This window comes from Mytilus galloprovincialis, chromosome 3 (assembly GCF_965363235.1).
Source record: "Mytilus galloprovincialis chromosome 3, xbMytGall1.hap1.1, whole genome shotgun sequence".
Classification (NCBI taxonomy): domain Eukaryota; kingdom Metazoa; phylum Mollusca; class Bivalvia; order Mytilida; family Mytilidae; genus Mytilus; species Mytilus galloprovincialis.
The window spans coordinates 15,773,554-15,845,642 of NC_134840.1; the positions used below are offsets into that span (position 1 = coordinate 15,773,554).

General features: G+C 31.6%; 2 protein-coding genes and 4 long non-coding RNA genes across 7 annotated transcripts in view; 3 read left to right on the top strand and 3 right to left on the bottom strand.

Moving 5' to 3' along the window:
- The window catches only part of LOC143066333 (uncharacterized), a 14,523-nt gene extending 9,081 nt beyond the window's left edge, over positions 1–5,442 (bottom strand). Inside the window, exon 1 of the long non-coding RNA XR_012975559.1 lies at positions 5,313–5,442. This is a non-coding gene — a long non-coding RNA (uncharacterized LOC143066333). The remainder of the gene's footprint in view (positions 1–5,312) is intronic.
- Positions 5,443–10,916: 5,474 nt separating this feature from the next.
- Positions 10,917–14,863, bottom strand: LOC143067260 (uncharacterized). 2 transcript variants are annotated; one of them, XR_012975895.1, is made up of 3 exons: positions 14,469–14,863; positions 12,545–12,670; positions 10,917–11,391 (listed from the first exon to the last, which is right to left on the bottom strand). It is a non-coding gene; the product is annotated as an uncharacterized LOC143067260 (long non-coding RNA). The 2 variants fall into 2 exon arrangements; XR_012975894.1 differs by lacking the exon at positions 10,917–11,391 and adding an exon at positions 11,796–11,859 and having other exon boundaries at positions 14,469–14,862.
- Positions 14,864–15,323: 460 nt separating this feature from the next.
- LOC143067262 (uncharacterized) lies at positions 15,324–18,584 on the bottom strand. Its single transcript, XR_012975896.1, has 3 exons — positions 18,452–18,584; positions 16,430–16,573; positions 15,324–15,632 (listed from the first exon to the last, which is right to left on the bottom strand). It is a non-coding gene; the product is annotated as an uncharacterized LOC143067262 (long non-coding RNA).
- An 8,011-nt stretch (positions 18,585–26,595) lies between these two features.
- LOC143066218 (uncharacterized) lies at positions 26,596–31,315 on the top strand. The gene is made up of 2 exons (XM_076239216.1): positions 26,596–26,881; positions 31,232–31,315. Exons 1-2 carry the CDS (start codon positions 26,596–26,598, stop codon positions 31,294–31,296), a joined length of 351 nt encoding a protein of 116 aa, XP_076095331.1. The 3' UTR covers positions 31,297–31,315.
- A 2,272-nt stretch (positions 31,316–33,587) lies between these two features.
- LOC143067263 (uncharacterized) lies at positions 33,588–52,763 on the top strand. The gene is made up of 8 exons (XM_076240371.1): positions 33,588–33,736; positions 36,836–36,976; positions 37,312–37,514; positions 37,847–37,963; positions 42,383–42,647; positions 50,069–50,380; positions 51,028–51,191; positions 52,507–52,763. Exons 2-8 carry the CDS (start codon positions 36,855–36,857, stop codon positions 52,659–52,661), a joined length of 1,338 nt encoding a protein of 445 aa, XP_076096486.1. The 5' UTR covers positions 33,588–33,736; positions 36,836–36,854; the 3' UTR covers positions 52,662–52,763.
- An 11,839-nt stretch (positions 52,764–64,602) lies between these two features.
- Positions 64,603–72,089, top strand: part of LOC143067264 (uncharacterized) — a 15,515-nt gene continuing 8,028 nt past the window's right edge. The window contains exons 1-7 of the long non-coding RNA XR_012975897.1: positions 64,603–64,664; positions 66,795–66,978; positions 67,347–67,652; positions 69,545–69,608; positions 69,824–69,894; positions 70,781–70,837; positions 71,477–71,509. This is a non-coding gene — a long non-coding RNA (uncharacterized LOC143067264). The remainder of the gene's footprint in view (positions 64,665–66,794; positions 66,979–67,346; positions 67,653–69,544; positions 69,609–69,823; positions 69,895–70,780; positions 70,838–71,476; positions 71,510–72,089) is intronic.

Genomic DNA, 72,089 nt, shown 5'->3' on the forward strand with positions numbered 1-72,089 from the left:
AATTTCTCTACTCCCAATGTTGTTGGATAGCCATGTCTCTGTTCCAATGATTATATCAGGATTGGCGGTTTCGATGAGAATAGGTAGCTCAGTTCGTTTGTTCTTGATACGTTGGAAGTTTATTATCAGAGTTCTTAGTGCTTTTTTGTTCTTATTTCAAGTTATTGTTTGAGTTACCCTCTTTGGCGATGATGCAGCTAAAGGATCTCCAAGACTTATGTTGCTGTCATCTTGGTTGATTGATGACGACTTATTCCCATCCGAGATGGACAACATAGAAAAAGTGTTACTTTTACTCGGACCTTCTACTGAGTATAACCAACTAAACGGAGAATGTGTCCATGGGACACTGAATATGCCCCAGCTAGAATATATAACATTATAAAGGGTCATGTTGGGACGTACGTGCGTACGAACAGACAAGGGTAACACTGAATGCCCAATCCGAAGCGGCGGGGAATTAAAAAAAATCAGACGTTTTTACTAAAATGAGCATACCCGACCAATTCCAGATTATCCCTACGACCAATATACGATCAGGTTGATCTTGTCTGGTCGAGATCTGGCTGAGATCGTGAATAGTTGATTTGGTCTAGCTAGTCGAGTGAAGATCGTGTAAAGATCGTGAATTGATCGGAATTATCGAAAAAGTATTCATTTTGTTGTCGGGATGGAGTCATGATGGAGTCATTAAAGAGTCGAGTTAAGGTCGTGTACAGTCGGATGGCGGTCGGGTAGAAGTCGTAAACAGGCCCGATTAAGAATTGGGTGAGCTTGGTCGTGCAAATTTGGACAATCGGGATCATCGAGTTGATCTGATTTGCAGTGTGAACCTAGCTTAACATTATAAGGATACCTAACTATACACAATTGTCACATATATCAAGTTGGTTCTTTTTCTTGACTTTTACGCATCCACTATTTTTAAACACGACTACTTTAGTTTATATATATTAATACATAAACAATATTCCTTTGAAGAAGAGTTAACAGCAATTATTATCATATTTTGCAAATCATCTATGTTCTCACTAAATAAAACAGTGGAGTCTGCGTACATAAGTAAAAATAATTTTAAAGATTTCAAATTAATAAGACTGCCAGTCAATATTAATAGGCTCTACTTCCATATCTTTAACATACAACGAGTATAATAATGAAGATAAAGAATTCCCTTGCATCAAGCAAGTATAACACTGAAAACAGTTTTCAATTTTGAATACATAAATTTAATAATAGTAAGAAGTTTCCCAGTAATCCATATCGTACTAGTCTAAACCACAACTTTACACAAAAATACTACCAAAGGCTTCACTATAATCAATAAAACAGCAATATAAACTTTGACCCTTTCTTAATGACTTAGAAATCAAAGAATGAAGACAGACGATGGCATCAGATGTGTCGTATCCGGGACGGAATCCAAACTGTGTATCTGTCAAATTCTGTTTAGAAGTGTCCTCGGATTTTGGTATTTTTGTTATTTTACATTTGGATTAATCTTTTAGTAATCAATAGCTTTCTTCGTTTTAATAGTCTTGATCAATCTATATCTTAGTATTAAAATAAAAAAGATTTGTTATTTTAAGTTTCATTCAATAAAACAGATCTTTTCATCCACCAAACAAAAGAGTTTGTGGCTAATTCAATAACAAAAGGCATCACCAGCTATTATCTAGTCGCGGATACGTTTCTGCTAATGACGAGGATAAACAGGATATTGTATCCTTTTGACGAATGCCTTATAAACAAAAGAGAAATACGTGATTCAGTCCGATTGAAAGTTTACTTTGATTTTTAGGAACCTACTTTTTCATTTATTGAAATATCAACTATATATAGACGAGGGAAAATAAAATATTCATTTACAAACAGTAAACGACATCACAAATAAGTAAGTTGCACTCATGGATCGTATATTTTATCAGTGATAAACATGAAAAACAGGCAAAGTTAAAACGGGATTATTCAAAACTTCTAGGTCAAAGACACCGCCATGGTAACACAACAAAAGACGACTAAGAGACAAACAAGTCCACAAAATATTTCACAGAAAACCTAAGAATGAGACGACACAATTTAAAACAAAGTTGTTTATTCATGCTAATATCCTGACCCGAGCGTATCACCAAACTTTATCTCGCTTACCAAAATATTTGCATGATTTTAAGTCAATGTCATTAAATGTAATAATTTAATCGTACTTTTGTGTTGTTATGAATGTCACTGGTTTGTCAATTTTCTATTCATTTACGGATTATAAAATGTTGAATTATTCAGAACATCCCTTTTTTATATGTTGTGATTTTACACTGTTGTTTCAGGTAAGGGTGAAGGTTGATACCTATTGAAACGTTTAAACCTGCTGCAATTGTTTGTACCCGTCATAATCCTGGAACCTGATGTTCAGTTGTTGTCGTTTGTTGATGTTGTTCATACATAAGTATTTACTGTTTTTTAAATAGATTAGACCGTTGGTTTTCCTGTTAGAATGGTTTTACACTAGTCATTTTGGGACCCTTTATTGCTTGCTGTTCGGTGTGAGCCAAGGCTCCGTGTTGAAGATTATACTTTTTTTTGTTTACTTTTAGAAATTGTGACTTGGATGGAAGGTTGTCTCTTAGCACTCATACCACATCATATATCTACTAGAATTTTTTTTTATCTTAGCACTCATACCACATCATATATCTACTAGAATTTTTTTTATATCTTCTAACACATAGTGTTATCATTATGCACAACATAATGTTTTCTGAGGCAGTGTTTGTAAAAATCCTTTATACACATAATTTGATTTACTAGTTTTACTTCATTTCATTATTTTCAACGAGCCCAGTGATAAAGCTTGACATGAGGTATGACTGATAAGTTTATTTTCTGTATAGTACCTATTGATAAAATGTTGGATAAATTAGACTAACAATAAGGTCATTTTAACCTGATTGCAAGGCTTTATTTAATTTGGTTATTTTTTTTCTCTAAATATTCAGTGCTTATTAATCTCAACTTAATTTTGCTATTAATTTTACTTTCCATATTTTTATTCGAGCTCCACTGATGAGTCTTATTTAAAAACAAACAGCAAGCAGGATTAAAAAATAAGTGAATACTATTAGTTACATAGTGTGTTAGTGACCTAATATGATATATACAGGGTCAGCAAATTCCATATGGGGTGAGAGCAAAGTCGAACCCCATATGGAATTTACTTACCCTGTATATATCATATTAGGTCACTAGCACACTATGTAACGAATTTATCTTACCGACTATCTTTATTTGTTGAATTTAGACTCAAGTTGTCTTATTTGCTATCATAACACATCTTATTTCCGTATTAAAGTGTTCAAGTGTTCAATTTTAAGAACCTTCTTCAATTGGTCTGCACTAAAAAAAACTTATGTAAACGATTAATATCTATTATCAATAACCTTGATATAATAATATTAACCAAAACTTTCAATACTTTTAAATAATCAAACAGTGCCTAAGTCGTAAATCCACTACTAACCGTGTATTGAAATAAGCCCCGCCTCCCTACTAACCTAATATTGAATATACACGGTCTCCACGAGGTCGCTTTTAACAAATCATATTCCTAGAAATGTATAGGAGGTAAGATAAACTTTTATCTCCAGCACCACTGATCAGTTAGATAAGGTTTTTGAAAACAAAATTTCAATTCAGGAACATTTTTGTTCGCGTTGTATCAATGTTGTGCGAATACATCTATTTCTTGGAACGGAATACATGCCTCTGGAATATTAGTTTGGTTTAATATATGCTAATGTGTTAAATTCTATACGGCATCATATTTTGAGACACAACATCTGTCTGGCTTACCAAGTAGCAATCCTGATGATGAGTAAACGAATGTTGAATACAATTCTGTTGTATTCTGAGTTTATTATTTTAGTATTTTTTTCTATGGTTAGTGCAATTAAACCTTGGCCTAAATTTATTGTCATTATCTATAGCCTTTGTTGACCACTATCTTTCTATTTGTGTTTGTATTAATAAAAGGTGAACCGGGTATACGTTGATGAGAGAAGAGTTCTAACATTCCCTATTTTTTATTTATTTTGTTATTTGGAACTCTTTTGCTATTATTTTCTCGACTCGATAAATTAAAAGACTTTCATACATTACGTTGATGACATTTGTTGAGTATTTGAAAAATACCACTAACGAAACTAGCCAATATGTCAATTTTTGTAATTTTATTCTGTTATCTTTAATTTCATATTACAATAAACCTTCCCACAGTTTAGATTCAAGTGCCACTTTTCATTTGCGTGAACAAAAGGCGATGTAGGCGAACAAAATTAGAAATAAAGTATCTTTGATGAGTTTTTATATTTATCGCATATTTTCGACCAACAAAAAATACTTTGATTTCGATGCTAAAAATACAAAAAAGAAGATGTGGTATGATGGTCATATTGAATATATTGTGAACAGGTGTAATTGAAATGATTTATTTCTGGTTCATTCTTTATTTGCAATATATTAAATTGATTTTCGCAAATAAATGATAGAATTGCGTAAGGTGTCAGACCAATAATTCAAAATCCCGATGTGTTCAACCAAATTTTGCAATTTTCACAGCTTTCTAAATATTTCACCTTACGTTTAAAGTCATGGAAACCATGTATATCCTGAATTGTACATGTATCATCTGAATTCATGCAAATTTGCCCTACCTTTAAAGTCTTATAAGAAAAATCTGACCTTCAAAACACAGGTCTACCAAAATTAACCCCTCGTTTTCTGGAAATCTAAAATTTGTATATAATGGTGCGCATTACTCATGAATTTTAAATGCAAACTCAAAATGGTCTAAATATATTTCTCTCATCAAAAGATTCATTTCTGCTAATGTTGTTTAGTTTAAATAAACAATGACATCAAAAGCAAGGAGGGCCTCTTTTACATAGTTCTTAATTGGAGAGAGTAATTGGGGGTCTAACACATTAAACACCCAGAACACATTAGTTTCGATGCGGAATATAACAATGTTTTTAGTAGGTATAATGAAAACCTTTTTTCATGTAAATAAATACTTTAATTATATATAATCATAATTTATTTTCTATTAAAAAAATTATGTCAATATGAAAAAATGAAGTCATCATAACTGTCTTTCAATTTGGTAATACAACATAGTTCGTTTTTGTTTCATAAACATCCAAAAAAATGTTTTTTTTTCAAACTCTGATTTAAAACGACAAAGAAAAAGTTATCTATTCGTTCTTTAAAACACACAAATTGTTGTAAAAGTAAGTAACATAAAATATGAATAACCTCACCGCTGCAACTTATCTGCGGTATTATAAAGATGGCTATTGAAATCCAATGTGTTGTTTTAAAAACTTCCATTTTCTGCGATAGTTGCAACTTGGTTTGAATCAACTCAATTCTGCCTGTGTAACATCATGTTATACGAATAACATATAAGATCCGTTTATATGCTTGCGTTTGCGCAGTGATACACAACATTAATTATAAAAATAATATCAAATCACATGGTGTATTTCAATCATGAAACAAAATCATTACCATGAAAAGATTTGTGCAAATACCTAACAGTGGGATAAATAGTAAATAAAAAACAATCTATAAATGACAAGAGATGCATGTAAAATATTACTTGAAAGGTATTTGGAAATCATAATTTTATAATTGTTTTCTATATTTATCTTTGAATGCGTTTTATGAAATACATATACGTACAAAAGTAAATACACAAAAATGATGAACTTCAAGGAAAAAGTAAAAATCAAAAGTAAAAAGTAAAAATCAAAAGTTCAAACACATCAAACAAACTGTCATATTCCTGACTTTGTACTGGCCTATTTTATGTAAAAAATAAGTGTTTAATCATAATCTAATAGCGTACCAATGCATACCTCTCATTTGTATGACAGTCGCGCAAAATTATGTTTGAGCAAAACAAATAGCCATAATAGGTAAAAAAGTCAAAAATTTGGATACAGCATTCAGCATTGTGTTATTATCTTGATCACTATGAAAATAAACAACTTTGTCAACAACGACATACAATAAACAAACATAAGCAAACATTAAGATACATTATTTACTCTTAAAGAAAAAGATTTATCTATATTTGTAATTGGCTTTGAACTAGATTTCTGTAACTGCGAGTACCGTTATTTCGATGCTTTGTTTTTATTGTTTTTACGTGAGTTGTTTGTGTGCTCGTATAGATTAATTCATGAGTTAAGCCAATTGATCCGGTTGTGCACAGTTTTGTTCTTATGTTGTGATGTAACACCACTGTCCAAGATTATGTAAGTGATAAGGTCTCTCAAACATGTTAACCCCGTCGCTGTTTCTATATTTTATCTTAAATATTAGAAACAGTAATTACGTACACCAACAATAAAAAAAAATTAAAAAAAAATAATAACACGCATAGCCTAATTTCTATACGCGTATACATATCAACAATTTTATTTAATCTTAAAAAAAGACCTAGACATTTAATATAATGTAAAAGTGTTTTATTTATGTTGCCTAATGAAATACATCTCTAAAAATTCTGCTACTGCATAGAAAAGCGCTCATTTAACATGATGTTGTTTTACAATTTGAACTGTATATAATTAAGAGATCAGACTTTAACGAAACATTCGACTGAAGTTTATTATATATATTTCTGAAAATTCACAGCTTATCTTAGATTTAGATCACATTCAAATTATTATACATTTCTTCCATTGTAGATTTCTTTAATAAGTGCAACTTCATATACTATTTTTAGAAATTTAACTGTAACGTCAATTTTGCTGGCGTTGATACATTCATGTGACGTACAGTTCATTCTTTTGTTGTGCTGTACTTTTGTACCTACTGTCGTAAATAAATTTGAGATGATCGTTGTGATTTTGTGGTTTACATAAAGGCAACAGTAGTATACCGCTGTTCAAAACTCATAAATCCATGGACAAAGAACAAAATCGGGGTAACAAACTAAAACCGAGGGAAACGCATTAAATATAAGAGGAGAACAACGACATAACACCGACATGTTGTTATGTACTATTATACTATTTATTTATGTAATTCTCTGGTCTGAGTATTCTTGAGTTCATTTATACTGTATTGCTGTCACGTAATGTAGCCATTCCAGTAGTTTTAACGTTGACATATAAGCAGGAGGTTTGGCTAGCCATAAAACCAGGTTCAACCCACCATTTCTCTTAAAATGTTCTGTACTTATCCAGGAAAATGGCAATTATTATCAAATAGTAAGTTTCTATGTATGTTGGCGTTATTTTTAACAGTTCAGTGTTTCTGTTGTTTCGTTTATTGCCTCTTAGATTTGATGTGTTTACTGATATTGTCTTTTTTTAAGATATCACGGAACCGATCACACAAAAGGCAATCTTACAATTTAATGAAAACCTAAATTTTTGCCTAGACCGTGATATTATCTCTTTTACTCCACCATTTGCTACATAAGAACCAAGTACCAAGTCAGGAATATGACAGTTGTTATACATTCGTTTGATGTGTTTGAGCTTTTGATTTTGCTATTTGATTAGGGACTTTACGTTTTGAATTTTCCTCGGAGTTCGGTATTTTTGTTATTTTACTTTTTACCAACATGTTTATCCTGTTTCCATATAAGTAAAGGCAACAGTAGTATACCGCTGTTCAAACTCATAAATCCAAGGACAAAAAACAAAATCGGGGTAACAAACTTAAACTGAGGGAAACGCATAAATATAAGAGGAGAACAACGACACAACACTACAATGTAACACACACAGAAACGGACCAAGCATCATATGGTTAAAAAAAAATAATTATAATTAGTTCTTATTTAAAGATGAAAACTCGGTTAGAACCTGTATAATTTCAGCAGGATCATCCAACAAATACATGCATACAATACACATTGCAATCCATTGTTGAAACACAATTGCCGTGTGTTTAAAAATCCTTGAGATGTACTTTTCAAACTGAACAAATGACATTACTAAAAGCGAACAGATGCCCTAGTCTTTGTGTTGTTTATATTTATTCAAATGTGAGTCAGTTTAAGTTGCTCCTTAGTAGGCTGGGATAAAATTAGATTTGAATAAACGATTTGAGCCTGATTTAAATAATTTTTAAAGTTTGCAAACTTCAAAGTGCACTAAGTTTGAAGTCACCAAACAAATTAAACTGTTCCATAAAATGAGGACATTCTTTGCTTCTCTTATTTCATATTAAAAAAATAATTTTGCTTAACACCTCTCCCCTATTAAAACAGCTGAAGAATTGCTTTCGTAACAACTGAGGATAGCCGGGTACCATTTTGTTATAGCAAATGCAAAATTATCATTTTCGTTTGTAACATAAAATTCCTGAATCGTTCAACGTATCCAAAGTATCATTCATTGAACTGAAATACATAAATTATCATTTCATGTAGAAAGTTCACACTTGTAGAAGACGTTACTAAGTTGAAAAACTTGTGGCTAATGCATTTATCATTTTTGAACAATGAAATATGTTTAAACAACACTGGGAAGTTGAAAAGTAGAATAACAAAAATACCGAACTCCAAGGAAGATTCTTAACGAAAATTCACTTAGCAAATCGCATAACCAAACTTTCAAACACATCAAACCCATTAAACGAAGGGATAACAACTGTCATATTTTGGACTTGGTACAGGCGTTTTCTTATGGTGAAAATGATGGGTTAAACATGGTTTAATAGCTAGCTAAACCTCTCACTCTTGCATAAAATTTCATTATATTGACACCAATGTGTAAAAGAATCAAACAGAGATGATAGGTAAATGTGTTAATAAAAGGGGTACAGCAGTCAACACTGTGATGTAATTTAAAATTACAATAAAAACAATAAAATATGTCAACAAAAATAACGCACGTATCGTATTAAAGATTTATAATTTAATTCTTTTATTTAATGCGGGTTTTGTTTTACTGTGAGAAAATATTATTCGCTCTCTTTTATGTTTACATGTAGCATGATTGACATAACCGAATCACGGGTAGGTCACAAGTAAGTCACCTTGACATTAACAAGTTATAGCTGATTACTCTGATATCTATAATATTGTTATTCTGGAATGTTCCAGCTACATGTCAAAATGTAAAATGAAATATACGTGACAATGCATATTGTGTATGTACTTTTTTTTTGTTTGTTAGTGTACGCCTTGCTCAGTTTTACGTTTTCTGTATAATTACAAGTTGTGTTATGCATACGGATGTTGTGTTATTCCTTTTTGACATGACATTGTCTGTTTTGTTCGAATAATGATTTGAATTTGACCTTGTAATCTGTTGTCCAATATATACAATAGAATATTAATTATATGTTACATTATTTATATTCATTATCATCTTCTCAATGTATAAAGTGAAGGCTTTAGCTAGTTAAATAAATTTAGACAACAGTAGTTTATCAACGTTCAACAGGTTAGAGTGATTAACAAAATACCAATAAAAGTAACAAACAAAAACAAAACTAAAAGAAGAGTAATACCGAGTGCATCAACACAGTAAGCATCCCCCACTATGCATCCATCACCGACTAAGATAAAAATGTAACAATTTTGAATAAGACGGTTAAATTACAGATCAAATTACTATTCTAATACATAAGGATCTAAGACAGCAAAACCTTTTGGGAAGTTATGGGGTCACAAAAAAACTGGATCAGTCAATTCATGGTGATGACCATATAACTTATGTTGGGACGATTTTGAGTATTGTTTTATTTTCAATGTCTTCGTTGTTTTTACCGGTAATGGTCTCTTTTACCTATCATTAAAACAACTTGTTTCATTTACAATATACAATCAGGTGTCCGGTTTAGAAAATGTACATCACCGATGGATAACAAATTTGGTAATATCTCTCAGCGTTTAATAAGTGTTGAGTACCTATCCGCTTAATGCCTTATCATTTAATAGCACTAAGAGTGAGGGTTTTGCGCAAATATGTTTACCCCCGCCACGTTTTGTATTTACCTGTCCCAAGTCCGGACTTGATCATTCAGTGGTTGTCGTTTATTGCTTTATATCTTATGTTTTTCGTTTATTTGTTTTGTATTTTAACCAGACTGTCAGTGTCCTCGTTTGTATTGCTTAACATTTGTCATTTTCTGGACTTCTATAGAGTGTGATACAGTATGTTTTTTTTCATTGTTGAAGGTTGTATACAGATCAAATTCCTGACTTATGTGTCCTTGTTCTTGTTGGAGGGTTGTCTCGTATGCTATCTTACCATATTTTTACTCTTATTTTCATATTTTCAACCTATTTTGTAGGAGTACCTCAAGTCTCACATGTGGAGCATGTTTGTCAACTTATCTAGAGAACCTAAGATAACCCCGGGTTTAAGTGTGATTCGTCTTGCTCAGATTTTTCTTTTCTATCGTGTGTTTGTATACATTTGATTGTCTTTTGGTCATTTTTTTTACCATGACGTTGTAAGTTGGCCATTGACTAACTTGAATTTTCAAATTACTTTGGTATATCTTGCCTCTTTTTGAAAGGAACCAATTTTAATTTCCTGAAAACCGTTACATTGGTGAATATGTCTTTTTTGAGTACATAGATGTATTTTGGTACATCCTTTCGGGAGTTTTGGGTCCTTCAGTTACGTTCTTTATTGAGCAGTTTTAACATTTTTGATACGAACGTCACCAATCAGCCTTTTGTAGACGAAACACGGAACTGGGTAGAAAATTTCAATTCTGGTATCTATGATAATATCGAGAGTGCATTTGAAAGTATCGGCGATCTAATTAAACAATTCAGTCAAAATATTGTGACTCTGAGTATGTAGGATGGTTGTTATATTATATGCTAGAATTAATCATCTATAGGAGAGACAAGGGTTAGAAATAACACAGAATTGGTAATTAAAAACCAATTTTATTTTACAAAATGTAAAAAATAAAACATAAATTAACTTGTGTTATAGAACTAACAACATCACCTGAATTAAGCAATCAATATGATTTATGTAGAGTTCAGGACTTTCTAGCATCACCATAACGACGGTATTCGGTTGGTTAGTCAGTTGTCATATTAATATGCAAGCAAATTAAGAAAATATTTTGAACACGAAAATCAGATCTTTTCTTTGTAATTTTTGCATATTCAAACATTTACAACCCATTCTGTGTCAGTTATTGAATGTTGTCTATCAACGTTGATAATGATATCTGGTAAACTAGATTCGATAGTAACCAGAACTTTTTGATGAAATCTTTGTCTATGTTTTTCTGAGGTAGTTATATAAATTACTGGAATCATGGCCATAGCAGCACAGAGGAACGTTATACCGCCATACATGTAAATTATACCATCATTCCTAACCATTTCTATCAGCCCTCCTGCAAAAAGCAAAAAGAACGTTATACCGCCATACATGTAAATTATACCATCATTCCTAACCATTTCTATCAGCACTCCTGCAAAAAGCAAAAGGAACGTTATACCGCCATACATGTAAATTATACCATCATTCCTAACCATTTCTATCAGCCCTCCTGCAAAAAGCAAAAAGAACGTTATACCGCCATACATGTAAATTATACCATCATTCCTAACCATTTCTATCAGCACTCCTGCAAAAAGCAAAAGGAACGTTATACCGCCATACATGTAAATTATACCATCATTCCTAACCATTTCTATCAGCCCTCCTGCAAAAAGCAAAAGGAACGTTATACCGCCATACATGTAAATTATACCATCATTCCTAACCATTTCTATCAGCCCTCCTACAAAAAGCAAAAGGAACGTTATACCGCCATACATGTAAATTATACCATCATTCCTAACCATTTCTATCAGCCCTCCTGCAAAAAGCAAAACATAAATGTCGTTAACAAAGTCATCGTTATACTAATCAAAATATCTTTTTTTTATTTTATCTAAATATTTTTAAACTGTACTTGTATAACTTTTTACGAGACCTCAACAGGCCTTTCTGAAAAAAACTCCTGTGTTATTATAAACACACAGTCTGTAAATTGCCTTTATTTTCTAAAATATATTTTTTTCAATTGTTCTCTCGAAATGTTACAGGTATTCAAATATTTTCATATTTAAATTTCCCGCGTTAAACGTAATCAATCTTAATGAAGTATCTTTTGTTTTCTTTGATCTAAAATTTCATTTCGTCATTTTAGAGAGTGAATGTTTTATGAAGATATTTCAGTTAGATCCTTATTTCTCGAACTTCTCCAACATTTGATTGAAACTATTTACGCAGAATGTGCATGTTAACTGTCTTAAGAGTTTAATATCTGATTTATGAAAAATGTACAAAGACATGTTTCCATGTAACACTGGGTCTTCAAGAGTAAGGAATATACACTTTACGTAAGTGCCACGTAATTACGATTAGCTAACGATTAGACTTTCATTAAAAATTATTGGTGTATGGTTTTCCATATTTTCAAATAGAGACAAAGTTTTGACAAATAAATTCAAAGATGCGTAAGAAGAAAATGTCACATTTATACTTGTTAATGACCATACCTGCAACAGGTGTGCCAATGATACTCCCGAGACCTTGAAAAAGTAGTGTTATACCAACACTTTTACAAAGTGATTGGGGTAGTACTATATCAGGTAATATACTTGTTGACAAACACACAGTACCTCCTAAAGAAGAAAACAATAAGTTCATCATAGTATATAGTTAAAAGTATATTTTGAAGTTTGTCTTCGAGAGACATATGTTTAACTTGTCTGTCGATCTTTTTGAAATATTTAAGTGGGCCGTAGGGTTGATTATCATTACTTACTTAGAAATTTGTTGACAGCTCGATATGAATCCATGAAATCAAAAACATAAAACTTAAATTTGTGTTTGATAAATCAAACCATCTATAATCATATAGTTACACTAATTTGTGTATGATAAATCAAACCATCTATAATCATATAGTTACACTAATTTGTGTATGATAAATCAAACCATCTACAATCATATAGTTACACTAATTTGTGTATGATAAATCAAACCATCTACAATCCTATAGTTACACCAATTTGTGTTTGATAAATCAAACCATCTATAATCCTATAGTTACACTAATTTGTGTACGATAAATCAAACCATCTACGATCATATAGTTACACCAATTTGTGTATGATAAATCAAACCATCTACAATCATATAGTTACACCAATTTGTGTATGATAAATCAAAACATCTACAATCATATAGTTACACTAATTTGTGTATGATAAATCAAACCATCTACAATCATATAGTTACACCAATTTGTGTATGATAAATCAAACCATCTACAATCAAATAGTTACACTAATTTGTGTATGATAAATCAAACCATCTACAATCATATAGTTACACTAATTTGTGTATGATAAATCAAACCATCTACAATCATATAGTTACACTAATTTGTGTATGATAAATCAAACCATCTACAATCATATAGTTACACTAATTTGTGTATGATAAATCAAACCATCTACAATCATATAGTTACACTAATTTGTGTATGATAAATCAAACCATCTACAATCATATAGTTACACTAATTTGTGTATGACCATCTACAATCATATAGTTACACTAAATGTGGTAAATTTCTTTAAAAAAAAACCAACTTAAAACTACATCCTTATAACATGTGTTAAAGGAAGATGAAGATAAAAACTGTGTTGTTTCAACAGTAATATGACATATGCATTTATTTCACTGGTTTGTTCTTCGATTGATTAATTGTTGGTTGCTTAACATCCAGTATCATTTGCCCCATGTAATATGAAATTGCTATATGTTCATAATGTTGATAAGAGAAAATGATTGAGCAACTATTGAGATTAAATATCAATAAACTCACGAAATGCTCGCAGTGTGAGCTTATTATTAGATGAAAGTGTACTTATTTGAGACCTCAATTGACATCTTATTTGGCATTAAGTTATGAAATCTTTAAATCTAAAGTACTAATTTTGCTTTCAAATGAGGTATGATACATCAAAAAGACCCAACAAGACTCTAGACAAAGTGCACAAACTAGTTTTAAAAAAGTTCATGTTTATGTTAGCATTGTTTTGTTTGCCTAACGAAAATGAATAAATGTTAAGTGTTATGGCATGTTTATTAAAGGTTTTAATTGCAAGTCAAAATATTTTATAGCAAGACTTTTAAGGAATTCTTACTTGTAAACACTTACGTTTTCCAAAAACAAAGCAAACAACACATTGTCTAACATTAACTTTATAACGTAATACATTAACATAATACTCTAAATGTATGGGGTTCGTGTTGTTTATTCTTTAGTTTTCTATGTTGTGTCGTGTGTACTATTGTTTTTCTGTTTGTCTTTTTCATTTTTAGCCATGGAGTTGTCAGTTTGTTTTAGATTTATGAGTTTGACTGTCCCTTTGGTATCTTTCGTCCCTCCTTATCTTACAACATAATTACCTGAAGTAATTCCAAATAAGGCACATGCAATAGCAAGCAAATAAAACTTTCTCCAAATCTGCATCATCAAAATAGATAAACCACAGCCGGTTAGCACGAATAAATACAACACAATCTTTTGTCTATAGAACGTTACAGCCATCCAACCAAAGAACGGTCTGCCTAATGACGATGAACAACCAATGATTGATATAAGCCATGGAATACTGATATCGTCAATTCCATAATGAGCCGCGGAGTTTGGAAGAAATGCAAACGGTACATAAAACCCCATTGCCGACAAAATGCTTGAAAAAATACTACAAGTAAACGCTGGAGTCTTGATGAGGTCAATATCCATCATATCTGATATTTGTTTTCTCAAGCTTAATATTTGACCTGTTACAAAAAGAGAAATATATGTCTTAAAATGTGTTTTGTATTGAAAACTCTATACAGGTCTATTTATTTGAAAAAACACTTTTTGTAACGTTCGTTTTGATAACTAGTTAGTTACGGGCATCAGGTCCACGCCAACAGGATTACAGTGGAAATATTTAGGGTATTGAATTTTGTTTGGCTGATTTGTTCTTTCGCCTTGTATATGACGTAAACATGCACATTTTCATGCACTACACTGTAATCTCCTACTAATTTCCTAAAAACTCAGTTCATAAAAATTAAATGCTGTAAAGAGTTGAGAGATTCTTGTTTTCTGATCTTTGTTCGGGCAGTTGTCTCTTTGGCACATTCCCCATTATCATTCTTAATTTTATTACCTTTCTTCGATTACTGTCTAAAGATCTTGAGTTTGTAAGGAGTTGGAAGCTAGATGTATTACATCTAAGAACCTGAGATGGGATGCATTCACTGTCTGTATTTCAACTCCAAATTATTTTTATTTATTAATCATGTGTGTTTTGATTATTGTTAACAAACCTTGTTCTGGTCGCTTTTGAGAAAACGTTACTGCTGTTATTTGTACATGTAATGCAATGGCAGCGGATATCATAAGAGTCCCTTGGTACCCGTAGTTCTTGAGACAGAGGTCAATTAGAGGTGAAAATATAATATTTCCAATTCCACCTCCAGATATAACAATACCAGTGGCTAAAGGTAATTTGGTGTCAAAGAACTCATTCAGTATCAGCAGTGAACATGTAAGTGCTAAACCATTACCAATACCTAGGGAAACAGAATTATCATTTTATTAACAAAACAATGTTTATGTTATAATTAACACTCACGAAAAAACTTAAGTCTGAGTGAGGTGAGCCAAACAGTAGTAAGAAAGCATTACTTATTTACTTCTCTCATATTCACTTTCTTATATTCAGTTGAATTCAGTTGGTGCTAAATATGCTCAGATAAAAAAATAAAAAGGTAAAAGGTTCACATTGGAAATAAAAAAATAAAAAAACGTGAAACTCAATTGGCAAATAATGAAAAAAAAAAAGAAAACAAAAAAAATCCGTAGCCGTACTCTATAAAAACGCGGCTTGAAACCCCCTAAGTCAAAAAAAATAATTAAATATACTTTTTGGAGTAAAATTTTAATATGACACAGGTGGTTCCCTAATTAGAATTGAAACTCACAGATAAGTCTTAGCAATTTGTGTAATGAGGAGCTTTTCATTTACGTTTCATGACGACAAAGTTTGCTATTTCACAACCAAAATCTACCATAAAGTACTGTTTCAGAGAAAGAGTATTTAATACTCGTAATAACTGTATAAAATTTCAATGGGTTTATCATGATTACAAAAGAATTCCTTTTTGATAATATGGTGTTTTATGCTAAAATATATTATTTTGTAAATATAAATGTTTTTAAATGTGTTTTACAGTTTCTCATAACTCTTCTTAGGGCGGCTATTTTATCAATTGATATGTCACTATCTAATTTATATTGTGTTTTATATCAAATGTTTTAAAGAGTTGAGACTCAAATAAAGTATTTTTTTTGGAAACAAATGACTTACCTACTACAATTCTCAGAGTTACATAGAGAAGGTTAACTGAACTAACAAAGGCACTTAGGAGGTATCCAACAAACTGAAGACATCCACCTACTATTACTATCCGTCTGGCGCTGATTGAACTTGAAACAGATGATACAAGTGGTCCTAAAATATATATCCAACGTTTTTTATTCTCTATTTGCATTATTCTTTATTGCTTTTTTGTCTTTTCGTTAACTTCTTGTTTTTTATAGTTTTTGCCGTAAGTGTTTCTTGTGAACTTTATTCTATAAAAAACGTGTTTAGCGCAGAGACATCGAAATCATACGGTTTTATATATTTTGGCGTTCGTTTTTGTTGCAGTTCAGCGTTTCTTTTGTTCTGTTGTTTTCCTCTTATAGTTGATGTGTTTCCCCCGTTTTTAGTTTGTGACCCGGATTTGTTTTCGATTTATCGATTTATGAATATTGAACAGTCACAGTGGTATACTACTGTTGCCTTTATTTAATTAGCCAACACTGTGTTGTTAGTTCTATAACTTAATTGTTACTCACCAAAGCAAATCTATACGAAAGATGGATTTGCCTTTTCTATTTTGATGTGTTTGTGTCTTTTTTGCTCTTTAACTTTTTTAGTACTTGGGAATATTGTTGGTTGAAGCGCTCATGTAAGTATGTTATAATGCAAATATGTGCAAGTATAACAATACAATGGTATTACCTAAATCAGAATGTGCAACCAGTACGTATTATTTTAAGTAATATTCAGTATTAGTTTGGTTTGATATAAAAATATGATGTGGTACGACTGCCAATGAAACAACTCTTCACAAGAGACCAAATGACACAGACAACTATTGGTCACCGTACGGTATTGTATCCATATCATTCTTTCATTTTATCGTCGTATTTATACAATCAAATATAACTGTTATCTAAAATCAAATGGCACTGTTCAATATCTCATATTGGAGTAGCCTTGTACACACCATGTTTAACAAAAGTAACATCAAACCAGTAACAAAAAAGTTGAAAATCATATTATTAATTGTAACAATTAGTCAGAAAGTCAAAAAACAAAACTCCTTAAATGGCTTTAGATGGACTTTTAACTAAGTAAATAAGACAAATCTCGATTGAGATCAAAATCTTGGATTGATCAACATCTAGGCACACATTTAAGTACATGCAGTTTTAATTTTCGAAGTATTTCATCGTTGCATCATGCCTTTTTACAGCAACAATTGATTAAGTTTTCTATCTCCTTTTCTTTTTTTAGAAACCAGTGTTGATTTGGAGATTACTGTTTGTAAAGCATGATGTTGTGAAAATGATACGGTCTCCTTTGACATAAAACAACTTATCATATCATCTACAAAACCGTTGCAGATTCGAAATTTCGTATTTTCTACTCCACTCAATGTACTTTTATGTAACTGAAATTAAAACACACCCAAAACACTGCTTTAAATCATTCCACATATTTCAACACTTTCAAAACAAATTTATATATATTGAATGTTTCACTACAGTAAAACATGGGGGGAAAAAAGAAGAAAAAAATCGTTGTCAAATAAGGTGTCATTCGTTTTTTAAACTATTCAGATGCTAAAAGATTTTACAAACTGATCTAGGAGAGTCACTGTTATGCTAAATCATAGTAATGTAATGTAATTTTGTTTTGAATAGCTATAAAAATATTTATTTAAACATCTATCTTCCTTTATTTATTTATTCTGTTAAATAGTCAAAAACATTGCTATTGCCGTTTAAAACAACGAAAAAAATTACATAAAATCGCAGGTTTTAGTTTGAATGAAATGATTTTTTGTAAAGACAAAAATAAGTTTTAAGATCGAAATCTTAATTTGACATGTTTACTGCGTTAAATGACCTCTTTCTGTGTGACTTGAGGTTTTATTTTCAATTTTTATACAGACAGTAATTTTAAAGATAAATTAAGTTCATTACACTACTGAAATAATTCACTTAACTGTGACTTTCCTGTGATATAGTTCAAACATTCACCCTGTAAATGTCTTACCAATAATTTAAATCTGGCCATTCAAAATTCCTAGTTTCAAAACTAAAAAAAGTTTTGATCTACAACAGAGGAAATAAGGTTCGTTAAAATATTCAGTATCAATATATGATTATCATCCACCTTCTCAATACCTGTATCATCACGTCATAACAGAACATATCTCCAATCTGTGTGGTCAAATACCCTTGTCCCAGTTTGTTTAACTTTGACCCAGACAAGTCAGGGAATTCGACAAATGTTTTCTTTTGTCTTCCCTTTTGTATGGTTTTGGTGTCAAACCTTTGATTATTCGTGAATAATATACATTTTTTTTTATAAAACAAATGTATAAGCTGAGGTTATTAAGAGCTTTGAATAGACGCCTGTGTATTGTTGAAGATAGTATAATTATGTTTCTCTCTTAATGTCTTTAGGTAATTAGTGTGTTCTGTTTAAAAGAGTTTTTCTCAATAAAAAGTCATGAGAACAGCAAAATAAGGTATTTTGACGAAAACGGTATTATTTGAAAAATTTTGAAAATGCCTGTAAGGAATATAATAGTTGTTGTCCATTCGTATCATTTGGTGTGTTTCTCATTTGATATTGCCATTTGATTAAGGACTATCCATTTGGAATTTTCCTCGTAGTTTAGTATTTTTGTGATTTTACTGTTTATATGATCTGTTTGAAGTGGCTATTATGCAACAGTTGTATATATATTTTGTTATTGACTGAAAAGCAGTCATTTAATGTTCTGTTCATTGCTACATTACGTTCGAATCGATAGACCGAACTTGAAATTTTCCCTTTGACAACACGCGTCAGTCCATGCTGATGGTGATTTACCATTGTTATAATGCAAGAACTTTTTATATTGACTCAGACATTCACTTGAACTCAAACTTCTCTACATGAAAAACAATTTTAAAACGTTATTGGTATGTTGCCAAGTTATTTTCAGTTATTAAAATTATATATCGTGAGAAACAAACTCGGAAAGTGCTCGTATCCTAAGCTAAACCAAGTTTTATTCTGTATATACTATTGTTATATTCAACTGATCTACATGTATGGCGGTGTTTCTATGGCATCTATTTTATTATCCTAATTTCTTTTCTATTTTTGCGAGTTTTTCATCTACAAACTAAAAACTGGTCTACATGTTTTATCAATGTTCCTTTTCCCCCATAATACCCCTTTATCAACAATTTAAGCTTTTATTCCTTTGGATTCGATTGACAGTATATCAATGAGTAGCAGGAGATGGATACCCCGATATCTGATCAAGTCTCAATTTGTTTGGAGTTCGCGCGATTCCTTCTACTACCATATTAACTTTCTCTTCAAATCTATCTTCACATTTTTTTACATAATTATTTAATCTTGACATTTCCTATTTTTTCTGATTTCAATTGAAGTGAATATAACAACATTTGTTCAAAATTAATTTCTTTTTCGACAGGGAGATCGTTGTTTCCTGCGATATAAGAACACTTGGAAGTGGTCTGATTGCCAATTATTAGAACAGTTTTAACATGTAGATAAAACATGTAGACCAGTTTTTAGTTTGTAGATGAAAAACTCGCAAAAATAGAAAAGAAATTAGGATAATAAAATAGATGCCATAGAAACACCGCCATACATGTAGATCAGTTGAATATAACAATAGTATATACAGAATAAAACTTGGTTTAGCTTAGGATACGGGCACTTATGCCGTATTTGGCAAAACCTTTTCAACTTTTGATCTTCAGTGCTGTACAACTTTGTACTTTTTTCACTTTCGATCTTTTATATCTGGGCGTTATGTATTCGGGTTTAGTTTTCTGTAATTAGTTAATACTTTAGTTTCATTATGTATATCTCTTTCATATTCATTTGTTAAAATTTACTGTTTGCAATAGCATGAATTGTTCTATATAATAAGAATGTTCTTATCCCGGGCATACAAACAATGCCGTATTTGGCAAAACCTTTTCAACTTTTGATCTTCAGTGCTGTACAACTTTGTACTTTTTTCACTTTCGATCTTTTATATCTGGGCGTCACTAGTGAGTCTTGAATGGACAAGACGGGTTTTTGGCGTATTGAATTTTAAACCTGATGCTTTTTGTTATCTATTAAACATGCTTTTCTTTGTCTAATATGGTCTCCTTTTTATTTGTATTGTAGTCCTGTAATATTATGTTGTCATTTCAATGTTATATTTAACTTTGCCATTAAAGTACGAGGTTTGGCATGCCATAAAACCAGGTTCAACCCACCACTTTTATTCCCCTTTAAAAGTGTCCTGTACCAAGTCAGGAAGATGGCCATTGTTATAATATTGTTCGTTTCTGTGTGTGTTGCATTTTAACGTTGAGTCGTTTGTGTTTTCTCTTATTTTTGAGATAAGACGTGGCACGGTACTTGTCTATCCCAAATTCATGTATTTGGTTTTGATGTTATATTTGTTATTCTCGTGGTGTTTTGTCTGTTGCTTGGTCCGTTTCTGTGTGTGTTGCGTTTCGGTGTTGTGTCGTTGTTCTCCTCTTATATTTAATGCGTTTCCCTCGGTTTTAGTTTGTTACCCCGATTTTGTTTTTTGTCCATGGATTTATGAGTTTTGAACAGCGGTATACTACTGTTGCCTTTATTAATCAATTATATATTTTAATAAAGGTGTATTGATTTTTGAAATTCAAGTTCTGTTGATCTAATATTGAACTTACCCATCAAAAAGGCGATTCCTATTTGAAGTGATCCTATCCATTGTAGATTTTCTTTTGCAACACCCCAGTTTTCAGTAATTTCAATATATATTAAACCAATAGCTGAGTTGAATCCACTGAATACCATAAAAACTATAAATCCTCCAAAGACAACAATCCAACCATAGCCGCCATTTGGAACAAGTGGTTTAGCTGACGATTGAGAAACGTTTTCCTTTTTAAAATTCAAAAGAATTGCAAATTATTAAGATTAAACGGGAAATAATGGACAAAAATTCATGACACGCTTTTGAAAAAAAGAGATACAAAACAGAATATAAGTAAATGAATATTAATGAGAAAATTATATAAGATGCAGTTAAGGCAGTATGTTCCTTGTTCATTCATTCTTGGCCAAAAGTTTCAAAAGCTGCCATATTCATCAATTACAAGCCGATTACTCGACCGATTACTAATGATTGTTAGACCGAGATAGAAGATATTTGTCACTGTTTCTATTACTCCCTCCTCCTTCTCTTTAAACATGTGACCAAATAAAAATACAAATAATGATTGTTAATCACAAAACAACTCCAGCGTAAATAGCGAATATTTTTAAATGGGACGATAATTTCAATATTAATCATTCATCTTTTCTGTTAATTTCGCAAACTGAATCAGTGGTATACTGTCAGAAGTCCATTATTAGACTAATTGTTTAATATAAAAGGTTAAAACAGAAAAATAATTTAAGTGAAAATGAAATCCTTCACCTTTGTGACTACTAAACATATCTATGTAAAGTAACTCTCTTATCTAGGAAACATCGCATATCCTGAATTCAATTTTTTAAAAAGAAATTCCGTTAAGAAAGGAAACACTTCGTCAAATGAATTTAAGTATATGTAACGTTTTAGCCGAATCTACAGAATTTGTTGATTCTTTCTTGGAAAAGGTCAAATTTCTAACAAGGAAACCAATATGATTAACTACATATGTTTACACATAACAGAAGATATATATATATATAATGATGATAACTCGTTGAAGTTCAACATGGTCGATTCATGATCACATACAAGTATTTCTGGAAAAAATAATAATGTTGGTCTTCAACTGAACGAATCGTTTGAGATGTTATAGAGATTTTTTTTTTGCTATGCTGTAAGGCTCAAAGTTGATGAAGAATTTTCATAATGCAGATTACTGATCATTAACATTTAATTTACCTTTTCAGTAAGCTTCATAGAGAATTGTTTCTTCTCGATTGACAAAGTAACAGTATGAATTAGTACATCAGCATCTCTTCTGTTAAATATACTACGTAGATAATGTCTGGTTTACACTAGATTTTTCTAGAGCTGATTTACATAAAAAGAAAAGCGTGAAACAAAAATAAGCCCCAACATGCATTAATTTTGTCGAATGCCTTTACAATGACATTAAACATAGATATTGTCAAATAAAAAGTATACGCACCATTGAAAATGGTGTTTTACAGATATATATACAACTGATATTTCAGTTTAGAAGAAAATAAAAAGAAGAAAAAATATTCTTGTCTTATAGTTAAAAAGGGTCAAGATTGTTTACCATCTTGAATAGGAGTTATTATTAGAGCACAAGTTCTCGGTTAAGATATGTAATATCAAATGTACATGCAAGATCATATCGTTGAAAGGATGTTAAAATATTTAAAAGGAATATTCATTAATTGTGTCAAGGGGTGTGTGCCAAAAATCAAAACAAAAACTTACTTAGGTCGACACAATTATATGAAAATAAGTATGAACATTTGAATATATGGTGTGATTGCACCCAAGGAAACAACTATCCACCAAAGAACCTGGAACAATGATGTGAAAAAGATTTAAACCTTAGAAATATTCCTCTCAATAGCGAGGACAGTTGCATTGTCCGTAAACATGAAAAAATGTCGGGAAATTGAGTTTTCATGATTTCTGTAAAATTGTAATATTCGGACAAAGAAACTGTAATGAAAAATTAAATGTCGATTGTGATATTTCAACTACCATTTTTAAATTTGACCTCTTTATTTTATAACAATGACTAACTCGTATATAGATGATATCTGTTTTCGCTAAACATTTTGCGTTTACAGTGTCTGTCCCATCTTTTATATATTTTTGTAAAATCATAAGAATTGGTTAAACTCATCATTTGTTGGCAATGACTCATTAAATAAGAAGCATATTATTTGTCATAAAACTAGTGTTGTAGCAAAAGAAAATATCTCTCAACGTAAATATAAGATACAGTTATGAACAATACAATACCTAGTAAATAAAGTTTTAACTTGGAGACCTTATTACTCATTACTTTCACATTTATAACTTTAAATAAATTAACATATTTTCGTTCTATAATAATACTCTTAAATCATAGTTATTAGTTTTAAAAATGTAGTATTTCAAAGTATCGTTGGATTTTTAAGAACATGTATATGAGTTTCTCGCTACATTGAAGACCCATTGGTGGCCTTCGGCTGTTGTCTGCTCTATGATCGGGTTGTTGTCGCTTTGACGCATTCCCCATTTCCTTTCTCAATTTTATATATATTTTGTGCAATGTGTCTCATTAGCCAAATGATATGGGTGGGTAATAGTTGTTCTATGAGTGCCAATCTGATCTTGTTAAAAATATCAGAAAAAAATATATTTCAGAATATTACCGCATTTATCCAAGTGTTGAGAAAATGAAAGGACTGTTTTCATTTTGCAATATCAAAGTTCTTAAAAATTTATCATTGTTTATTAAGAAATTAGTTAAAGTATTGTAACTTATATGATTATATGTTAACATATATATATTGTTTTGTAGTAACCATAATAATGACTATGTATTTTGCCTCTTGTTGTAAATTTGTGTCTGAGTCAAGGACGTATATTAGATGTTAGTTATACGTCCTTGGTCTGAGTGTCTCCAAATAAAGTATATTGTTATTGTTATTGTATTTTTTTTTTTATATTATTGTATAATATAGAGAATAATACATGGCAAAATCCGTATCATATGTCGTATCATCCCGAGACATCAATATCAGCCCAAGGGCCTTTAGGCCCGAGGGATGATATTGGTCGAGGGTGATACGGCATGTGATACGGATTTTGCCATGTATTATACGCTTTATCATATATTTCAACAGAAGAGTATTATATTATATGAACTGTTTTTTGATCCATAGCACTGGGTTACCTTCAGTTCTACTTTTGTCTTGTTTCAAAGGCCTTAAAAGAACTGCTCAATTACTTATCCGAAGCACCTGGGTTACCTTACAATTTGCGTGCTGTTGTTTTAAAAATACTTTGTTTATTATTGTATTAATTTGTGTGTTTTGTATTTTTCATAGTTGCATGTAGTGTGCCAAAAAATTGAAAACTTGACGTTCGTGACGTCACATACAATGTGAAAACTCGACGTTCGTGACGTCACATACCAAACAATGACGTCATTCAAAAAATTTACCTATTTTGAGGAAAATTTTTCTTAAGCACAAAAAAAACTAAAACTGACTATGTAAAAAAAAAAAAAAAAAAGTAGGGGTGTGATAAAGGGTATGCGATAAAGGTTAGGGGTGTGATAAAGGGTATGCGATAAAGGGTGCGCATCAAAGTTGCGCGATATGGATTAAACAGCAGGCTATTTATCACATATGCAAAACTACTGTATTTACTACTAAACATATGATAAATGTATGTCAATCAATATGTGACACAATAAAAAAACAGATTATTATTTTATTTATTATCATATCAACAATATTTGACGTGAAAAATATAAATAAACAAATTTATAGATAGTAGGATTTGACCAACAGTACTGTAGTAAACATTTCTGTATGCTTACTCAAGGATTTTACAGTTCACAAAACAACCATACCCATCACCAGTTGTCTATAAGGTCAAAGATATGACATATTTATCTGCTTTATCTTGGTCAACCCTGATACCTTTCCGAGATGGCGACTATCGCATCTATATATGTATATGCACATCGCATAAATGAAAATACAAGGTAAAATTGTAAACTGTGCTTAGTTTGGGATATTTTATAGCCTGTTGTTAGATATGAGTCAAGGCTCTGGGTTAAAGACCGTATTTTGACCGATAAAGATTTACTTTTACAAATTGTGACTTGGTTGAGAGAGTTGTCTCATTGGCACTCATACCACATTTTTTTTTTATCTATTCATACAATAAATTCTTGAAAAATGCGATGCTATATACTTTTTTTTGTAGTTTTAGGCGAAGGCGCGATCGATGATAGTCACGAACATTATTTGTATTGGTCTAGTGGTGCTGATCATTTTGATTTTGCAGTTTAAAAAATCTATCTAGAATACTTTTCCAAATATAAGGCAAAAAGACAAAAAATAGTAAAAAATCATTTAAGGCCGAACCCTCTTAAAATGATATTTTTTTTAACATTTTTTAATTGCTCAAAGTCAAAAGGATCAGACACAAGTAACACATACTCATAACGTCTACTCCACAATACAATAAATATAACAATACAAATTGAATGTAAGCATGCATTATATAATATAAACAACATAAATATTACTAAACTATACTGAAAAAAAAAACGAGACAAAGAACGACAGAGATTATGATGATGATAATGATGATAATGTGCGTTTTACCTATGTTGATACTATACTACGAGGAATCGTTTTGATCTCTTTATAAAATTGAATACTTGTTTAACAATTTGCACAATTAGATCATAGGAAAGACTTTCTTTCCCAAAAAACAATAGTTTAAAGTGCAGATCGCAGCCTTCTGGAAGCAAGCTAATGCTATTAAACAGAAGAGCCCTTTCATTTAGATAGAAAGGACAATCATAGAAAAATGGCGCATGATATTGTGTTGTACTTTGAATTTTAGGCAACATAAATAGTCGGGAGCATTATTATCTAAATTTTATAAACTATTGAAGTTTTCTTCTTTTTCTTCGATCCTCTAAAGTTCCCAACCAACCTCTTTTAAGATACCGTCTCAGAATATGTGAAAACAGGTAATTATAATCCGTGCAGCTTCAAGTTGTAGCTGTTCTTGGTTTAATTTAAGATTTAAATTATTTAATTAGCAAAACAGAGAAATTTATATTTTACACCTCAGTAATCACACTGGTTCAAACTAGATTTTCATTAGTATAAACTCTTGCATTAAATTTACTCACTATATTATTTCGCTCTTTTTATTGGATATAAACTTTTCCTTTGTTGTTAATTGTTTATTTATACTATTGCAAAGTGTTTTCTTTACATTTTTGAATTTGATATTACGTTGAAATTAGATATTACGTAAAAGCTACTTGGAATTTTTGTATTGCCTTTTTTGAGTTAAAGTGACTTTTGAAGTTGATAGTAATGAACTTTTCCGCCGTTAAAGTATGTCTCGGGAATTAAGGGAAAGTAAGAACGTTAACTATAAACAATTGCATTGTGTGGGAATGTCTAGCCCTAATGTTACGGAGGATGTGTTCAGTTTGGAAAAGGAGATGACTCCAGTGAAGTCAAGAAGACTACAGAAAGTGGAGGAAATTGAGTCGGAGGTCGACAGCAATGACAGTGGTGAAAGCAGCGAGGAAGATGAGGAGTTGCAGAGGTTAAAGAAGGAGTTGGCGAAAGTAAAGCGGAAAAAGAAGGAACAAAAGTCGCAGGAGAAGAAAGAAAAGATCAGGAAGGAAATAGAGAAGGAGAAAAAAGAGTTAAAGAAGAAAACGGAGAAACAAAAAGGTACTGCTAAAGTAGATGATTCTCTTAACATTAATTCTTTAAGAAAATGTCCATCAATTAAGAAAAAAAGGCAGAATCGGCTGTTAAGAAAATTTTAGAAATTGATTCAGATGATTCGTCTGATGAAAGTGGGGATACCACTTCTAGCCGTAAGTCCGATGAATTAAGTGATTCTATAAAAAAAATCCAAAAGACACAAAAATAAAAGCAAGAAAAAGTCTGGTATATTTGATCATCCGTCAGATGAAGTAGTAAAAAAGCAATTGTGGCCGCAATCAAAATTGCAGTTTGAATATGCGGGGTCTAAAATCAATTTTGATGATCTTGAGTTTAACTTATTTGTGGCTGGAGAATTGGAAATTTTGTCCTCTTCAAAGATAGGCGATGTCGAAAGAATTGGTAGAACAAAGCTGTTGAAAAAAATTGCGTATTATACAGAATTGTATGAGTGGAAGGGTCTGAAAAAAATGTATGCTCATATAATAAGGCAGATTGAAAATGGTTTGGCTGATTGGTCCAAAGATTTCAGTGAGATTGAAACTCCCATTTTGATTAAATATGTAAAATCAGATGTCAAGTCTAAAAAATCTATTCAGTATGGGGAAAACAAAAAAAAACAGTAAAGAAAGAAGAGACTGTGTTTTATTGTTCGCATTTTCAAAGGAAAAAATGTGTGCATAAGGATTCACATTATGGCAAAATTCGAGGTGTCGATAAGTACCTTCAACATATTTGTGCGACTTGCTGGAGAGAAGATAACAGAAAGGCTTATCATCCGGAATCGTCAGAAATTTGTCCGCATCAAACTAAATGACTGGCAGTAAAAAATGTGTTTGGTAAATGTACAATGTTAAACCCTTTAGCAGAAGTTTTTTTACCAAGTTATATGAAATCGTTGGAAAGTGACGACAAACTTGATAATGATAAGGTTGATAATCTTGACAAGGGAAATACATTTATTAATAAGTGTACAAATTTTTGTAAAAAATACAAGAAAGATTTATTGTGTGATGTAAATGTAGACACATTGAATATTAAGATTAATAAGGTTGGTTTAGTTGCTCAGGATAAACTGAACGATACTGAGTTTAAAAATACTATTGAAATACATAATCAAATTGTTCCATCAGGTTACCCAAATTATTTGGGTTGTAGAATTCCAGTTAAATCTGGAATTAATGTAGATTTTTTTAGGGCAAATTTGATAGACTATGACGATGAAATCATTTGCGAGTTTTTACAGTTTGGTGCTCCGATTGGATATCAGGGAGAAATGTTAAATGAAGGTTCATCTAAAGTTAAGAATCATAAAGGGGCTACAGATTTTCATGATGAAATTTTGGCTTACTTATTAAAGGAAGCTACATATGGAGCAATAATTGGACCGTTTGACAAAAATCCTTTTTCTTGTCATTTCAAAATTTCACCGTTAAATTCGGTGTATAAAAAAGACTCGGTGGAACGAAGGGTCATTTTAGACTTAAGTTTCCCACCTGGAAGATCCGTAAATGATTGTATCTCAAAGGATGTTTATTTAGGTGAAAGGGTTCAATTATCGTATCCGAAAGTTGATGATTTAGTCGGAATAATTAAGGACCCAGGTGATTTGCATTTAGTTGGTTTTCAGTGGGATAATAAGCTCTTTGCGGATTGTGTTCTTCCTATGGGTTTACGGTCTAGTGCTTTGATTTGTCAAAGAATCACTACAGCTGTTAGTTTTATGTTTTATAAGATGGGATACATGGTTATCAATTATCTAGATGATTTTGGTGGTGCGGATACGGTGGATAAAGCTGATGAAGCTTATATTGCTTTAGGTGCATTACTAGATAGTTGTGGGCTAGAGGAGTCAAAGCAAAAAGGAGTAGCTCCTACTACGAGGATGGAATTTTTAGGAATCACAGTTGACACTGTGAAGTTGACTTTGGAAGTTACTTCAGATCGTGTTCTAGAGATTTCGTTGTTAGTTCAGGCTTGGTTAAGAAAGAAAAAAGCTTCTTTAAGAGAGTTACAGTCAATACTTGGGAAACTTCATTTTGTGTCCACCTGTGTACGACCCGGTAGATTATTTGTCAGTCGTTTGTTGAACTGGCTTCGTAGTGCTTTCCCTTCAAATGTCGTGGGCAGTGGACATAAGATATATAGAAAGATTCCGGTAGAGGTACAGAAAGACTTATTGTGGTGGCATAGGTTTCTGTCGAGCTATAATGGTATCTCGATGATGTCTCTTGAAGATTGGTCGTCTCCAGATGAGATTTTTTCAAGCGATGCTTGTTTAGAAGGGTTTGGAGCTATTACTTCAAATCAGTATTTTCATGCAGTTTTTCCTTCTGATATCACAAAAGATCAATTACATATCAATTGTTTGGAGTTACTTGCTATTGTAGTTGCGGTTAAAATTTGGGGGAAAACATTTTGCGGGAAAAAAATTCTGATCTTTTGTGATAATGAGGCGTCTGTTCAGGTTATCAATTCATGTTCATCTAAGGATGCTTTTATGCAAACTTGTTTGAGAGAGCTTTGTTTTATTCAAGCAAGTTTTCAGTTTGAAGTTCGAGCCAGACACATTTTAGGTGTAGAAAATAGACTTGCTGACTATTTGTCTCGATGGCATTGTAGTCATAAATACAGAGAGTTATTTAAGTCAGCTATTTCAGTAGATAGATATGAAGAGGTACCAGTTCTCATGTCAGATTTTTCATTTTTAAATAATTGGTAATTTATTTTACAGAGTTAGAGGTTCTGCGGTTTCAATGTAAAGATTCTGCTAAACATGCTTTTGCGGAGAATACTTATAAAAATAAGAAAACTCAGTTAGAATCATATTTTATGTTTTGTATATATTTTGAACTTATGCCTGTTCCTGCTACAGTTCATGTTTTGACACTATATGCACAGTTTCTAAGTAGAAGTTTTAAATCTGTTGACTCTATAAAGAATTATCTTAGTTCAGTAAGATATCTGCATTTATTGTTAGATTTAGAATATCCACAGTTTGAAGCTTTTCATTTGAGATTAGTATTAAGAGGTTTATGTAGAATTAAGGCACATTGTCAAAAACAGGCCTTGCCAATTACTCCTCACATTTTACTTCAAATTTATAAGAAGCTGGATATGAATAGTGCATATGATGCTACTATATGGTGTTTATTTTTACATGCCTTTTTTCTAATGTTTAGAAAATCTAATTTGGTGCCAGACTCCATTTCTACTTTTGATCATAATAAGCAGCTTTGTAGGGATAGTATTATTTTCGATTGTAAGCGTAAGCTATTATTGATAAGTGTTAAATGGTCGAAAACCATTCAGTTTGGTGAGAGAGAATTATTGATACCTTAAGTCTCGATACCAGATTCTCCATTGTGTCCCGTTCAAGCTTTTTTGAATATGAAGTCTTTAGTTTGTACTTCTGATAAGAGTCCAGCTTATTGTTTTATAAAACATAAATTATGTGTACCTGTCACGTATAGACAATTTCAGACAATATTGAGACAGTTAATTACTGAGATTGGTTTAGATGCTTGTTCATATTCTACACATAGTTTCAGGCGAGGGGGGGGGGGGGGGGGCTAGCTGGGCTTTTGTAGCCGAAGTACCTACTGAATTAATTCAATTGTACGGAGATTGGAAAAGCGATGCTTATAAAAGATATTTAAAATGTTCATTAGATGATAAGATTTCAGTAGCAGAAAAGATGACGGCACATATTTCAGATGTTTTATTATAAATTTTTACAGGAATTTTCTTTGAAAAAAGGGCGACCATTGTGTCAGCGTCTATACCTAAATATGTTAGTGGAATAGATGGGTGTACCACTCAGGCCTTTCCTGGTGCCACTATTGGTCGTCTTACTGAGTTAATTTCATCTGGGAAAGTAGATTTAATTTCATTAGATTTTGTTATAGTTCATGTTGGTACTAATAATATTTCTTCGTCTCAATCCGTAGATACTATTATATCATATTTCGGAGATTTAATTCACAAGTTAAAAAAGATGACATTTGCTAAGTTGATCTTTACTTCTATTCTTCCTAGACCAGTTGATCACATGAAAACTGGAGCTAAAGTTAATAAAGTTAATACTGAGTTAAAAAGATTGTGTAAAAGAAATAATTTATTATATTGTAATTTGTATAGGAGTTTCTTACTCGACAATATTCCAGATGCTTCCTTATTTGCTCCGAGAGATGGGCTTCATTTAAATTTTGCTGGTACAGAACTTTTCAGAAAAAAGATAATCAATATTATTAAGCATCAGAGTATATAAATTGTAATGTGTTACAATTGTGTTTTTTATTTACTTCATACATGTATATTGTTTACTGTAATTATTCTTTTTTCTCTTTTCAGAGAACTTGCATCCTGAATATGATGCTGGTTTTCCTCTAACTACTCAAGATCTACATATATTTTGAGTTGGTTTGCTGTTTTGTCCTTTCATTATCAATACACATTTTGAAAGGATGGAGCTTATTTGAAGTGAGAAAAAAGAGTGATGATAGTATGTCTGGTTTTTATCATCATTATAACTGTTTTGATAGTTATTATTTTATCTTTAAATTTTTTTGGCGGCTGTTGCAGGCTTGGCGGATGTTTGCCAAAAAAATTGGTTATATATCTATGTTTATGTATTTTCATTTGTGTATTTAATTATTTATGATATATTGTATTTTGTAATATATTGAAAAAATATTTATATCAGGCAATACAAATTATACCTATTGAGTTCCTTTTATTTCACCCACTTGATAATTGGTTTAATTTAAGATTTAAATTATTTAATTAGCAAAACAGAGAAATTTATATTTTACACCTCAGTAATCACACTGGTTCAAACTAGATTTTCATTAGTATAAACTCTTGCATTTAATTTACTCACTATATTATTTCGCTCTTTTTATTGGATATAAACTTTTCCTTTGTTGTTAATTGTTTATTTATACTATTGCAAAGTGTTTTCTTTACATTTTTGAATTTGATATTACGTTGAAATTACCCACCCTCCTCCCTTGTTAATTTTTTTTTCCTTTTATAAATTCATAGTGGCGGATGCTTGCCAAAAAATTTGGTTATATATCTATGTTTATGTATTTTCATTTGTGTATTTAATTATTTATGATATATTGTATTTTGTAATATATTGAAAAAATATTTATATCAGGCAATACAAATTATACCTATTGACTTCCTTTTAATTCACCCACTTGATAATTTTTCTGCAATTGTCCTATACTTCAGTTGCTTATTTAAAAATTGATCTACTTGATTCTAAATATATTTTTTGCAAAATTTTGTCGGCTAAGTTGATATTTGAGTTTTAGCAGTGCGTTTAAACACCACTTGGTACATTTTCAACATGGTTGTTCCGTTTTGCGTCACTTCTAAATATAACCATTAGATGCTTATGAGATCGCACTATCGGTATTTGTTCATTGTTCGTAATACAATTAAGATCTTGTATCTCATTATTTGAGAACATCATTATATATCTGGGCTTTTTTCAGGAGTGAAAGATATAAGCAACTTTCTTTGCCATTCGTCCAGCTGTCTCAGGTCACGACTAACAACTGATTGTCAAAGTTTCTCGTCATGACCCGAGTACCTGAATGAATTGTCATCTGCTAATAGTATGCATAAAAATTCAGTTAACTGCTAAAAAATATCGTTAATATATATAATATACAATAAAGGACCAAGAACTGATCAGTATGGTACACCAGCTGATACATTCCAAAAATTTGAGGATGATTAATTAAATTAATGACAACCCTTTGTGTTCTTTTATAAAGGTAGTTAGTGGACCTATTCAACAGATTTTCTCAATGGCATGTGCTTTTAATTAATGTAAGAAACCAATATGCCAAACTTTGTCAAAAGCCTTCGAAAAATTCACAAAAAACATAACAGCATAGAGCATGAGCTCGAAAATATGTAGCTTCGTTTCGTGTGTATTTTATGCTAGACGCCATCTAATTATTCATTGAGTTGACCTCAGAACACCTCCAATGACCATTTAAGCGATATAAACATTAATGTAGATATAAATAGATTAACCGAACTCGTGCAATTTTTCCAGGTCTGTCTTATCTCATATTATTATATAAATTAAAAAAAACTATCAGAATTTATCCATTCACGATATTTATAAGAACGAAGATAGGAAAACATGGGGGAAGGGGAGGGAAATGGTCAACAATTTCTTACAAGGATTCGATTTATGATTTTAATCATGTTAACTCACTAAATGAATAATTAATTTGTAAATCAGGCTTGTATCGGCTGGTCATAAAAAACCAACACCAATAAAAGAGGATTGTGAAGCCAGTCAACACTTCCATCACCCATACTAGATTCCATTAAAATACAGTATAAAAGAAACTTCAAAATTTTGCAATAAATGGGAAAATTTAAATTTTTTAATTATAATTTTTATGTATTTGAACCTTAATAGTTCAAAATAAATATTATATAATACTTTATTGTCTTACCCTGCCTAATTCGATTATGCTGAGCTCCACGCATTTTTCTGAGTATCATCTTGGTTTCAAAAATTGAAGGTAAATGTAAACAAATGATAATTGCTAATTTAAAAAAATGCAGTTTCGCTATTTTTTGGCTGAGACCGGAACTGTACGTCGTCTTTTTCCAACATTATAACAATTGTCATTTTCTTATCTCCATTTTGAAGATGACCAAACTTAAAGTAAACACAAGCACGTGTTTATGTTCTATTTATATAAAAAAAGTTATATAACTTAAAAATTTAACAATGAATTGAAATCTCGGCGAGATTCCTCCAGACAGGGGAGGAGATGTTGTGTTGCGAGAGTGTGAATGGTTTTCACATAGCTAGAGGTAAATACTGTTAACGAGCTGCAACTTTTAGCATGTCTGATGCAAATTATTTTGTGATGTAAAAAATATAATCACATGTTATGTACTAACACTTGTTATTAATTAAAAGGACCAGTTTTCCCATCAGTGTATCTATATAAGTAGAAAAAATAAACTAAATATGTATATGCAGTTATGGGCGAACATTAGGACTTTTGTTCTAAAAAATGGCAATTATTTTACATAAGTTTTCACAGTTTATATAAAATTATAGCTGTTATGAAACGTTGTGTTACACAAGGGGTTTCATGGAGAAATGATTTTCTAAATAGTAATGATTGAAACCTAATGGTATAAGGTTGGCCAGTTGTAAACTGAAAAGTAATTAAGATATTCAGGGAAAAACATTTGTCAGAATAAAAAGAGTTCTTTGGATTACTTTGGCTTATTGATTAATGTAAGTAGTGTAATACTAATAAGTGATAATGTTCAAATTTTGTAGGTGTATGACATCCCATATCTTTGATCCGACAAAAATTGGCTATAATGACTAGGATCACCAATAAAAATTAATTAAAGCATGGACGTACAAACTTGCATGAGTACAGGTCAGTTACATTTACATGTATATACATACATGTAGCATGTTAATGCGGATCCAGAAATTCCATGCAGAGGGCCCACTGTCTGTCCTAAGAGGGGGTCATGCTCCAGTCATTCTTTAGTGATTCCCTATATAATCTACCAAATTTGTCCCACATCATAGTCATGATAGTCCGCAAATAGTAAAAAGATAAGGGACCTACTGTACAAATGTACGTCTATATGCATTTTCAAAAAACATATGACCCTACTAGACAACACCATGTTTACTATTTGTTAGCTATAAGTTTCATAGAGGTAAATAATTTCAAGCTATTATATAAGTGATTTGGAATTATTTTTTGAAGCAGTCCTTTGCTTAGTGAAAATAAGATACATGTTTTCTTCGATTAAATGCACAACAGTTGGAATGATATATATTTATAATACTTACACTATACTATAACTCAGTGTTAAGACTGGTCATTGCAACAATTATGTTCACTTATATCCATGGCAACTTTTTTTATGTTTAAGTATTAGAGACATTCATCAATGTTCATGACAACTTTCCCCCCTCCTTATATATTTGTTCCGGACCATATGAGTATTTGGACCATATACGCATGGGTATATACTCATATGGTCGGGGTAATTAACACTCTGTTACACATATGCTTTTTTAAGACTTTACAAAATCTTTACATTGTGTAATGACCATTTTAGTCGTCATGTCATTAAAAAGACGCTATGATATATACATGATATATGGGTCCTTTTATTATGATATTACAATAATAAGATAAACTGAATAAAAATAAGCAGTTTTACATAATTAATTTACACCCTTATCAAAATTATAATAAACACATATTATACCGATGGTAATTACCGATTTGTTATTACAAGTTTATGACTATATGTCGACTTGGGAAGATAACTTCCAAAAATTCTATAATGAACTGTCTCATTGGCAATCATACCACATCTTCTTTTTTTATATGTGTAATACACAAGAAGTCACTGTCACTCAAGGACAATAGTTTATTTAAGTTGCCTTGTGAATACGGTTTACTGGAGTCATGTTACGATATTTGAGATCCAGGGCTTCTTTAAAACACTGTAGACACATTGAAATGTATGTACTAAGAAGTCTACAGTACTACCTGTGAGCTTTCACTGAAAAGGATTGTGCACAACAAAGACAAGAAAATGCAAAAAAAACCAAATAAGAGTACCGTGTGGAAGTAAATGTCATCTTTAGCCTACATGCAGGAATGCAATTTGCGATGAAAACTAACTACATGTATGGCATCAATATAAAGTTTTGATTTAGCCTTTGAATTATAAAATTAATACATTTTTATGTAACCTGTATTGGTTTTTTTTTAAATTAAGTTTATTGTTTTTTTTAAATGTTTGTAATATATTTGAAAAAAAATACTTACATGTATATAGTCCAAATACTCAAATGGTCCGGCCCATTAATAACCAAACGAGTATATACTCATATGGTCCGACCATACACGTAAGGTCGGACCATACAGATCATATAAGTAATATGCACATGGTCATGGCAATACGAGTATGATCCAAATACTCATATGGTCCCGAACATATACAATGTATTTGAATGATAATAATAATGATAATATTGAAATCCTTCATGATAATTAATAGTTAATTGATCTGCAATAAAACAGTAGAAACACATATTTACCAAAAAAGTAACATATTATTAATTGAAAATTAATAGGCTTACAAAAATGTAAGCACTATATTTTAAAGTCAAGAGATGCACTTATAATGCAAGATTTAAAAAAAAAAAATCAAATTGAAATTTTTACCTTTGGTATACTAGTACATGCATGTATGTATCTACATTGTAACTACAGTCCAAATGATCATGGCATCTTGAAGTGCTATTTTATTGAATTGGCATTATAGGAAAAAACTGCAAAAAAGCCTTACAACATGTACAATCATTGTACATTTGTACAAGGCATCATAATGATTTGGACTAGCTAGTATCATGATTATTATATTTTGAATTACTCATGATTATGCCCTGTCCTGACTTTTGATTCAGTGATCCTGGTGTGTTTACATATATGAGTAGATAAAAGATATACAGGGTTTAACTAGAGGCAATGTTTAAATTTTTTATTGGTTAATTTTTTTCAAATAGTCACTCCTCTGAACAACATGTAAGTAGTTAATAGATGAATCCCAGAAAATATAAATTTAACCTGTACATTTTTGACTCAGTCAGTTTCAGTGGCAGATATATATAGGGGGATGGGTATATATTTATGGTTTTTCTATAATATTTACCTACATGTATTTCACTCCAAACTTTATCTATTTTGGGGCTACCTTTTAAAAATCATGGATCCACATCTGTACCATGTACAAAAAATGTACATGTATCAAGTTTAAGACTATTGAAATAAATAAAACATTGCATTTAAAATACTTTTATATGTTCATATAATTAAGATTTTTTTAAATTCTTGTTTTTTAATTAAACTGTTGTAGAAACGATTTAAATGAATCAATGCTGACAGCAAAGACAGGAAGAACAGTGTCCTCGTTGGTAACAGTGGTCCTCCTTAGTAGAGTTCAAGTAATACAGACACCACGAATAGTCAGAAATCAGCATACAACTGAACAGAAAAGGTAGAAATTCAAATAAAATATAGTTGATCCAAAATATACTCCCCAAACTTGTAATAATAAAACTACTACACAGACAACTTAAGGTCACTAGCTAGTTTTGCCTTTTAAAATAAATGGTATTTATAAGCCATTTTACAAGCCTTTGAATAGTTATCACTATTGATATCTTGGAGATGACAAAAGAACTCAACTGTTACAATAGATGTTTCATAATTTCTAAAAACTATCAAAGAGAGTGTAGACCCTTGTCTTTGCAGCCAGATAATAACTAATGTTGATACCTCTTTTTTATTCCTCTTGATAAACTTATTTTAAAACCTTATGTTTATTTTCAGTGAAGTATTATCAATTTCAATGAACATACAAAAATCTAAAGAAGAGGCCTTATGGGGTATGTTTATAGCTGATGCCTTGGCTATGCCGGTACACTGGTACTATAACCCTGACGATATTAAAGATGGTTATGGAGGATGGCTGACAGGATACAGGGAACCAGAAAAAAAACACCCATCCAGTATACTTACTCTATCAGCTGTTGGTATGATCTTGTTTTATTAAGAAATATGTAAATGGAAGCAGACTATAACAAAAAAGAGGTCTTCCCCTTAAATGTTTTTATTTAACAACAATGTATACATTGAAAGTATTGCAAGTAAACCAGAGAAGACATCTACCTTGCTGCAGTTAAAGTATCAAGTGAGTCATTTGAAGTGACAGTACTGATTATTTTAAAGTATTTTTTTGTATCTATTTACTTATATAAGCTTAGTTTAATTAAATTTGTGTATTAAATTTGCTACATTATCTAAATAACCCATTAATGATCATTAATTGTTATGTGTAAAGTATAAGAAATATTTCTATTTGTAGGAGGAAGTGGCAGGAGTGGATGGGGAAGTAAAACGAAACCAGTCATTGGTCATGTGATCCTACACAATAAACTTAAATACTGGACTAGTGGGGACCAGTCTGTACATTATCACCAAGGTAACATAAATACTTGACCATCAGGGATCTGTACATTTACATACACATACATAATGATCCATAATCACTAAGGTAACATAATTATAAGTACTTGACCTTTAGGATTTAAACATCAACATACAACTAGGGGCTTAGTGGCTGCGTGGTCTCAGTAGTTACTACTGTAATCATTAGCCAGTCAACACTGAGATTGATAGTTTGAACCCTGCACTCGACTCCAATCTTAATTGACTAGGAATTTCAGTTTTCCTATTGATGGCCAGTGATTTTCCCCAGGCACTCCGGCCTGGAAATAGCCTAAATGCAGTGCTTAAAATTGTTGTTAAAACACCAAAAATCAAACCAAATCAACATAAAACTAAACATGAAAAAAAAACATCAGCAGTCATGAAAGGTGGCCAATATCACAACAGCAACAAATAAACATTGCACATTTGACCCTATGTTGATCAGTGTTTATCATCAAATTATTACTGAACATGTATAGACCAATTATAATGATAAAAATTTGTGAAAGTTATTCACACACCAGGGAAAATGATCTGTTTTGATTTTCACAGTCAAAGTTGTCAAAGCTGAAGTACAGGGTAAAGGACAAAATCTTCACAACTTTTTATAAGGGGGCAGCTCTGGTAATGCTTCAGTGATTCCCTATATAATTAAGAAAACTTTCCCCACAAAAGGAGGGGGTGGAGGAGTATAGAAGTAAAGAGCAAAGACTGATGGCTTTGTAGTCAGAATTATTGTGTCAGACTGTTAAACTAGCTAAACTGTTAACTAAGGTTAAAAAATCTCTTTAACATATTCTTGTCCTGAATCTACATGTACATTTGAGATGTTTAATTTGCCACTGAATGTAAAAATACCTCATTATAATATGAGTCATTGGTTTGTTTAGAAAGACCTTAAACAATTTAATTCAGTAAATGTGTCATCTGCTGCATGAAAATTATAAAGACAAATTAGACGATATACATGTAGTGCTTTGTTTAACAAGAGAACCAAAAAGTATTACCGGTATGTTCACATAAAGAAATGTATATAATTGAAATGTCTTACGCCAGTGAATGTTTTAATACAACCACCAATTTGTCTGTGTGCATACTATGTTATGGTGATGTCTGCATAGGTGTTGGAAGACATTTTGGTTAGCAGGCAATAACTTCAGTATAAGTATATGGATCCCTATGATTTTTAGCTCAACTGGCCGAAAGGGCCAAGTGAGCTTTTCTCATCACTTGGCATCCGTCGTCCGTAAACTTTTACAAAAATCTTTTCCTCTGAAACTACAGAGCCAAATTTAACCAAACTTGGCCACAATCATTATAAGGGTATCTAGTTTTAAAAAATGTGTCCAGTGAACCGGCCTGATGCCGCAACCAACCAAGATGGCTGCCATGGCAAAAAAATAGAACATAGGGGTAAAATGTAGATTTTGGCATCTCTGAAACCAAAGCATTTAGTGCAGTTTAATTAGATGTTAAATTGTTTATCTAGTCACTATCTATCTGCCCTGAAATTGTCAGATGAATTAGACAACTAGTTGTTGGGTTGCTGTTTTCGCACCAAGTAAATAGAAATCAATGAAATTTAAACACAAGGTTTATGACCACAAAAGGAAGGTTGGGATTGATTTTGGGAGTTGAGGTTCCAACAGTTTAGGAATTAAGGGCCAAAAAGGGGCCCAAATAAGCATTATAAGCATTATTCTTGGTTTTCGCACCAAATCATTAGTATAAGCAAATAGAAATCTATGAAATTTTAACAAACAAGGTTTATGACCATAAAAGGAAGGTTGGGTTTGATTTTGGGAGTTTTGGTCCCAACAGTTTATAAGGAATAAGGAGCCCTGGACAGGGTTCAAAATTGAACTTTGTTTGATTTCATCAAAAATTGAATAATTGGGTTCTTTGATATGCCGAATCTAACTGTGTATGTAGATTCTTAATTTTTGGTCCCGTTTTCAAATTGGTCTACATTAAGGTCCAAAGGGTCCAAAATTAAACTTAGTTTGATTGTAAAAAAAATTAAATCCTTGGGGTTCTTTGATATGCTGAATCTAAAAATGTATTTATATTTTTGATTATTGGCCCATTTTTCAAGTTGGTCCAAATCGGGGTCCAAAATTAAACTTTGTTTGATTTTATCAAAAATTGAGTAATTGGGGTTCTTTGATATGCCAAATCTAACTGTGTATGTAGGTTCTTAATTTTTGGTCCCGTTTTCAAATGGGTCTACATTTAAGTCCAAAGGGTCCAAAATTAAACTAAGTTTGATTTTAACAAAAATTGAATTCTTGGGCTTTTTTGATATGCTAAATCTAAACATGTACTTAGATTTTTGATTATGGGCCCAGTTTTCAGGTTGGTTCAAATCAGAATTCAAAATTATTATATTAAGTATTGTGCAATAGCAAGAAATTTTCAATTGCACAGTATTCAGCAATAGCAAGAAATCTTCAATTGCACAGTATTGTGCAATATCAAGAAATTTTCAATTGCACAGCATTGCACAATAGTAAGAAATCTTCAATTGCACAGTATTGTGCAATAGCAAATATTTTCAATTGCACAGTATTGCGCAATAGCAAGAAATATCTAATTGCACAATATTGTGCAATAGCAAGAAATTTTCAATTGGAGTTATCTTTCTTTGTCCAGAATAGTAGTTGAATCAACTTAAATCATTGTTTTATACAATATACAATGTATTCACTTTTACTACCAACTGATAAATTAAAACAATCTTTACCATTCAGTGATAACAAGCACTTTATTTTACATTTTAATATTTTATGATGTATTTAAATGAGTAGTTATTGTTGCAAACTCCATTAGAAATTTGAATTGAGATCAGTTTTGGAAAAAGGGAAAGAGGGATGTGAAAAAAAATGGGGATGGGGGGTTAAATTTTTCTCATTTCAGATTTCATAAATAGAAAGAAAATTTCTTCAAACATTTTTTTGAGAGGATTAATATTCAACAGCATAGTGAATTGCTCAAAGGCAAAAACAATATTTTAAGTTCATTAGACCACATTCATTCTGTGTCAGAAACCTATGCTGTGTCAACTATTTAATCACAATCCAAATTTAGAGCTGAATCCAGCTTGAATGTTGTGTCCATACTTGCTCCAACCGTTCAGGGTTAAAACTCTGCGGTCGTATAAAGCTGTGCCCTGCGGAGCATCTGGTTATAGTTTTGTTGCACATAAAATATTTATTGTGACAATCTTACATTTGATTGAGAATATAGTGTTATTAACTGGCTGTTTCTATATTGGCACTGGTATATAGATTCAAGGTTTGCTGTATCAGCCTCGAGACCAGTTCATAACACTTTTATTAAATAATCCAACTTTTTCAATACAGACTTGTTCTGAATGCTGTATTACATTCATCAAATGTGAATATAGGGCTAATATTTCAAAACGGACTGGCAATGATGTGAATAAAGGACCAATATTTCCAATACAGACTGGCAATGATGTGAATATAGGGTCAATATTTCCAATATGGACTGGCAATGAATCCTGGATTACATGCACAATATATGTTTACTTGTAATTCAGGATTGGACCTGGCCAAAAAGCAATGTATATCACGTATTTATATGACCAGGACGACGTCACCAGTATGACGCATGCTGTTTTGGTAGTATTAGGGCTGTTTTAATCGTATTATTTAGTAATGTGCATTTTTTTGCATAGTTTGTTTAAAACTGCATTACCAACCATAAGCATTTCATATTAATTTTATAAAGGAGTCTGTTATTGCCAAACTGATAAAAGCAGACAGCTGTGACTTTTAAGAGGGTGGTAAAAAGGGGTACTGAACACGGAAACTTGTGAAATAAAAATCGAAAAAAATGTAGCAGGAAAAATTAAAAAATGAAGTATGAGAAATAACATAGTTAATACTAAGTCGTTCTTGGAGATCATGCAGTCGTTATTAATTGACACGGAGACCCAGGGGTCACCTTTTAGAGTTTGCTATTTCAGTGTATCTGATTTAAAAAAAAAACTCCAACATTATTCATGAGGAATAGGCCGTTAACGAAGAGAGCTTTTAATATCTGGGCTGACTAAGATTAGACCCCCGTTAACTTTTTAATTGAATTTCGGGACAAGCACGAGAAATTAAGAGTACTGGCATGAAACACGGAAAATAAATAAGGGAAAACACGAAGCACGCACGTCTAACAAAAACGAGAACAAGAGAAATAAAAAGTCAAAACACGAAAACAAGTGAAATAAAAAGGCAAAAAACCTTGCACGAAAATAACTCTTTACCACCCTCTGTTAAATCTGAATTCAGTCGAAATAAGCTCCCTTAGCACTGATGAGTGTTATGTAGACAAAACACTACTCTGGCATACACAATTTTAATACATGTTTCTATGATAGGTTTACTTTTTTCAGGTATGAAAGCAGGAGATAGTACTCTAAACAGTTTAACAGCTTTAGAGTGTTTAAAGACTATGTCAAGAGTAGATCCTAACACCACTATTCCATCACGTGATTTACGAGGCATGGTTTTGGAGGACTATGTAAAGTTTATGACCACACCTGGTACACATAATGACACCTATGCAGAATCTTTCCACAGATCATTTTTCAAAGACTGGGTTTTAGAGAATCAACCACCTAAAACTGCAGAAGATCTATTAGTATGGACTGAAAACAGGTAAAACTTACTTCATTATACTGGATACCCAAATTACACAAAACTCCATATAAAGAACGATACATAGCTGGGTCTTCAAAATGTTCAACCAAACATCTTTCTAAAGTACTGACTACTATTCTTTCGACAGTTAAAGATGGGCTTCAAAAATATTGTGAGGAGATATATTCTACCAGTGGTGTTAACCAGATGTGGATTCTCAAAAATTCGAAAGATCTACTGCTTAACCTTCAATCACAATCTTTGCAATTTTGCAGCAACATAAAAACTTTTGATTTTTCTACGCTATATACTACTATTCCCCATGCTCAGTTGAAAGATCGACTACACCATCTCATAAAACAGAGCTTTTTCTATAAAAATGGAAATCGTAGATACAAATTTCTTGTTTTGGGTTACAATAATTCATATTTTGTGAAAAATCACACTGAATCTCCCAGAAAATATACAGAAGATGATATTATCAAAATGCTGGACTTTTTGATCGACAATATATTTGTTGAGTTTGGAGGATTTATATTTCAACAGACAGTCGGTATTCCAATGGGTACTAATTGTGCACCCCTGCTGGCTGATTTGTTTTTGTACTCGTATGAAGCAGAATTCATTCAGAACCTTCTAAAAGACAAAAAGAAAAAGCACCTTGCGAAATTCTTTAATTTTACTTTCCGATATATTGATGATGTTCTATCATTGAATAACCCATATTTCAGCCAATACTTACATCTCATATATCCAATTGAACTTGAAATTAAGGATACCACTGATACTAGAAGGACTGCTTCATACCTTGATAATTTCCTCAATATTGACGTAGATGGACGACTTCACACGAAAATCTATGATAAACGGGACGATTTCAACTTCCCAATTATCAATTTCCCATTTCTCAGCAGTAACATACCCTCTGCCCCTTCGTATGGTGTTTACATATCACAATTGATACGTTATTCACGTGCTTGTTCACACTATACGGACTTCATATACAGGAGTGTGCTCCTTACGCAGAAACTGCTCCAACAAAGTTATGAGGAGGACAGATTAAAATTGACACTCCGTAAATTTTATGGACACCATCACGATTTGGTGGATCCATACGATGTTTCGTTGACCAAACTAGCTAAGGACATTTTTACCACATGGTAGATTGTGTTTTGTCATAATGTCGTCTAATCTTTTAATTACCAAACGTGACTTATTCCCGATTGTGACTGTTTTGCCGAGTGTGAACTCGCATTACTATAAGACGTGGTACGGTACTTATACATCCCAAATTCATGTATTTAGTTTAAATGTTTAATGTTATATTTGTAATTCTCATCGGATTTTGTCAAATGTGTTGACGTCTTTTCTATTATATTTCTGTGTTATGGTAAAGAAAATTAATCACCGCCTTCATTTATCAGATTTGATTTCGTTCAAAGTAATCAGTACGATATTTTACGTTTGAAGTTAGATTCATAACAAACCTGACATAGTTTTATAATATAGTTAATTGCTACCTCAGTTTTATATTAATAAGAATTAAAATGTGCTTTGTTATTAAATGCAATATCAGTATTTAGTTCAAATATATAATCTTAAATTAATCCTAATTCTAATGACGTCATTTTTTCGTCATTTTTCATTTTTTGATGCTCTGTTTTACTAATTCTAATGACGTCATTTTTTCGTCATTTTTCAGTTTCAAATAGGACGTCACTTGGCGTAGAGGTTTAAACGTATTCGGATGTGTCTACTTTTGTGTTTCAAATGTCTGGTTATGTAAATGTATTTCAGTTGTTTCCTGTAATTAGTTAATACTTCAGCTTTATCATGTACATCTTTTGAATATTCATTTTATTAAATTTACTGTTTGCAAAAGTATAAATTACTCTAAATTATAGGGATTTTCTGGTAACTTAACGGAAAGCCCTTGCCGTTTTTGGCACAACCTTTTTGATCTTTTGGTCCTCGATGCTGTTCAACTTTGTACTCGTTTCGGCTTTCAAACTTTTGTATCTGTGCGTCACACATAGGTCTTGTGTGGACAAAATACACTTCTGGCGTATTAAAATTTTGAACTTGTTGCCTTTTGTTGGCTGTTGTTCGTGTGATTCTTTATCAATTGTGTTCTCCAATTTATTTATATTGTAGTCCTGTGTTGTCATTTTGATGTTATATTTCACATGGCCATAAAAGTGCGAGGTTTGGCATGCCACAAAACCAGGTTCAACCCACCATTTTTTCCTTTAAAAATGCCCTGTACCAAGTCAGGAATATGGTCATTGTTATATTATAGTTCGTTTCTGTGTGTATTACATTATAACGTTGTGTCGTTTGTTTTCTCTTATTTTTGAGTGTAAATTCACATTGCGATAAGACGTGTCACGGTACTTGTCTATCCCAAATTCATGTATTTGGTTTTGATGTTATATATATATGTTATATTTGTTATTCTCGTGGGATTTTGTCTATATGTGTTACATTTTAGTGTTATGTCGTTGTTCTCCTCTTATATTTAATGCGTTTCCCTCGGTTTTAGTTTGTTATCCCGATTTTGTTTTTTGTCCATGGATTTATGAGTTTTGAACAGCGGTATACTACTGTTGCCTTTATTTACCAACAATTTTAACTAAAAATAAAAAAATAATTTAAATTCTGAAATTTTGTATGCATTCTTTATTGCAATCAAAGGCGAATTTAAGGGTGGGGATTTAAGGGTGGGGAAAGGGGCCTAGATCCCCGTTATTGATGATGAATGCATATTTTTTTCCTCTCCAAAGATTTGTTTAATAGGTTCCCCCCTCTTCCACCTCCATCTTTTCAAAGTCCTGGATCGGCTTCTGCCAAATGTTTTGCAATAGACAAAAATAGGAGATTCATTTTTGTGAATTTTTTTGGAAACTGCTTGCAAAAAAATAGGCAGAAGATAACTAAGGTAAATTCGAACTCATAAATTGAAAGCAAACTGAAAAGGCCATGGTAAAAAATGAAAGATAACCAAAAGACAAAAAACGAATTCAAAACATAGGAATGCTTATCAAAAGAATGAGCTTATTTCAAAGCTTACTGATAACCATGCAGACAGAAACAAAATGAAAATTTAAGTAGGAAGCCAGTTCACTGTTTAGTCCAGCTGATTCATGCGTATTTTCAGAAGAATTGTGGGTTTGATGATAAAAGCATGAAACTTTGCACAATGGTAGATCGATATATGGTAGTCAATTTAAGCTATATGGACCCACCCTGAAAAATCCAATATGGTGGCCATTTTCAAAATGGCTGCCAATCAGTCAAAATCTCTGTTACCATGTTTTATTACAGCAAATAATATTCAAATCTAATATTTTAAAGCATCAAATATGTGATTCAACGTTTAAAGTAAGTCATGGCGGTATTTTAAACTTAAAAACAATTTAAAAAAATGTGAAAATTCAATTTATCTAAACTAAAACATGCTGATTTTCCTTGAACACCCTGTTTTATGAGAGGGTTCATGTTGCTCATGGTGTCTTCCTCATCTTCTTTAACATTTAAACAACAACATATTTTCACAGCAGTTTTGAAAATGTGTGCCAAGTACAACCCATTTAGTCTTTGCAAGTACAACTCATAGCCACATTTGAAAAAGCAATGTACATAAAATCATAATCCTCCCACATTTTTATCTACCGCTAGAGTATCTTTCAACCATATTTTATGAGCTCATACAAAATGCTGATACCTTTGTGATAAATATCCAATAGGATATATATATCCATTTCTGTAAAAGACTTCCTATTTATGTGCTGTATTTATGCAATATTCTTAATAACATTCAATACAACAGCCCATCCTTCTTATTTTACAAGTGTGTAATTCTACTCATTGTTTGATCTACATGTACCATTTTCAAATCACATTTACAACACTAGAACTGAACTGTATAGTTACGAGTAGATCACATACTATACATATTAAAGCACACAGACACTGATAAATGAGATAAGAAAATGCAAGGAACCACAGAATAAGCAGCATAATAACACCTTTATACATTAGAAGGAACATTGTCTTAACCTTCTAACATAAAAACGACTACTTCAATCATTAATGTCACAGATCAGTAGAGGTTACGTGGACTCAATTTGTCCTAATTAATTATTTCTTTGACTGTTACATCTAGTTTACCACTGTCTCGTTCCTCAGTTAAAATTATTTTAAGATCTTTGTTTAGGAATAAGAATTAAACATACTTTAACTTCATGGATATATATTGTTCATGATGCATGAGAGCCTGTTGACGAAAAAATATGTCCAATTACAGCTTTCTAACCAATCACGTAAGCTTCTCAATAATGCCATCACTATGTATACATGTATATATCTAAAGCAAAATTTTCACCATGTTCCACTGTTCCAATTTGGCATCAGCACCAACACAGAACGATTGATCACATGTTATAACTGATACATGTCAAGGAAAACAATTGCTAGATTGTATTAAGAGAATGTCTATTCGTAGTGACATATTTGAAATCTTCCTGAAATATTATTCAATGCGGATGGTCATTTGTCTTGGCTTTAATACGTGGAAGGGTGTCCAGACATACTTAATATTTTCATTGTCATCTGCTTCAACCCATCTTTGTTATCATTTTGTTGACTTGTGTATACCATGTACAGAGAGAGTTGCACAATTGACTAGTTTTACCAGATTAGCATAGATGTTTTTTCTGGCAAGACAAATGACAGAGTGCTATCCATAAAACAGTTTTACTAGATGTAAGTATGAACCACATTGTTATATTTGGTTAGTGCTAGGATATTTCTTAGTCTATACTAATGTAACTTGTTTATATGTCACAGCAATAGTACGACCAGTTGTGCTGGCACGTTATATATTGGTCAAAGTATCAGATTAAATTGAGAATGGAAATGGGGAATGTGCCAAAGAGACAACAACATGACCATTGAACAAAACAACAGCAGAAGGTCACCAACAGGTCTTCAATGTAGCAAGAAATTCACGCACCGGGAGGCGTCCTTCAGCTGGCCCCTAAACAAATATATACTAGTTCAGTGATAATGAACGCCATACTAATTTCCAAATTGTACACAAGAAACTAAAATTAAAATAATACAAGACTAACAAAGGCCAGAGGCTCCTGACTTGGGACAGGTGCAAAAATGCGGTGGGGTTAAACATGTTTGTGAGATCTCAACCCTCCCCTATACCTCTAGCCTATGTAGAAAAGTAAACGCATAACAATACGCAAATTAAAATTCAGTCCAAGAGAAGTATGAGTCTGATGTCAGAAGATGTAACCAAAGAAAATAAACAAAATGACAATAATACATAAATAGCAACAGACTACTAGCAGTTAACTGACATGCCAGCTCCAGACTTCTATTAAACTGACTGAAAGATTATGATTTCATCATATGAACATCAGGCACAATCCTTTCCGTTAGGGGTTTAGTATCATACCATCATAACATATATATATATGAGAAGAACATAACCCGTGTCATGCCAACAACTGTTTTTTGAATAAATTTGTTTAGTTCCAATGCAAAGACCCTATAAGTGAATCAATATTAACGCCAAAATATGCAATCTTTAATGACCTGACAACAGTATCGTAACTATATCCCTTCTTAATAAGTCTATTCAATTGTTTTGTTAGTTTTTGAGGTGAATACTGACACCTTTGTGCTTTATAAAGAATATTTCCATAAAAAATTGGATGTGAAATACCTGAACATATAAGAAGTCTGCATGTTGAGCTATATTTACGAATGATGTCCTTATACCGATGATAAAATTTAGTAAATGTTTTGACTAGTTTGTGATATCGAAAACCCTGGTGTAATAATTTTCAGAGAATACATGAGAAAATTTCGAAACCATTTGGTTAAGATGAATTATCCAAGTTAGACAGAAAAAATGCTGAAATAAGGCTGTGTTTGTCCTTCATGTGTGTAATGATTCTTTAGTGGTAGTTGTTGGCAATATTGTCCATGGGTGGTGTTATAAAACCACCACATTCACGACAGGTTACAAATATTCAATACTGAATAGATGGAATCTTCTAGTACAGTCACTGAAGATAAATGAATAATTTGATAATACATAAACGACCATTGTAAACTGTACATTTTGTCATTTAGTACCTCCTTTACTAACTGGTCCTGTATCCAGCTGTAAACGTGTCATATACATTACAAGATGGTTCTAGTCGAGTTGATTGTAGTACCGTAGAAGACTAAAACAGAAGTAACTGTGAAATGGATAGCATAGTATAGTTGTCTCAATGGAATAATTTATCTGAATATTTGCCCAAAAGATAATCAAGTAATATTTTGATGACTGTTGGGAAAAGACTTTGCGAAATATTGAAATGTTTTCCTAAATGACAATTCTTTAGCCGTAGTTAAACTCCATTTATTTTCCAAATTGTTCATGGCTGTTGTTGTAGACCCATCAGCATTCGTGAAAGGATAAACATATTCAGTACTGAATAGATGGAATCTTCTAGTACAGTCACTTTAGATAAATGAATAATTGGATCATAATACTAGTACATAAACGACATCAGTCTTTTTGAACTATCTGTATGTGCAGCTTATTCATGTATCGTAGTGATACAAATATGTTCTAGTTGCCCTGTTAAATTGCATTACCAAAATAATATTTGACTAGAATTAGTAACTGCCTTGCTAATGGCAAGCCCTTGGGTCATACCAAGCATCATATTACTGCAATTATGTTTAAAATATTACAATGTCCTCTTCCACCTAATCATAAAGAAGCTGTTTGAGTCGAGAAGTTTTCATTCTAGTTTAGATATTGGAAAAACGCAAGTATCTGCACGTCATTCCTCATTGTGAGCTACATTTCTGCAAGAAGAGTACTGCAGTTACGATTTTCTATTATTTCTTCACAAATCTTTCAATGTTGAGAACGTCCATTTTGATTTGCCTAAGTATGTAAATGTGGCATGTAGCAAACGACACTTAGTGGTACTGATGGTACATCAAAACAAAACTCTTTGTTACTATATATAATGTACATGTATATGTGTTGATTTTGATATCATATGAAGGCCATCTTGAAAAAGGCCGCCATTTTGAAATTTCAACTTTGTCCATAGGTCATGTAGGTAGTATTGTACTAATCATCCAGGACTACTCACATCCCAAATTTCAACCTGTATAAGTGATATTTGCTGATTTTGATTTTTTTTGGCGGCGATCTTGAAAAAAGCCGCCATATTGAAATTGCAAGATGTGTTCATAGCCTATACTTTTTGAAACACCTCTGAGCTCTCACTACTGTCACATCAAATTTGATCCCCTGGCTAGAAATATTCAGTGTATTATAGCAGTTATTGAGAGATGTATTAAAACATAAACATTTAGGTTGACTGTATTAAATATTTTAATCTGTTTTATAGGTTCAAGAGTAAATCAGGCCATTCCGACTCACAGCTAATTGTAATAGGTGCTTTAGTGCCAGCAGTACCTTGGGTTGTCCACTATGCAGATAAACCAGAGAATGATTGTGTCAAGGCAACAATAGATATCATTAAATTAACACATCCTGAGGAATCTTTGATACCATATATTGAAATCTATGCACGACTTCTACATAGAGTATTAAATGGAAAGGATCTGACTGAAGAAGTCAAGAATTTCATCAGCCATAAAAAACTTGGAGGAGCACCAAAGAGAAAGACAGTGGAAACATTACTTGAAAAAGCCAAAGAGTTAGTTGTATATGATAAAATCTATGTTTAATCTTATCTAAATATATAACTGTGGCATTTTTTCTAATGTCTGTAGATAGAAAACACTAATTTTTTATAATGGAAATAAATATGTCTGTCTACTACATTGGCCTAAAATGATATTTTATATACAACCTGTAGAAGTCTGACTGAGGTGACTGCAGTTTCCCTATATCTAAATAACTTTGATCCATTTTGAATAGGAAAAATATATACAAAAGTGAAAACTGAGGATATAACATGAAATCCAAAATGAACAAGACAACATGTTTTACAAGAACTTAGTTAACATTTCAGGATTAGGAATAACTTATTGTGTCTTATTCCGATCAGTTAATGTACACATCAGATAATTTATATGGTTTATTTAAATCTAAAAACAACAGAGTATATCTGTTGAGAGTTTGAATTTTAAATTATCTTTGAAGGAAAATATTAACCTTATTGTAAAAAAGATGTGGTATGACTGCCAATGAGACAACCCTCCACAAGAAACCAAATGACAGAAATTAACACCTACGCTAAAACTTACTGATATAAAAAAAAATGCAATAACAGTTTGATCATATAAATGTTAAATATCATTGAAACTTACTTTTTTTGACTTTTATAATGTTTTCCTTCAGATATCCACTTGGGTCAGAGAAACGTTTACAGATATATCAGATGGCCACTGGTCGACTAGGATCAGCCTGTTACATAGAGGGTGCTTTAAGTAGTATGATGTTTCTAGCATTAGAGTTTGCAGATCATCCAAATGAAGGACTGCTTGTCAATGCTAATTGTGGTGGTAGGTAGTTTTCAAAAGGACTTACCTTAATAACTCTTTAGATGGTTAAACAAGAAGATGTGGAAAAAGAAGAAGATTAAAATTAAAAGATTTTACCCATTAAAGGGGCATTGGCTGTCAAACTCATGTTCACTGAATTGACTCAATTTCACATATTGGTTTTAAAACATACTAAAACTTATATTCAAATTATAAAAAGGCTAAAATTGACATTTAGCAGCCATGGGCTCGATAATATGTATCAACTTTTAGTGTGTGTTTTAGTCTAGAAGTCATCCAATTAACTTTCTATTTGACCTCTAAAGACTTCAGACATTAATCTAAGCAATATAAACATAAATATTGATATAAATAGATAGCGAACTGCAATTAAAATTGAGAATGAAAATGGGGAATGTGTCAAAGAGACAACAACCTGACCATAGAACAGACAATTGTATTTTTCTACGTCTGTTTAATTTCATATTATAGAGACAAATGGAATCTTAGATGTCTAGATCTATATATTTTTTTCTAAACTTCTGTAAAAGGCTTCTGAGCCAATGTTCTTTCAAATTTCAATATTAAAACTTTGGATCAAGGATCTTGTTTTTTTTCGTTAAAACACGTTAACAAAATTGGGGTTCTTTTGAAATAGTTTTATAGTAGAAACTTAATTTTTCTTTTTTAAGAAAACGTTAAACTATAGAATTGGCTTAAATTCAATGGCAGAATTGTTTTTAATGATAACTTCTGAAATATTTAAAAAAACAAACAAAAAGAAGTATGGAGTCAAAGGCCTTATTGTCGTGAAAATCCAAAAACCTCAAATTATCCACACTAATTCAGTATAATTATGTGCCCTTAATTTTACAAGGATATTTTTCTGAACATTTTAAATACACTATAAAGCACTACATTTTTGGAAAGTTTAATTTTTTAATTTCAATCTTTAGATATTTTTGTTGCCTACTGAATGCAACTTGGGAAATATATTTAAAAAAAAAAGAAGATGTTTTTGCAACATGACCACTAGGGATGCTCAGAAAAAGACACATGCTCTACCTTATTAAGGAAGAATATAAAAGCAAAAGAGTCTATGTGTTTAGGGGTGGATCCAGCAATTTAAAAAAGGGGGGTTCCTAACCCAGGACAAAGGGGGGTTCCAACTACATGTCCCCATTCAAATGCATTGATTGTGCCAAAAAAAGGGGGAGGGGGTTCCAACCCCTGGAACCCCCCTGGATCCGCCACTGGTGTTTTATAGAAGTGTGAATGTATTAAGAAGCTATTTTTGTAACACCTATAAGGATATTCACTGATGTATATATTGTAGGTGAGAACTGTCACAGAGGAGCAGCTTTAGGAGCACTGCTAGGAGCCTCAGCATCATGGAAAGGGAAACAGATTTCTGATAAATATAAAGAACATCTAGGATCAGCGAAACCACAACTTGTTCAGATATTAGATGCTATGCAATCAAAAATGTAACAATGTTTTAGCTTGGACCGTCTGTTGCTGTATAATGCTAGTAATTTATTTTCTGTATCTATTTTTTTGTATATAGGATTTATAAGCTATTGGTACACTTATTTAAGGGCATACGATACAGTTTCGATCCTGTATTTACAAGTTCATGAAAATTTGCATATAGGCTATTTTTTACCTGATTAAATCAAATATGTAATTAAAAATATACCTTCATGAGCTACTTTTTGAGTAAAATGAGGTCGAAATTTTGTATATTTGCTCAAAATTCAGATTTGTGGCCGTAATTTCTTTTTCGAAAGAAAGACATAACTTTTTTGTTATAAAAGATAAACACAAATTGTTTTTTGTTAAATAATCGGTAATTTCTGTATTTTATAAATATCTTAAAAAAATATGCATTTTTTTTTTCAGAAATAACTCATATGTATCAAATGTTCATGAATTGAAGACAAAACGTCATTTTTTACTGCATGTTTATCATAATTAAAAAAAATCCTCTATTTACAGTTTTATAAAATTTGGGTCACATAATCTCCCTGCAAAATGAAACAAAATGCCGTTTTGAAAAATAGGGGTCCAAGAACTCGTTTTCAAATTAAATCAGTTTGAATGATAAAAATCAGTCGAAAAATGCATCTTTTCCCGATATGTCACAGTTTGACGTCGCGAAAATAACAAATTACGTTAGCAACGTCATTACCTTCCCTGTAACTGTATCGTATGCCCTTAACTCAATCTTTAAGCATTGATAATCTGTATACTTTATTTTGATATATATTGTTCTTGTAGATGATTTAGTCCCATTATGCAGATTCTAAAGTCTGAATCAATACTTCTCACATTTTTTTTATTTATATATTTGGTTATAATTTTGATTCTTTTAAAGTTTAATAAAAAATACCTCATTTCTTATATTTAATTTAGGAAAAATGTTGAATCATAGATATAAAATGTAAAAGTATCATTGTACAAGTTTAAGACTTTTATATAAATAAAATATTTTGTCAATCACAAAGTTATCATTCAAAATATAATTAAAGTTTTTGTAATTTCATCATGCTGTTTATACAAGACTGTTGCTCTGGTCTTTTGTTATTCTCTCAGTATTTATTTACTTTGTAACCTCTCTGAGCAAGCGTACATGTCCTGAATATGTTTAAGGATTAGCTTTTTCTTCAACAATGCACATTTTTGACGATAAAGACATTATGAGAATAGATTTTTATGCCCCCCACCTTAATAGAGTTTTACCCTTGTCCGTCTGTGCGTACGTCCCAAAATTGGTTTCCCTTCTTTAACTTGAGTTTGCTTCAGCCAAATATTAACTTATACACAATGCTTATCACCACAAAATAGAGACCAAGTTTGAATTTTTGTGACATCACTTTAACTATTCTAGAGTTATTCCCCTTTAAAAATGGAAAAAATGCAATTTTTTTAGTTTTGGCTTTCTAACTTAAGTTTACCACAACCAAATGTTATGAAACTAATACACAATGCTTATTACCACAAAATACAGATCTAGATTGAATTTTGGTGGACTCACTTTACTCATTCTTGAGTTATGCCCCTTTATAAATTGAATAAGATTCAAATTTTTTAGTTACCATTCTCTTAACTTTGATTTTGCTTTTTTCTCTTACTTAATTTGCCTTAACTAAATGTTATGAAACTTATACACAATGCTCATAATCACAAAATACAGATCAAGTTGAATTTGGATATATAGTGTCACTTTACTCATTGTTGAGTAATGCCCCTTTATAGGTAGAAAAATTGCAAAATCTTTAGTTTTTTCGGTCTGTGCCTTAATTTTGCCCCAACCATACATTATGAAACCTATACACAATAATTATTACAACAAAACTCTTATCAAGTACAAATAAACATAGAACACTAAAGACTGAGCAACATGCACCCCAAAAAAATAAAACAGGGGTTGTCTCAGGTGCTCTGGAATGATAAGCAGATCCTGCTCCACATGCTGTGACAGAAAGGAGATGATCAATATTATTTAAATGGTCCCCCACCGCACTTACTGTAGTGGACATAGTAATTAGAATCCTTTATTTGCCTCACTATGATACTCCACAAATATTTCTTCAAAATATTATGCTTAGAAAGATTATTTTTCATATTCTTCACCATATTTTAAACTGTCATTTTTATTTTACGATTTGTTCATGAAGTTATGAGATTTTGACTGTTTTTTAATTATAAAAATTGGAACAATGATACAAAGACACGTTTGAACACATCTCTTCTTACACAGCTTGCCAGATAATGTTCATACTGAGCAGTATTGATTGTCACCATATACATTTGACAATATTTCTTATTGGTGAGAATTATGTGACTTCTCTCATTTTTGTAAAGTTACAAACTAGTTCTAATTGTTTCCAATGTCATTGTCCAATTAAATAGTCTGTAGCTAATTTTGTCATGGAGTATACATTCACTGAACTTTACTTTCCAATTTTCCCTCATCTATCAGACTGATCAAATGAAGCAAGGAAATTAAGGATTGTATGTAGTACTGAGCTTTTATACTCAACCGTGTATGTCATTAAGTTTGTCAGTTTGTTTGTTAGTTCATTGTTTTCAAGTATGTACTGGTACAATACAGTTGTCCTTCTCTTTTATGCATGATAAACAATAACTATTGAGAGATGTTACACTAAATTTTGCATGTCAAAAGTTTGGTAGATGGTTGCTGTTTACAGGAAATCTATTTTACCAATATTAGTTGATGGTAAAGGTGGCAAAGTTTATTGTAAGTAAAAGAAGTACAATATATATATATATATAACGTAACGGTACCCATATTACACCTATTTAGCAAAATTGGCAGCGGAAATCTTACAAGATTTCCTAGAGACTAAACAATTTGTTATGTTCTGATTTGATACTATGCACGTATTTCAACATGGGTAAATATATTTAGATTTACACAAAACGTTCATAGTATTTATCTACAGATGAAGTGTTTACTGAAAAGGTAAAATGTACAAAAAACGTCATCAAAACGTCATCTTTTTAAAATAAGAAAAAAGATTATGTTACAAGCATCTATTTCTGAAAAAATGAAGAGTGTGCATGGACTAATATCCAATTGTTCAAAATATTTGAAGGAATTAAACAAAAGCTTTGTTATTCGACCTTTTAACGATACAAATTTAAGCATGGATGCAATTTGGGTACTCCTAATTACAGAATCATGGATAGTTTTAAGGTCGATGCAAACCAAATTTTCTATGACTCAATAGGGATTTAAAACAAATTGGTGAACCTATATAATAAAGAAGGATACGGCCACAAAATCAACACAGAATGGAAATTTTTGTATTAATCATAAAAATAAGTAGGTGCAAAAACTGTCAAAATAGGTGCAATTTGGTACCGTCACGTTATCATTGCTAATAGAAAACAAGAGACAATTGTCACTCCACCAAGCACTACACAGAAATAAATAAGATTAAAGCTGGTAATTATCTTATTGGTATATTTAGTTTTCAATCAACTCTAATTCTTTACAATTATATAGATAATATCAAGTTTACAATCAGTTTTTAAGTAAATGATTGATTTATACGAAAAATTTATAGAGTGAACGTACAGTAAAAAAAAAGAGAAAATTACCTTTTTTGGTATATTTAAAAAGATGATAGGAACAAGTGGTCGATAGGATAACAGCTGAATATCGCATGAATACCGACATATGAAGTACGTTGAGTTCATCTCTAGCTATTTTTAACATTATTGTCACATTCACAGATTAAGATGTATCCATAATGCCTATTTTCTTAAAATGCTATAAAGATGATATGTTTCTATTTTCGTGCTTTAAAAACGATTATTGTATACATAGTTATTTCTACTATTGCATATTTTTAACACACAAAACAAATACATTTAAACAAACTTATAAACCAAAAACACAAATGGGAAGGTACGGAGGTAAAATAGAACAAACAACTTAATTACCATCACACGTTAATATACATGTCAATACAAGAAGAAACAGAAGTTATCCGATGTTTAAATCACATTATTCTATTTGAATGAAATGAAAGAGGAAAAACACAAGGGAATTGAATAAACTAGCAACTGAGCCAGTCCTGATGCATCGACAAGGAAAGCTGATATGCAGCATCTCAATACCTATCCTCACAAAGTCAACAGTCACGATAAAAAAAATGCACACTATAGAATATTTTGTGAAATTTTACCTATTTTGACTGTTTGTTTTGTTTACACATCGTTGTCAATATAAAGGAATTTATGCGACTGTTACACAAGTGAAAGGTTTTGCTAGCTATATCAACAGGTTTTATCAACCCTTTTCTACATAAGAAAATGTCTGTACCAAGTCAGGAATATGACAGTTGTTTTCAATTGTGTTTCATCATTTGATTTTGCCATTTGATTAAGGACTTTCTTTAGTGAATATTCCTTGGAGTTCAGTATTTTTGTGAATTTATCTTTTACAGAGCAGACGACTTTTATGGGTTTAAAAAAAATTAATGCATATCTTGAATTGAACCATATGCATCGTTCCGCCACCCAATTTGCAATGCTCGACTCAAAATTTCAAATTCAGTCATTGTTAAAAAAAAAATGAAAGCACGATGCGTGTTTTGCGTCACAGGGATTTATCTTGTTGCAATGTCCGTATAATAAATTTGAACATTCATATAGAGTGGAATGTTTGTCATAACAGCGAGAGAACTCAAACTTGATTTGTAATCTCCAGTTAGTAATAGATCCCAATTCATAATCTATTTTTTCTGTACCATTGTAAAATGTGTTTTTGGTTGAAGTAAGAATGAACATTCTTTGAATTTTATGTAATTGACAACAAAATATTTGTAGTTCTTGTTATGTTGGTAACCACGCTAATTTGTAGAAAAAATATTACTAGAACTCTTAGTAATTAACCTGTTTGGTCATGTTGGTGAAACATCTCGACTAGCTTTATGATAATGTTTTAAGTTTTAGTAGCTAAAAAATAATGGCGTCATATTTTCATCGTTTCCGTGAATAATTATACTGTTGATCGGGAAGTTCAGATTTGCTTTACATGCTAGTAGAAGTAAAAAATGGAGGGGAGATACCAAGGGATAACTCAAATCCTTGAAAAATTACTTGAGAAAACCACAGTCCAAAAAACGGAAAGCGAAAAGTGAACACCAAGAGCCCTACCGACATTTGTAGTTAACTCGAAATTTATAAGGGTACGCAGTTCAGATAACGTTTCAGTTTTTGTTCGTTTGATTCTCTACTGAGCAATACACTTTTTAAAAGTGTTTTAGCTAACAATATTTTTGTTGTACATAGTTTGTTATGCAAACAATCGGGAGTTGGTTTTTAATCTTTCATAATTGTTGGCAATAATTTTTAATATACATTGGAATGGAAATGACGTTGCAATGGGTATGGTGCCTTTTAAGAGAAAATAAATTAAGTTTGTAGTTATTGAGTAATGTTTTAGGGGGACATTTTTGCTTTTTAAAATAATGATTCAAATTTTTAAAAAATGTTGATAATCATGTTAGTATTTAAGTTGTTTATTGAATGCTTAATTCGTTCTTTTATCGTCTTTTGGGGATTTTTTTTTAGTGCTTTGATATTTTTTTAATAAGATAAATTGTACAAATATGTTACCAAAATTTTCATATCAAAATTTTCGTTCCCACAATTGCTTGTAGATTTTTTAGTTTGTTTTTATGGTGATTAAGATAATAACACAATAGTGACTGCTTTACCCCTATTTGTCACATTTTTAGCTCACCTGGCCCAAAGGGCCAAGTGAGCTTTTCACATCACTTGGCGTCCGTCGTCCGTCGTCCGTCGTCCGTCGTCGTCGTCGTCGTCCGTCGTCGTTAACTTTTACAAAAATCTTCTCCTCTGAAACTACTGGGCCAAATTAGACCAAACTTGGCCACAATCATCATTGGGGTATCTAGTTTAAAAAATGTGTGGCGTGACCCCGCCAACCAACCAAGATGGCCGCCATGGCTAAAAATAGAACATAGGGGTAAAATGCAGTTTTTGGCTTATAACTCAAAAACCAAAGCATTTAGAGCAAATCTGACACTGGGTAAAATTGTTTATTAGGTCAAGATCTATCTGCCCTCAAATTTTCAGATGAATCCGTCAACCCGTTGTTGGGTTGCTGCCCCTGAATTGGTAATTTTAGGGAATTTTTGCTGTTTTTGGTTATTATCTTGAATATTATTATAGATAGAGATAAACTGTAAACAGCAATAATGTTCAGCAAAGTAAGATTTACAAATAAGTCAACATGTCTGAAATGGTCAGTTGACCCCTTTAGGAGTTATTGCCCTTTATAGTCAATTTTTAACCATTTTTCGTAAATCTTAGTAATCTTTTAGAAAAATCTTCTCCTCTGAAACTACTGGGCCAAATTAAACCAAACTTGGCCACACTCATCACTGGGATAGATAGTTTAAAAAATGTGTGGCATGACCCCGCCAACCAACCAAGATGGCCGCCATGGCTAAAAATAGAACATAACGGTAAAATTCAGTTTTTGGCTTATAACTCAAAAACCAAAGCATTTAGAGCAAATCTGACACTGGGTAAAATTGTTTATCAGGTCAAGATCTATCTGCCCTGAAATTTTCAGATGAATCGGACAACCTGTTGTTGGGTTGCTGCCCCTGAATCGGTAATTTTAAGGAAATTTTGCTGTTTTTGGTTATTATCTTGAATATTATTATAGATAGAGATAAACTGTAAACAGCAATAATGCTCAGCAAAGTAAGATCTACACATAAGTCAACATGACCTAAATGGTCAGTTGACCACTTTAGGAGTTATTGCCCTTTATAGTCAATTTTTAACCATTTTTCGTAAATCTTAGTAATCTTTTAGAAAAATCTTCTCCTCTGAAACTACTGGGCCAAATTTAACCAAACTTAGCCATAATCATCATTGGGGTATCTAGTTAAAAAAATGTGTCCCGTAACTCGGCCAACAAACCAAGATGGCCGCCATGGCTAAAAATAGAACATGGGAGTAAAATGCAGTTTTTGGCTTATAACTCAAAAACCAAAGCATTAAGAGCAAATCTGACAGGAAGTAAAATTGTTGATCAGGTCACGAGCTATTTGCCCTGGAATTTTCAGATGAATTGGATAATCGGTTGTTAGGTTGCTGCCCCTGAATTGGTAATTTTGAGGAAATCTTGCTGTTTTTTTTTGTTATTATCTTGAATATTATTATAGATAGAGATAAACTGTAAACAGCAATAATGTACAGCAAAGTAAGAACTAAAAATAAGTCAGTATGACCAAAATAGTCAATTGACCCCCTAAGGAGTTATTGCCCTTCATAGTAAATTTTTAACAATTTTCTTAAAATTTGAAGATTTTCAATAACATTTTCCACAGAAAGTACTGTTATAGATAGAGGTAATTGTAAGCAGCAAGAATGTTTAGTAAAGTAAGATCTACAAACACATCACCATCACCAAAACACAATTTTGTCATGAATCCATCTGTGTCCATTGTTTAATATTCACATAGACCAAGGTGAGCGACACAGGCTCTTTAGAGCCTCTAGTTACCTATGTTGTCTGTTTGTTTTGTTTACACATCGTTGTCAATATAAAGGAATTTATGCGACTGTTATACGAATGAGAGGTTTTGATAGCTTTTAAAGCAGGTTTTATCCACCCTTTTATACATAAGATAATGCCTGTCAGGAATATGACAGTTGTTTTCCATTCGTTTGATGTATTTGAGCTTCTGATTTTGACATTTTTATAGTGACTTTCCATATAGAATATTCCTTGTTGTGAATTTTTTTTTGCGATTTTTCTTTGTCCACATGTTTTGTTTAACCTATTTTGTTTACTTTCATATACACCTATTCCATTATTTTCTCACAAATTTAATCACACATCCAGTCCCATCTGTTATATTTATCTTTTTTGAATACTGGTTCACGAAATCAAACAGTGTGTACTGGCTGGTCATTATGATATCGCGTATGATGAAACATGAAACATGAAACATGAAAAACTTAATTAAACGCCTATTTCTACATATACAATATGTATTCAATGGCGTTTTACATAAATGACATATAAAATACAAAAATACTATACAAAAATACAATATGTATGTACTATACCAAAAATTGAAAATATACACTGTGATACACAAGAAAAAAGTCAAAATAGTTCAAAATAATTTTCGAAATACAATGTTTTCAACCGACATTTAAAAGTATCCAAAGATTCAGAGTTTCTTACATTTGTACCTAGTTCATTCCACAATTTTGGCCCAAGAGTACTAAAGCTCTATCTTTTTTTTACGATCTGATACGATCTTGACACGCCTTTTTAACATGAGGGTACCCAAATTGCACATATTTTGACAGCTTTTTTACCGACGTTAATTTATGCTTCAGACTCAAGTTTCCATTTTGTGTTTAATTTGAAGGTGTATCATTGTTTACTGCATGGTTTCACCAATTTAATTTTGAATCCATATGGAATCATATAAAAATTGGTCTGAACTGACCTCCAAACCATCAATGATTCTATAATGAGGAGTAACCAAATTGCATCCATGCTTAAATTCGCATTGTCAAAAGTCAAATAACAGAGTTTGAGTTTATTTCTACAAATATTTCGAACAATTGGATATTTGCTAATTTTAAATATTTAAAAAGATAAGTTTTGATGACGTCGCTTTGCGACGTTTCCGTATATGATTTTGCTTTTTCAGTAAACACTTCATATGTTGATACTGTGAACGTTTTGTGGTTATCTAAATATGTTTACCTATGTTGAAAGACGCGCATAATATCAAATCATAAAGTATTAATTGTTTACATGGTTTAGTCTCTAGGAAATCTTCTATTATTTCCGCTGCTTATTTTGCTAAATATGTGCAATTTGGATACTGTGACTTTAGCTGATACATATTCATGACTTTATAGATAAGATCAGCAAGTGTAGCCATAAACACTGACAGGTAAGAGTAAATGTGTAGATGTAGGTTTGAGAATAGAATAGTTACAGAGATATAGTCATTAATTATTATAATCCGAGAGAGTAAAACACGGATCTATTACACCAGACTTGTTTTAACATTCATTCCGACCGCATTTTGTATTTTACTTCCTTTTACGCTCCCAAAATAGGTCATGAAAGCATTTTTATTGGTTAAACGTAAGTTTGTCTTGCATACACATCAACTGTGTATACTGTATATCCTTAATGATATTGAAAGTGAAATAATGAAAATAAGGAAGGTCGATTAGTTCGAAGGTTACAAATCAATACATTGAGAAGCATTGATTTTTTCAATTTAAGTACCTATTTTTCATATCATTTTTTTACATTTGATTCAAATATTTCTACACATAGTTTCTGTTATATGAATGGAATATTAAACTTGGTTTACTATTATTCAATATCGATTTTTGATGACTATCTTTGATGATATTTTGTCATCATTTTTAAATACCTGTCCACAAGAAGTTAACATTCAAGATATCATAGAAAGATAGAAACGAAAGTACTGTTAAAGGGAGGTTATCCGAAGTTGCAATTATACAATATTTTATGGTTGGTGTGTATTTTCATTTTCTCTAGAGACGAGTAACACTTGTCTCACAACGATCGAGAAATAGGAAAATAAATTTCAACAAAAAAATGTATATATGGGGTTCTGTGATATACGCTTAATCTAACCATGTATTTGGATTTTTGATGTTTTGGCCCGGTTATCAGATTGGTCCACATTGAGGTCTAAAGGGTTAAAATTGAACTTTATTTGATTTCATCAAAAATTGAATCCTTGGGGTTTTTTGATATGCTGAATCTAACGATGTATTTAGATTTTGGATAGTGGACCATAATAGGTAATGTCCAATTTAAAATTTAAAGTTTATTAAGTTTAAGTTCTCAGACCACATCGGAGTTTCTGGTTGTAGTTTAATACAATTAATTGGAGTTATCTTTCTTTGTCCAGAATGGTTGTTGAATCACCTGAAACCAATGCTGTATGAAATCTTCTTTGAAAATTAGAGTTATCTTTCTTTGTCCAGAATAGTAGTTGAATGAACTTAAATCAATGCTATACACAATATACAGTGCAATTCTTATTACCTCTAGACTCAGTTTAAGTTCAATTTTTGGCAGCTTCACTCTTACAGTCCTTTATAACGTTATATGCTAGCGGGGGCATCATCTGTGTCCCTTTGGACACATTCCCAATTTTTTTTTTTAGAAGTTACTATTGATTAATATTAATTTTAACCATGCCTGTATGACATTTTATATTTTAATATTTTATGATGTATTGAAATGAGTAGTTATTGCTGCAAACTCAATTACAAATTTAAATTGAGATCATTTTTGGAAAAAGGAAAAGGGGAGGCGAAACAAAATTTTTTTTTTGGGGAGTTCATTTTTTTTATTTCAGATTTCAGAAATTAAAAAGAAAATTTCTTCAAATATTTTTTTTTAGAGGATTAATATTCAACAGCATATTGAATTGCTCAAAAGCAAAAAAAAAGTTCATTAGACCTCATTCATTCTGTGTTAGAAATCTATGCTGTGCTAACTATTTAATCACAATCCAAATTCAGAGCTGTATCCAGCTTGAATGTTGTGTCCATACTAGCCCAAACCGTTGCGGTCGTATAAAGCTGCGCACTGCGGAGCATCTGGTTAATAAATTTTGTTGTTGTTGAAAAAGTGCTCTGCTAATGTCTCTTTTTATATGACCGCAAAAATTGAAAAGTTTTTGGTCGTATATTGGTATCACGTTGGCGTCAGCGTCGTCGTCGTCCGAATACCTTTTGTTTTCGCACTTTAACTTAAGTCTAAGTCAATAGAAATGTATGAAATTTAAACACAAGGTTTATGATCATAAAAGGAGGGTTGGGATTGATTTTGAAAGTTTTGGTCCCAACAGTTTAGGATTTAGGGGCCAAAAAGGGTCCAAATAAGCATTTTCTAGGTTTTCGCACTATAACTTTAGTTTAAATTTAAAATTTCTTGCTATTGCACAATTCTGTGCAATTGAAGATTTCTTGCTATTGCTGAATACTGTGCAATTGAAAATTTCTTGCTATAATTGCATTATTGCGCAATAGCAAGAAATATCTAATTGCACAATATTGCGCAATAGCAAGAAATTTTCAATTGGAGTTATCTTTCTTTGTCCAGAATATTAGTTGAATCAACTTAAATCATTGTTTCATACAATATACTTTTACTACAAACTGATAAATTACAATAATCTTTACCATTCAGTGATAACAAGCACTTTGTTTTACATTTTAATGTGTTATGATGTATTTAAATGAGAACTTATTGCTGCAAACTCCATAGAAATTTGAATTTATATCAGTTTTGAAATAAGGGAAAGGGGCATGTAAAATATAATTGGGGTGGGGGGTGGTCAATTTTTCTCATTTCAGATTTCATAAATTAAAAGAAAATTTCTTCAAACATTTTTTTGAGAGGATTTATATTCAACAGCATAGTGAATTGCTAAAAGGCAAAAAAAAAAAATTAAGTTCATTAGACCACGTTCATTCTGTGTCAGAAACCTATGCTGTGTCAACTATTTAATCACAATCCAAATTTAGAGCTGAATCCAGCTTGAATGTTGTGTCCATACTTGCCCCAACCGTTCAGGGTTCAACCTCTGCGGTCGTATAAAGCTGCGCCCTGCGGAGCATCTGGTTTGGTTTTGTAACTGATATTGTTTATTTTTTTTAAAGATGGAACACAGATATTTAACAATAGGAAGTCTATAAAAAATACTTCACCAGCAACTGTGAGATATACTGGATTGTCTAGAAGACGTGACACTGAGGAAGGCTATTAATCGTCTTCGTATATTATCATTTCATATAATATCTTTAATACAATAATTAGAATGTACTAACTGTTACAGGATCATCATTGAAGGGTAAAACAAGATGATGCAAAGTATTCTTATCTGCACGTTTGTGAGTAACTATCGATTAGAAAAGTTTTAAGAACAAATAACTGAAAAAAATAACTAAGAGTTAAATGGTCTTTTAAAATTTTATTGGTGTGCAAAGCGTTGCCCGAAGAAAAATTTGTATGAAGTTCGGCAGAGATTATTTGTAGTTTACCGCAGTGCAAAAATAGTTGAGATATATCATCCTTCCTTTCGATCTAACATAAAACTCAGAATGTCGGTATACATTCTGATTTTAATGTGTCGATAAGGACTTGTTGGATTTTAAAGTAAGATAAGCTACGAACTTACGGAATAAGCTGCTTCTTCTGGATTGTTTATTTTGATTGCACGAACAGTATTCTAAAATTTGTCTTAAAATCTTTGAATATTTATTATTGATAAATATCGATTCAAAATTATTATCTTAATCAGCAGCAATGGTAGTATTTAACGAGCAGATCCTAGCTAGCAACACATATCCATATGTTACTCTTGCAAAAGAGTGAGAGAAGATACCAGAGGAACCTAAGTACACGAAACACAACACAGAAAAACTAAAGACAAGGCAACACAAAACCACACCAAAAACTGAGGGTGATCTCAGGTGCTCCAGAAGTGTAAAAAATAAAATCCCCAAAATACCGAACACCGAAGAAAATCCAACACGGAAAGTCCCTAAACAAAAAGCAAAATCGAAAGCTCAAACACATCAAACGAACGGATACGCAGATTTTTCTCCACATAATGCACCGGTCATGTAACTGTTGCTCATGTAGGTACAAACCCAGTAAGAAGTATAATTCGGTAGGTCAAATTGTTACTACTTGGAAAGAAAAGCTGACTTAAATCACCATTATAGTTATTTCTAAATTGTAACAGATGAGGTTAAACTGTTACAATGTTGTCCTTCTGATAGTACGCTTAAAAAGTAAATATTGATGTCAGAATTACATAATTTTTTTGTTCTTCCCTCGCCGGGATTTGAACCCATGCTACTGTGATATATTATGTATATACAACTCGTCTAAACATCATCCCAACAATGTTAGATCTGTAAATTTGCTTTCGCAACAGATCTTTGAACCTAGTATGAACATATTGATATTATCATATATAAAATTTCTATTTTAATTGTTTTCAAAAAAGGATGTTTTGTCCGGATTTGGCTTTATCAGCCTTCAACGTTTGTGTTATGTTTTTGACTATCAAAGACTTTTGCCTTGATTATCACCGAATAGATATTGATTGTCGTGTATCTGGTGCAATACACTGGGTAGATACTTTTGTTGGTTTATTGTTAGCCCAGAGGGTATCATCAGTTACTAGCACTATGGTAATCGTATAAAATTACTGATATTGTTCTATTTAAATTTTCTGCAATTAAATTTCAAAATCTAGGCAAGTTCCCCCTGTCATAGTTTTATTCCTTGTTGGGTGGAACTGTACTTTTTGGTCCTTTGAGTTTTGTCAGGTCTTCAACGCTGGTATACACCTGATCGCTATGTCCGCCATTACTGAACATCACGAGGGTTACCGTAAAATTTTGACGCCATTATGATAAGTGATTGTTGTATGTCTTCAAAAGTGGTGCAGATCATGAGGTCAACCGGTCCATATTTCCAAATAGCGATATAAAGTGGTATAAAGATTTTAACTTTCGAGCATAACTGAATATAAACTCATTATAGATACCAGAACTAAATTTTGTATATACGCCAGACGTGCGTTTCGTCTACAAAAGACTCATTAGTGACGCTCGAATCCAAAAAAGTTAAAAAGGCAAAAAAAAAAGTACGAATTTGTAGAGCATTGAGGACCATTGAAGGGACAAACATTTTTCAAATGCTCATCTTGTGCAATACATTTTTTTAATTTGAATGGTATTGACTGAATATGTTCTTCAATAAACATGTTATTAAAGTAAGCTGAACCAATAATATTCGTTTCAAAATGAAAACGTTTTTATCGCTCGTATGTCTCTTAACATTCAGGAGAAACACAGAAATTATTATAGGAAATTTTGAATTAATTTCAAAGACAGTTATCACATTTATAAAATTTTGTTAGGATTTAATGCAAACGTTGACCTACATCATAGCAAACGATTAAATGCAAATGTTTTTATTAATTATGTTCAGATGTTAAATTGTAGATGATATCGGCTGTTCTCACAGAATCGAATATCAGCATTCACTTTGACTGTTCAAAATTACAGTTCTGGGAGAGGGAAAACATTGTTTGCAATGCATCAACCCCAGTATTCCAATGTGCTTGGGATATCTTTAGGAATCGATATGAAATGAAATGTGTACGAAAACCAATTTTAATAAGAATAGGTAAGTAGTAAAAACAGGAAATGTAAAGCGATGTTGTTAATTTGAGCCTTTAAGTTAGTAAGGTGATATCATAGAAAGCAATAATGAGAAAATCACAATTCTGAATAAATCATATGGGGAATAAAAAAGGATGAAACAGTCACAAAAAATACTTCATCATTCAACTAAACAAATTTAATGATTTTACATATACGAATGTATGGGGTATTAATGTGAAGATGAAAGTCATTAGTTCATACATTTTTCTAGATATTGATATATTTTAAGATAAAAGCAAGATTAAAACCCACATTGAATTATATTGAAACTAAATGTTTTTACTTTATTTGTATATAAAGTGGTGAATAGCCCCTATGTATCTACTGTAGGCAACCGACCAACGATTCAAGGAGGATTACATTTTGGACCTTGTAGTACAGAACGATACCAACCATTTCATATCGTATCGAATCGCACTGTAGACTGTTGGTATCTCAAAAATAATTGCACAGAGGAAGGCCAGGTTCTTTGTGATAACGAGACTGGTGATCTAGACAGAACTTGTCGATGTGACTATACTAACGGATACGCCTTTGTACAGTTGCCCAAAATCAACTTTTCCTGTAAACCATCAGAGGAAGATTGTTCTTGTTATATAAAAGTTTGTAAAAATGAAACGCATCAGCTTAATCCTGGTAAATATTTTCAGATAGTCACAGTGAATTATGTTTATGTTATGACTTAAAACTGCAACTAATATAAATCTCTTAAATAGTACAAATGATCACAACCCATAAAACATGATGCGGGGGATATATATTTAGAAACAATCACATTACATATATGATGAATTTCAATTCTATATGGGTTACAAAAATCGTGAGCCACTCCTTATATACTGTTTTATTTCGGTATACAATATTACAGCTATGACTAAACGTGCTATAAGAGATATAGTTTAAATGTATTGAAAAAAACCAAAACAAATCACGTGGTATGACTCTTAATAACATGGTTGCAAAATGTAGTTTTGAGAACTGTATGCATCTTTATATAATTTGAAAAGTGTTTTACGTACTTCATACATAATAGGCTTCGATCAACTTTTATACACCCCAAAAAATATTAAAAGGAACCATTCAATTCGTAAGTTAAGAAATACCACTGGATGAAGTTGCATCATTGCTATTTAGGGGTTGTATTTTGTGATTGCTTTAAAATAGTGCGAAAATTAATACAATATTTCTGTTTTGCTTGTACTGGTTAAGTACAATAGCAAAACTATCGACCTCAAATGAATTTCAAACTTTATAAAGGACAAAATCGAAGGCGGGGTTAAACATGTTGTTTGAGATCTCAACCCTCCTCCTATACCTCTAGCCAATGCAGAAAATCAAACGCACAACAATACGCACAGTAAAACTCAGTTTAAGAAAAGTCCGAGTCCATATTCCTGACTTGACAGGGAGTTTCTCATGTATGATTAAAACTGATTTTATAGCTACACATGTACACAGGTAAATCTCTCACTTGTATGAATGTCCCATATAATTCTATTATATTAACACAATGTGAGGACATACCAATCAGACAGGTCAAAAGTTTTGATTCACCAGTCAACATTGTTTTATAATTAAAATCACTATAAAACAAATATCTATTACAACAAAGAAAAACAAAATATCATATAGACACTCTATTGACGAAGTAATTAAGCAGAAAATAAAACACAAGAACACAATGGCAGGCTGTATAATAAGTTATTTTGAGAAAAGTGTCTTCTATTTTTACGTTATTATGTATCGTCTTTTATCCTGTTGATATAGATTAAAAGGGCGAGTATTGAGAATTGATATAATACTTCAAAAAGCCTTAATTCTTGCTTTTCGCTGATAATCAAGTAAAAATACCAATTTTACATAACTTCTCAAAATAAAATATTTTTATTGGGAAACATGTAAAATTATATTTATTATTCTTAGGGAGAGTGTCAAATATTATATGTTTTTTGGGATTTAAAGCAGATAACAAATAACGTGTTATTAGTGTTAGGGTTTTTCCTTACCTTTAGTCCTGTCTGGTGATATCAACTCGTCAATATTTGTATAAAAGGTTTGGTTTTTCAAATATATTGACTTCCTCAAACACTGCTAAAGAGACTATAATTGTCTAAATACGCACCGGTTGTAGTACATTGGTTCTATTTATTATGACCTACCACTGTGCATATACCTCTCTTGGACGTCTACAAACCCTGTTGAAATCATCAGACAAGTAGAATTTTACTTTTCAGTGGTGGAATGAAAAAACAGATATTGTTTTATTGAAAGTTGCTGTTGTGAAATGAAATAACCAAAGTAATTATTGAAAGAATGTTTTTTCTGGTCTTTTATTCTAGCCAGCTTTTTATATCTTTTCAACGAAGGCGATAAAAGGGTCAGAGCTGTTCCCTTCAAAATATCATTCATTTGACCGTATGATGTCATTTCAAAACAAACGGTAGTAGTATTTGAAAAACAATTTTATTATCTGTTGTTCATACTAAATAGTTGTACTTGTTTTTAATATATACTTGTTGGTGTTTCAGAATATGAATGCGTTGAATCATACAACTCATTTGACTTTAATGACACTTGCCTTATAACAGAAAAGTAAGTACAGTATCAATATCATTTCTAAGCACAAAATCAAAAAAACATTAAAGGATTGCAATGATAGTTTAGTTCCCTGTAATCAACGAACAGTTGAATCATCATAAAAATATATACCTTATAACAAGTTGCAGTTATTAGATAGGTTGGAAATGTTCAGAATTTTTTTCTATGCTCAGCTGTCCAAATGTATATGTATTGATTTGTTTTTAAAGATCTCATGACAAGAAACCAGAGACGGATTCTTTTTCACCTTTTACTGTTGATAAACTGACCTCAGTTTCAGGTAAGTAATTATAACTATATCGAGTTGATAATGCAATTAACTTACAACACAATAAGCATGTATTGCGATGGTCTTGTATTATATTTTACAAAACATACACTACAATTATTGTTAAGGATATTCTGTAAATAAGCCATCAATTCAAACCCATCAGATAATATTATTAGTTTTCATGTGTTGCAAGACAGTTGATTCGAGTAATATATACATGTACATATATATGCATTGATTCAAGAATCGGATAAACATTTTTTTCACCAGTCACTCGTTTCATATGACTTTAATAACCATGAAAATAGTGTTGTTAAGGAGAACTTAGTAATGTTCTATCATCAAATAACAGTTGCAATAAGTATGTCTCGCACATTTACCTTTTTTTTTTTTTTTATAACAAACCTTATATGACATTTTTAAAAGACAATTGAATTAAATATGATTTGCTGAAGTGTATTTTAAGGAGTCGAAAGATCATGACTGTCAACTGACTTGAATGGACCAAAGGTCTGAAATTGAATTTGCAACATATTTCTTTGGGGAACTAAAGATTCGACATCTGTACAATTATGAATTTTGGCAGTGAAAAGAAAGTAAAACCACAGCTCCTAAGTTTGTTTTACTTTTAATAATTTTATAATGATTATTTTTACAGCTTGTTGCAAACATTGATATTTTTTGGATGAACAAGCATTAATTTGCAAACAACACAAAATACCGACAGATAACTGTTTTGTGACCTGTCATCATAAACATATATACAAGAAAGACAATGCCTTCTATTTATGACCTTTTTGCTGGTGTATAGTTAGAACAATTTAGTGCCGATAAAATATTGAATTTGCTATATGTTTTATTTTTTGAATTAGACAATAAATCTTCAATGTTTCAGATCCTATTGATTCTAGCCTCGTTGCTAGTGTAAGCGTTGTATGCCTCGTTGTATCCGGTAAGTGATATAGCAATATTTACTGTCAGCTATTTATTTTGTTAAATAAAGCTAGGTATGTGTATGTATCACTCTTTTTGAAAAAGAGTAAACACAAATCAAGTAAAGTCAAAGCCGTACGTACGTGTGTGTTCAACTTGCAAGTTTTACTCGACCTTCCTTGAAAAGGCTTAAAAACAAGAGTTGGAAAACCAAAGACACGTATACACGACCACGGGGTACGCTCGCAATGTAGGAAACACGTACGAAGAATATTACAGTCAACATCTGAGGTCAGATTTGTCTTATTAATTTTGTTTTAAGCTTAAAAAAAAAAAAAAAATCAGAACAATTTAGGTGAAAAATTAAAATAAATGAAACCAATTAAACCAATATTTTGACAGACGGAAAGATAAAGATAAAGGTAAAGACATTAAAACCTAATTTAGTAGCTTAGTTATCGTTATACGAATCTTAAAAGGTACTATTAACAGAGACTTAAAATGTTTAATTGTTTATGCCTAACAAAAAGACATATCAATTGCACATTTTGAAATTCAAATCAATAACAACGACGAAATGAAGACCATTTACAACAAAACATTTCTCAAGATTAGATACATGTCATATTAAACTTAAATTGATTAATTTTTTTTTCAGCAATACTATTTGTAGTGATTGTTTTTACATTCGGTATGTATTATTTACAAAGTCCATATTCCTTCCTCTGATATACAAGAACAAAATTCTCAGAACCTATCATGATTCTCAAAACTTATGTATTTATCCATTATTTGCGAATGTACTAATAATGGGCCGGCAATAAGCCGGTCCATTATATGATATGGTTTGAGATTGTTACATGAGTGTCTGCGTTATATGACAATATAAAGATTTTAGTTAAATGAAAGAAATACATTTTCCTTTATTAATTATTAAATAGGAAGATGCAAAATATGCATAACAATGAATGTTCATTGTTTAATTGTCACAGACTACGTGACCCGTTTTTGGGGCTTTCCCATACCAGGTTATTTTTAGAAATGTAAACAAGGTTCCAAGTTCTTACAACAACTTGTCGAACATGGGAAATGATTTATAGTTCGCGTTTTTTTGTCTCTATATAGTTCTATTTTGATTATTATATATACAGTTTCGCTCATTGAGCAAAATAATCATAATAAAGATAGCTTCACTTTCAACAAGGATTTGTCAGTTGTTACGAAGAGAAAAATATGCTATACTGTCTGAAGCTTTCTGATTTTTAGTTGTA

Excerpts from the sequence above, each read along its gene's own strand:
- LOC143066218 (XM_076239216.1), top strand. The coding sequence starts at position 26,596 with ATGTCTAGCCCTAATGTTACGGAGGATGTGTTCAGTTTGGAAAAGGAG. Across the intron at positions 26,882-31,231 it reads GAAAACGGAGAAACAAAAAG|AGAACTTGCATCCTGAATAT; the intron begins GTACTGCTAAAG and ends TTCTCTTTTCAG.
- LOC143067263 (XM_076240371.1), top strand. The coding sequence starts at position 36,855 with ATGCTGACAGCAAAGACAGGAAGAACAGTGTCCTCGTTGGTAACAGTG. Across the intron at positions 37,515-37,846 it reads ACTTACTCTATCAGCTGTTG|GAGGAAGTGGCAGGAGTGGA; the intron begins GTATGATCTTGT and ends TTCTATTTGTAG. Across the intron at positions 51,192-52,506 it reads TGTCAATGCTAATTGTGGTG|GTGAGAACTGTCACAGAGGA; the intron begins GTAGGTAGTTTT and ends TATATATTGTAG.